We start from the raw sequence: 72089 nt of genomic DNA, 5'->3' as shown, positions 1-72089 counted from the left end.
TAATTTGTATGGAAGCTGTACACCTTTTTAGTAGTAGGTTATATACAGGTTATAAGTGATAGGTCCGGTGCTAATATATAGGATTAAGAGTCCCCCCCCTAAAAAAAAAGAAAACAGGGAGAGAACTCAAATATTTGCATTTTCCAGTGTCTTTGCCTGTGATAACACTACGTATCGATTTTGTTCTTTATAAGCCATAGCTTTAAAAGGCGTATAATTTGGGAGCCAGCGGGGTTTGATTATCTACATGTATATTTAAATATATAATCGTACAGCGTCTTAAAATTATAAAAATATAAGTAATCAGGAATCATTCTTTGAATATTATGAGGTGATGATTTCGGTCGGGGCGTGATCAAATCTATGATAAAGTCCTTCGGGCTTTATTAGATTTAATAACGCCTTGGCCAAAATTATCACCTCATAATACTCAAAGAATCATACCTTATTCCTAAATCAAATGCATTTATGCGGTTCCTCCACAATTTCTTGGGCTATGGTACTCAGATGAATGTAACGGCCTATTGGCCGCCTGTTTAGTGATGTTTTCACGATTATTTGGATGTTTGAATTATTTACAACCGTCTTTAATAAACTTAAGCCTTCTAAATGTGTATATTATAGAATTTAGAGTATTTTATCCCATTTTGTAGTTAATTCCACTAGAAGATGTTTAGAACTTTTCATTTCTTTGCAGATTCATCAAATGGCTACACCTCTAGATTCTTGGGTTTTTCTATATATGTCTCAAATACAACATCTAAAATTGATGGAGCATTGTGTTATAAGGACAATATTTTCACCACAGAAACAATACCAGCAGTTTTTAATGTCACCTGCGCTGTGTATGGACAGTATGTTATTTATTACAACGAAAGACTCCCAGGACTTGTGTATCCACATGGTTATTCCAAATACGCGTTCGCTGATATATGTGAACTTGAAGTATATGGTTGGTTTCATCATATTAAAACACACTATGTAAAATATTATACTAAATAATATAGTATGCTACATGAACATTGCACTTTTACGTTGTATAAATAACTTCGTGTAAATTCTATTCTAGTAAACAAAACATTGCAAATTTAATGTATTATTTTTCAAGAGTGTGACATTGGATATTATGGTTATAACTGTACTGAAACCTGTGGACACTGCGTCGATGAAGCAGAGTGTTCCCCTGTTGATGGGACCTGTCCTACTGGGTGCAGTGCTGGGTATTTGGACAGTTGTGTAAGACAGGTAAATCCGATTGATTTCTAAACCGTGTAAAATTACGTACTTCTTTATTTTGGAAACACACATAATGTTATGAATTATCCTGATTTTTTTTATTTTTAGAATGTAAAAGTGGAAAATATGGTTTGAGATGTAATGAGACGAGTGGTCATTGTTCTGACCTAATGTATTGTTCCCATGTTAATGGCTCGTGTCTTACTGGGTGTATGCCGGGATATGAAGGAGACAGATGTCAACAAAGTAAGAACTTATAATACATACATACAAGCTGAGCTTTAATGACAGGACTATAAAAATCAAAGTACTGAAGGTCGGGCTTTTTGGTGTGTCTTTATGCATATTGTTTAGTATAGTAAAGACTGAAAATCGCTCTCTCTCTCTCTCTCTCTCTCTCTCTCTCTCTCTCTCTCATGTTTTAAATGTCCCCAAAGTGTCAGGCTATACACAAAAATATGTCTTTCTAGTAGAAACAAGTTCAACAGTTGCTGCCTTGAATTTTGCAACAAGCGTTATACATTCAATTCCATTTTCTTCAACGCACAGCAGTGTAGTTCGTGAAAATTCATGCGCATTGTGTCCAAAACGAATAGTCTGTTTTTAAAACACGTTTTTAATAAGAAAACTGAAAAAGATAGACATTTCTCTCGGAATTAAAAAAAAACCAAAATGCCAACACTTTTGACAAAACGTGGCTCTTTGTGTAACTATTTGGTACAGCGGAAGCTTTAACTTTGTCGCTGTTTGGTTTTTTGATTACTTTTGAAGTTGTGCTATTTATAGTTACATTGGCCATTTGCCTGTCTACAACCAGGACTCTACTTTCAGCAGAGCCCGGCTAATTAATAAAATTATTTCAAAATTTTTGCGAGCAATTGATATTAACTTTCCGTTGATTACTGCAGTATGCAAGTTCGGATTCTATGGAATTGGTTGCCTTTAAGAATGTAGCAGCTTTTGCAAAACATCACGTGACTGTGACCACGTGTCTGGCGTTTGTAGACACGACTGTAGAAATGGATGGGAGGGTGATGATTGCTTTGATGGTTAGTCATATTAAAGTTTAAACATGAAAAGAGCGTTATTAGAGAAATGTTTTGAATTCTGAAGCTAGAAATACATCACAACACAATCAATTTTGTGACGTCCGGTGATTTGTATAACGTGATGTGTAAAGAACATTATTTTAAGTTTTTTTTTATAAATCATAACTTCAATTCATTTATTAATAAGCTGAATGTATACCAACTGAATGTGCTGATATCTTTCTAAATAAAAGAAAACTACAAGCAAAAATGAACTTTAAACTCTTTTAGGATGAATTTAATGTTTTGTTTTTTTATGAATAGCCTCAAAATAGATTCACATATTCTGCTAAAAAGAGGAAATGTTACAAATAAGGGATACAAAAGTGTCATATACCTGTCGTTTTTATTTTTCACGATCTTTTAAAGTATCAAACATTAACGAAGATGGCGAAGAATTGGAATCTAAGTTTCATGGTTTTGTAGCGGCGTTTTGTGTTTCACTGGGTTTGAATTGTATCCTTATTTTGCAATCTTCGTTGTAAAACGGTAAATAGTATGTTAATCAAATTCATTTTAAATTTGTAAGACTAACCGGGTATGTCACGTGACATTACATCACAGCTGCATTTCAATGTTTATTTTTATTCAGTTAACGACGAGCAAGTCCAGGGGTGGCAAAGGATCAAGTTAATGAAGAAAAATACAGAGGAGATAATGATGTTTCCAAAGAGGCTTCTAACGAAACGTCATCTCAGGAGCTTGGTGAAATTAACAAATCAGAAATCTATGAACCATGTCAGTAAATTACTACAAGACAAACAATGAAAAGTGATTTTTGATGTAAGATGACAAAACTACATTCTGCTAGATTACAACAGCTTCTAATATACTTAATAAATATAATACTGTTGTATCAATAGAATTCGCTATCCACATATTTTGTTGTATTCGTGGGTAGCCGCATCCAACAAATTGGCATCTTAGTCGAAAAAAAATAATTTGAAAGGGTTAGTTTTCTTATTAAAACCAAACAAAGACGCATCAACGAAATCGCATTACTAAGAGTTTGCAAAATACCCACAATCCATTAAAGTTTTGCCCCATTTAATTTGAATAATTTCATATTAAGTGTGTGTTAGTTGTTTTTTTAAGCCAATTACGTTAGGAGGAAGTAAATCCTAAGGACTCTGCAAAAGCTGATGGCATATTAAGTAGAATGTACCACAGGGAAATGTCTCTTAAGTGGGTTAAGTGACAACGAACGATTATTCTTCTTAAAAGAATAAACAGACCAGGAAGATATCTGCATTATGATGCAATTTTAAATATTGAAATATTAAATATGTCAATGTTCGACTGGTCTACTGGTTTTAAAAGTTAAACAAATAATGATGATAAATAACAACATCAGTATTTACATTAGTATTTTACTTGCTTTTTTAACAAGAAACTTTGAAGGTACATTAAACTATTTTTGTTATTGAACTTTCACATTTCACGATTCAAAGTACAAGTATTGCGCATCAACATAGATTCATAGTTCCAATGTAAATATATACATTTATAGTATTTGTTCTATAAATACATCCAATATTTAGATATATAAAATATATGTACATATACGTATTACTCTTCAGAAGAGCCACAATATAATTTGAACAAGTAGTGGTTTATAATATATGTGTTCATATTTTTTTGTTTTATATTTTATTTAAAATATCGTATAAACGAGGGATATGATTTTATTTTTATATGAAATACGTATGCGTAATTGGCTTTAAAAAAACAACTCGGTGACTGTGCGTTGCCACTGAATTTTGATATTTACAGAGAATTGATCTTGAAAAAATAATAAATAACATTTATTGTTTTCGTTAAAAAAAAACTCGGGAAGTAAAAAAACACAACATAGAGGTTTTTTTTGTCAATTTTAGTTAGCTTAATTTGATATAGATCTCCTCTTCCTTAACGTTAACATAAATTTTCCTCCCAGAATGATTGTGTTACTGTGGACTTTAATCGTTGGATTCCACAGTTATGTTTTCTGCTATGGTAAGTGATTATTGTTCATGATGTTTTACATATGTACGCAGCACTGTTAAGGCTGATAATGTAAATATCATCGGGTTTAAACGTTTATAAAACGATGCATCTATTATTACAAAATATTTATGTAAAGTTATATTATCATGATTTAAATGTGATATTAAATGAAACAGTATAGTGAATGCTACTTTGTATGACACTTAGTGTGCTCCTCTGAATTGCCAGTCACGTAGTATGTGTTGATAATTATCCCGAATGGAGGTCAAACAAATTTCAATATTACAAGGGCATATCCTTATTTAAATGATGACCAAATTCTACTCTTCTAATAGATTTTGAAAAAAAGCTGCTGCTTTTCACATAATATATCTTTTATAAGAATAAATATCGGAGAAATGAGCTCCGGTTAGAATTTAAATGACTTTCGCTTAATATTTTACGCATTTGGTAATTTATTACATAGATTTAATCAAAGCAGCAGCACTTTTTAATAAAATAAACATTTCCTTGTTTTATATCCAAAATGTCGTAATAATCTGTTAAGTGTATGCCCTTGTAAAAAGCGGACTTAGATAAGCTTCCCAGTGTCAAATACATCGAACTTAAATACACTAAAATAGAAATAATACACCTCTAAAAATAACCACATTTGAATCAAAAAAGAAAAATAGATAAGATTTATTGGTATAATTCTTGTTTTAAGATCAGTTCTGGTCGGTGCGACCACAAAGTAAACCTTAACAGTGCTGCGTAGTGTCCCTTTACTTTTTGTTTCTAAATCACAATGTCCCTTTTATTTACTTTACGTTAACTAAGTTAATCTTAGGTTTCTTTCCCCATCACTGACCGTGCAACTTTTCCGTGATAACGAGTAGCGTTTTTGTAATCGAACGTTTGTTGGCATGATTCGACAAACATCATAGTAAAATTTTATAAAATTCTTAAAAGAACACAATTATTAACACCATGTTTATTCCTACTGATTATGATAAAACTTTTCATGGTTTTTTTTCTAAAATAAATAAAATCACTTGTAAATATGTGTTAACAATATAAAACAATCTATAAAGACTTAAGAGTGTCTATAAAATGAATTCACCATACAGTAAAGCTCTGATTGGGTGAGTGAAAAGATACCGTAACACTGATAGAACTGGATTTAATAAATTTTTGCAAGTTCCCTTGTGTATCTAAATTTTCATTCACTCACGTTAATAATGATAAATTGACGCGTTGAAGAGCTAATGAATCAGTGTTGTTATGCATATGTGTGTTTATACTTTTGAAAAATTACGCACTTTGAAAATTTTTTTTAAAGTGAGTTTAATTTGGACAAAATCAACGCACTTTGATTTTTTTTAGAATACGTTAAATTACAAACCAAGTAAACCCACTTTGAAAAAAAAAATCTTCAAAGTGCGTTATGAATGTACATCAACATTTTTATTATTGAGACTCTTAACGCACAATGAAAAAACATTTTTATATCACAACTTCTGGAACTGAATATCTAATTTGTGGATAGTATGATGATTTGTTAACACTCGTGAATCTAATTTAACGTATTAAGAACGGGGATAGATTGAGGGTTTACCAAAAATACAGGTCAAATACAGTGCATCATTTAATTGATTAAAAGAAGAAGGTCCCCTTCCCCACATTTTTTCTTCCAAAATACTAGTATATAATATTCAGCAACTTTGGGTAAACAATTAAGATTTGAAAAAGAAATAAGGTCTGTGTAAGTACATGCTATACTATTGAAATACGAGCTGGTCGAACAATAATTTTTTCCATTGGTATGTTAAAGAATCTCAGTAACCCTCTTTTAATATTCTAATTAAATAAATCACTTCAAAGAGATAATATTAACAATAACGAACATTTAATTATTATAAACTTAAAAACAAGCAATAGCATGTAGGTCAATTTTCTCGCACTTATCTTCTAAAAGATCATATTGTTTTTGATAAACAGAACTAAGGTATCCTTTTTTCTCATCATCATATTTGCAATAAGTCAGTTGAAATATATTATACATTGATCTCAATTTGTCATACACACACACACACACACACATATATATATGGCGATGAAGTTTATGTCATATTGTATCATGGCTGTGGTGTTTTCCTTTGTAAGTAAAGTGTACAATAACTGGAATTACACCGATGGGCGGAGCCAACAAAAACTGTGCGTGTTAATAAGTTATTGAACATCAAGGTAATTTCAACATTTAATTTCTGCCTTGCGCAATCGTTTTTTTAATAAAGACAATCTTTTGTCACTTAAAATAAAACATAACATTACATTTCTCATAAACTGATAATTGCAATGTCAAAAAGTTCAACTACTGATATGAAATGGACGTGCAGGTGTTGTATGAGGAAGTACAACTACCACGTGCACCAGTTTCCATTTTCTCAGGGACGCGTACGTTCATTTTATTAGATATATCCACAAGCTTCCTCCGGTTCTTTCTTTGGACATTTAGGTTTTGGATGATCTAATGCTTTCGAGACCGTGCATGCAATATCTGCATTTCCACATTTGTAGGCCCGCACTCCCATTTCTGACCGATGTCCCGTTCGACCCATGAGCTCCTGTTCATCAACTAACTCCTTTCTGATAAATGGCCGTTGCGCATGTTCTTTTTCCGGAATGGTTGGTAAAGTTTCCTTTAAGACGGGCTTTTTCAAAGATTACCTTCATCATAGATTTTAGTTATTTAACACCGACTAGTAGCGAGCCGTAACGAGGGGCGAACCTGCAAGTGGTCCCCTTATAAAGAAAACAAAAAACTTTAATTAATTATAGCTGTACTTAACATTCTTTTAAATAAGAATCAGAGCTTAATTAAGCACGGCATTTTCTTAACAAGAGAAAAGCTGTCAATGTGACAGCAAACCGGGTTTTCTTTTATGAGAACTGTATCCATAATCCTATCAACACGTATCCAGTGAAATGGAGTACCCTATATGCAATATTTTGCCAAAAAATGACTAAGTTCAAAAGCTGGTGTTTTTTTCATCAATTATCAGAAATCAAAATCCTAGCAATATGCATATCTCTGATATATGAACAATTGATCTGCATAAGAACAACTTCCTATCTTAAAAACTGTAGGAGGAGTTATCCATACAATGAGGGTACCCTATATGCAATATTTTGCCAAAAAATGACTAAGTTCAAAAGCTGGTATTTTTTTCATAAATTATCAGAAATCAAAATCCTAGCAATATGCACACCTCTGATATATGTACAATTGATCTGCAAAAGAACAACTTCCTATCTTGAGAACTGTAGGAGGAGTTATCCGTACAATGAGGGTACCTTATATGCAATATTTTGCCAAAAAGTGACTAAGTTCAAAAGCTAGTATTTTTTTCATAAATTATTGGAAATCAAAATCCTAGCAATATGCACACCTCTGATATATGTACAATTGATCTGCAAAAGAACATTTTCCTATCTTGAGAACTGTAGGAGGAGTTATCCGTACAATGAGGGTACCCTATATGCAATATTTTGCCAAAAAATGACTAAGTTCAAAAGCTAGTATTTTTTTCATAAATTATCAGAAATCAAAATCCTAGCAATATGCACACCTCTGATGTATGTACAATTGATCTGCAAAAGAACAACTTCCTATCTTGAGAACTGTAGGAGGAGTTATCCGTACAATGAGGGTACCCTATATGCAAAATTTTGCCAAAAAATGACTAAGTTCAAAACCTGGTTTTTTTTCGATAAATTATCGGAAATCAAAATCCTTGCAATATGCACACCTCTGATATATGTACAAGTGATCTGCAAAAGAACAACTTCCTATCTTGAAAACTGTAGGAGGAGTTATCCGTACAATGAGGGTACCCTTTTGGCAGCCGCCCGCCCGCCCGCCCGCCATTTTCACCATTTTAATAACCGGATTTTTCCGTTGGAAAACCCGGTTAAAAACGGAAGAAAACGGGGAAAGGGGGGGGGGTGTTGATCGACTTACCAGTCTGACAGTAGTGTCGTATCTCTTTGTTATGTAGTTCCTTGTGAGCGAGTCCTCCATTGAATGTCTTTGTTGACCTGACCGTGAACTCAATGAATTTACCCCGGTTATCCTCACCAAGAAGAAACTGATTACATTCCAAAGAATGATGTTTGTCTTGCCCCTCAACAACAACAACTTGCAACAGTAAAAAAAAACCACAGTGTTTTGAATGGTTTCTGCGTTGTTCATCCCAAATATTCCATTTTCCCAATTTACTGCTTCATCTTCCGTAAGTATGGGGTCAGCTTCTTTTCTTTTCCCTCCAACTCCTCTGCTTAATGCATCCTTCACTGTACATAATTTTTCGGAACCCTGCAAATCTTGGATCCGCCGCATCGAGAAAGTTTTTGTCATATATTTCACCATCACGTAAATATCTTAAACTACCACAGCTAATGTAATAAAGAGTTTTTGCAGAATATTCTTTACCGTCTTTTCTGCGTACTCTCATAATAAAGCGTCCTAAATAAAAGTTAAGCTGCACCATGGTTTCGATTTCTGGTATTAAGAGTTCCAGCCCTTGACACTGCGCGTTTCGTTCACGCCGCCAACTTTCAAATATGTTATATGACCAACGGGTAATTTTGATCGTGTTGCGATTTTCTTGACTCTCTATCAGAGCTTGAATTTCCTCTTCGTCAACTCCACAACCAAATCGTGGCTCCTCGGGGATTTGAAAATGTTCACTTTTTGTCACCACGTCTACGTCCATGCCAGAAACCCTGCAATTCTCTGCGTCGAAGCTCATGTCAAAATTCATAAGATTCTCCTTGTCTGCATCAAAATCCATGAAATAATCTTCAAGTTTAATTTCTCCAAAACAATAGTTCATTTCTATTTCTTCGAAGGCCTGAGATAAAATTAAGTCCTCGTCATTTGACAACAAATGCAGGCCCAAATCTCGTAAATCACCCGTGATCACTGTGGGAAAGCTGCAACCAGACATCTTCTCTCTTTAACAGCCGGTCAAACAATGCGTCGAAGAATATACTGGCGGGAAAATGAGAATATGCACGCGGTCACTTGACGAAATCATTTTTTTATTGGTCAAAATAAATATCATGCATCAGAAACGCTTATTAAGACACTTACTTTTGGTTAAATTGAAAATCAGGCATCAAACACTTGTCACAAGACACTCACTGATTTTTTAACTGGCCCATGATACAAGAAAGTTATTGATTTCTTATCATGGTGTATCATATCACATTAAGCTAAGCAAGGTTAAAACAATCATTAATTGTTTATAAAACTATCAACTATTTTCACTAAACTATGAACATTTTTTTCAAAGTGCATTAATATCGACGATATCAACGCACTTTTTTTTCAAAGTGCCAAGTTTAACACACTTTGAAAAAGAATGTGCATTTCAAGGTGCGTAATTTTTCAAAGTGCGATGTAACATAGCCTATATTGTATTGTATAAGTCATAGCTTTTTTCCATTAGGCCTTGCTATTGCTATCCGTTTTTGTCGTCGTGCGTCGTGGGTTATCAATTTTACATTTTGAACTTCTTCTTAAAAACTACATAGCGAATTGTAACCATTTTTGGTGTGAGGCATGTCTATGGTAAAAGGAATCTAAATTGTGAAATTCTCTACTACCCCTGGGGCACCAAAAGTGGGGCAAAATATGCAAAAAAAAAAAGCCAAAGTTTCAAAAATCTTCCAAAAATCTTCATTCTACTCCAACACATGTGAGGAAAAAACTGGTTTCATGGTTATAATGTCCATGAAGCCGTCTACCAAACCTGTGAAATTCATGGCCCCTGGGTCAGAGGTTCTGCCTCTAGGGTGGGGCTAATATGGCCATATAGTAATAATGTATTTAATCTTAGAAAATCTTCTTCTCTACTCCCATATAAATTTGTTAAAAAACTAAATGTATGATTATGATGTCCATGAAGCCCTCTACCAAAATTGCGGAATAATTCATTCCCCTGGGTCAGTGGTTCTGGCTATAGAGTGGAGCCAATATGGCCATATACTAAAAATGTATTCAATCTTAAAAAAAAATCTTCTTCTCTACTCCCATATATATTTGTTAAAAACTAAATGCATGATTATGATGTCCATGAAGCCTGCTACCAAAATTGTGAAATTCATGAAATGTAAAATGTAATAAATCTTTAAAAAATCTTCGTCTTTACCTCTACCTAAATTGTGAAATTCATGACCCCTTGGTCAGGGGTTGGGGATATTTGGGGGGGGGGGGGGCAATATGTCAATATAGTGTTAATTGTTAATGTATATACTATATCAAAATCTGTTTCCCTATTCTCACACATCTGTATGAAAAACTGACTTCATAATTATGCTTCCCAGGATGTCCTGTACTAAAATTTTAAATTTCATGTCCTCTGGAGTATGGGTTTGGACTCTAGGGCAGGGCCAAAATGGATGTATAGGTGTTAATGTGTATAATGTTTAAAAATATCTTCTTTACTTTCACACACCTGAAAGGAAAACCGAATCCATGATTTTGTAGACCAAATCTTTCACCATAATTCAGACAGGGAGATGGTCGTCATTACAAATTTATAATTTTTCTACTCCAGAATGAAACCCAAATAAATGAATATATGACACTCCTCAACAAGTTTGTGTATGGGTTATATGCTACTCAGGTGGTCGCTAAGGCCTACTGGATTCTATTAACATAGTCTGCATTGTATTTTTTTTAAAGAAAATCTATGTAGACGGCCCACAACAGTTCTCTCCCAAAGTTCGACCTACAAGATAAACAATGCATCACTTGCTAATGATGGCAATTTACAAACTGACTACATTAATTGTGCCCAAACTAATACAAATGAAACAGAGGCATGGCTACAGGTGGACTTTGGACATTTCTATAGCATAAACAACGTAAAAATCCGTAGCAGAAATGAAGGTATGGTTTAAATTTAATTACATTGATTGTTTAAAACATATCCACCCAACATTCTATTTCAGATGTATGTATATATATATATATATATTATGTTAGATTATGGTAATATAGGTAGTCAATTGGTTTTAAAACCATCTGCTTAGGTTTGACTTAAAGCTCCATGGTCCTTTTTTTGTTTGCTATTGCTCTATCAAAAGATTTTCCTTACAAGCCATTTATCTTAAAACGTTATATACATTCGCCTATTTCCACTGGTCTCCTTAGAATATTAGAAATATTCAAAGTAAATAAAACAAAAAATACGCTAAAGGAACTCAAAAAATTTCTAAATAAGCCAATTGCACCGAATGCATGTTCAAAAAGAGAACCCTTCGGGTACGTTCCATGAATAATTAGGTTTATTTAACCCACTAATTATGCATCAATTGTAAAAACAAACTTCAGAAATATATGTGAACAAAATGTACACAAGTTTATTTTCAATTTGCTTAAATATTTTGACCTTTGTATATAGCTATATCAAATTCGTAATACAATCATACCTTCCTACAGACATATTTTGCAATGTCTATCATTATACACATATTGAGCATAACCATCGATTAAAAGCGTACACAAAATTTGATACAAAAACTGGTTTAATTAGCTTTAAGAATCATATTTGGAAACATAGTGTGTAAACGATTAAACAAAGTATAAGCAGATAGGTCAGTATGAATTCTTTCAAAATAGGTGAATTTGTAGTAGATGCAATGTGTTCATTCATTGTCCCAGGCAATTAAAACACCGAAGCATGTCAATCTGCCCTGCTAGTAACCATCTATCGTAAAGGGAAACCAGGTTTGTTTGTTTAAAAATACAGTTTTCTTCTAAATATTGCACTTTTGGGAACATTGGAGATATTGACTCTAGCTGTGTCATTCAAATGTTCTTTACATTTTAAGGTCACCTGAGTCTCTCAGGTGACCTATTGCAATTGGTTTTTGTCCTTCGTTGTGCGGTGTGCAAATTTAACATTGTTAACTTCTTGAAAACTACAAGGTCAATTGCTATCAATTTTGGTGTGAAGCATATCTATGGTAAAAGAAATATAAATTGTGAAATTCATGGCTCTACCACAGGCGGGGCCAAGTATGCCAAAAAATCAAAATTTTCAAAAATCTTTTCTACTCCCACTCATGTGAGGAAAAAATGAATGCATGGTTATGAAGCCCTTTACCAAAATTGTGAAATTCATGGCTGCTGGGTCAAGGGTTCAGGCTCTCGGATGAAGCCACTTTGGCCATGAAGTGAAAATGTATTAAATCTTAGAAAATCTTCTTCTCTACTCCCATAAGTATTTGAATAAAATTGGAGGCATGGATACATGTTTAATGTCTACGGACTCCTCTACCTAAATTGTGAAATTCATGACGCCTGGAACTAACTGCATACTTAGAAAAAATTATTAACCTGTCACTTTTAGGAATATTTTTGCATTCACCTGCATGTAAGGCAAGGGTTATAGCTGGGAAAGAAGGTGTATGTATTTGTCTTATTATTTTATTCTGCTCATGAATTTCAAAGCAACGTGAGTTAATTTACATGTTTTGAAAAGAAAAATAATGAAGCTATCTATTAAAGTTATAAATAAGATATTGTAAAAGCATCTGAAATGAGTTCAGGGAAGAGGGTTTTAACACTTAATGGGGTAATCTTGCCTTGCTTCTTCTTCAAAATTGAGTTATCTCCCTTTGCTTGGTTATATTTAGTAATAAATTATTGAATATAATGGTTTTTTTTTAATAAACAAGTAGACTTGTTGATAGTAAAGTTATAACTAGTATACTATCCACCTTGTTTTAGTTTATGTATGAAAACATAAACATAAAAACCATTGTATAAAAATGCAAGTGTGGGAGAAATACTTTCTAAAAAAGTTGAGCACTTTTTTAATATAAGGTCATACACTCACTCTCTTAGGACCTTTAAGAATAATACATACCCTTTTTCATTGCCTGAAACAGCCCGAAACTCCAATTTCAGCCCGAGGGATGGCTATTGGTCAAGGGCTGATATCATCTGTATCACATATGCCAAACACTTGTATTTATTGCTAAGTATGTAATAAATAGCTATAATAGTTCTGTATGAAATATCTCAGACAGGAAGATAATTTTATAATATTATAATTTTTCTACTCCACAATGAACCTCAATTAAGTGCATATATGAGACTCCGAGACAAGTTTGTGTATGGGCTATGGTACTCTGTTGACCGTTAAGGCATATTGACCTCTTCTTTGAATAGTTTATGGATCATCATCTTGGAAGCAATATCGGTTCAGACAATTTTACCTAGATGTCTCGAACTCATCAGCATCAGAAACAACAACGACACAGAGAACTCGATGTTACACAGACTATACAACGGTTCACGGTCTCCCCCCAAACATCATAGACATACCGTGTAAACACACAGCTAGATACGTCATTGTGGAGACCACATTTGACGCACCTGAGGACGATAAATATGGTGAATTTGGTCCTGTTCTTGAAGTCTGCGAAATAGAGATTTATGGTATATTATTCATGAATTTCTTTACTATCAATCATACAAGTATATCTGATTTTTTAGTGTACGACGCACCTGAAGATGATCATATTACAGGTGCGATCCTTGAACTATGTGAAATAGAAGCTATGGGCAACCAAATTCAAGTTTAAATTTGACGAATCAATGACCAGAGAGTTTTCTGCCGAAATCATGCAAGGATATACCGCGGTTGTTATTTTTTTAAAATATAACACAGGATGAATCTCTGCCATTTATGCAGTCAACTGAAATGTGACTAAAAGTTGACTGAATGGCATAACTCTGCCATTCAGTTACCTCTTTTGACCTTTCAGTTAATATTCAGTTGACTGAGTGGCACAAATGTATCCTGTGGTACGCAATTCATCAGTAAATTATCAGAAAATTACAACGTTTCAACTTTAAAATGATCCCAAGTATCAAAACCTAATCCTACTATTCATAATGTCATATACGGATTTTTTAGTGTATTTTAATGATCTAATATCGCGCATTTCAATTTATTAAAACTAACATACACACAAGTCCTTAATGTGTCCACATCATACCATCGGTGATTATTGTTGTATAAACTTGAACCTACGCGATCTCAGAATGTTTCCACGCAAGGTTTAGTTTTTCTGTTTAATTTTCTATAGCATTTTTTTTTCCAGTATGTAAATTTATTTCTATAGCTAAGTGATTAAATTACAAGATTTGTCTATACTGACCTTAGTATGAATGATATTAATTATATGTTTACACACGGCTAACCGTCGTCTGAGCAATAATATCGTAAGGTTAATTACAAGGAGGCCCGTGGCTTGTACAAACATTTTCTTGAACTTCATTTTCTCCCACACCTATTCTCGATATATTTTTATTTATCAAGTGAGATCTTCTTTCCAATTTGAATTTTAAAACAAGGTATTACTATACATATGCGCACAGGATTATCCAATAATATTATGTTTCCCTTTTCTGCCTTGAACCCATACCCTATTACACGATCAATAAGTATTTATCCAGGGTACGTTTTCACCGTATGGATGGTGGTCCAGGGCACAGATGTCTGAAACTGAATATTTATTTTATTAACATGATAATTGAGAAGAGGAGACATAATTTTTTTCGTGCAGATCCTACCAGTACCCCTCTTTTTTTCTTTTTCTTTTTTAAAGAGTAGTATTCATGATGTAATATACACTACTGAATTCAAAATCCATTGATATTCCCAAATATTGACTGACATTGTCTGACATCCACTGTACATTGACTGTACCTCACTGTACATTTCACTGACTAACACCGTACCCCACTGTACATTTCTACTGAACAGCACTGTATTCCACTGTACAGTCCTACTGACTTCCACTGTACCCCACTGTACAGGGCACTCACCAGCACTGTACCCCACTGTACGCCACTGTACCGGGCACTGACCATCACTGTACCCCACTGTACGGCACTGTACTATTAATTTGAGAAAAAAAAATCAGATTCCTAAATCTTCAGTATATTTTTTTTCCGATATTTATTTTTATTATGCTGTATAAAGCATTATTATTATGTATACAGATAACTTGACAGGAGAATGCAACAGGTCGTTAAATTTATTTAATACGTTTTCTTTATTAAGTACATGTCATTATGTTCATTCTGCCAGTCATTCGAAAATATCCCTCCTTGTTTTTTGTACACATGTCCAAATATCAAGACTGCCCGCTTGACTACACAGGTACATTTCGAAGATAGCGTGCGAGTTTCTAGCTCATTTGTTAATTGATTTCTTTTGATTAAAATATTTAAATATACATTGCAAATGTCGGGTTTTAATTTTACAAAATACCACCTACTGCAGAATACATTATAAATTTTAAACATAATCAGTGACATATTAAGCGGTAATTAACTATATCATTACATGTAATTTCAGCAAATAATAAAAGGAAGGATTTAAATCAAGGAAGGTTGTAACATGTTGTAGTATGCGTAGATGTGCAGTTTTCTTAATATATGATTTACTTTTAAATGTTTAAGAAATAAGATATATGAAATGCCCTACGCTACACACTTTTTTGTAGAGAGAGAGAGAGAGAGAGAGAGAGGCAGATTACAGGTATATCACTTTCTGACAATATTGTATTGGTGTCATTTGCAAGCGTAGAAAAGTTCACAATAAAATTTATGTTGGAAGTGGCGGTTGCAATGCCGCAACGGGATTTAAACGTGCTTATACCTTTTTGACTCGGGGCCTCAAGTTTTAGCACTAGAAAATTCACACGAGAGAAAGAGAGAGAGAGAGAGAGAGTGTGAGAGAGAGATCCATCTATCAGAAATCGATTAGAATAATAAGAAATTGATTGTCTATTAATCTGCTTCTTTTACATATCGATTATTGTTCTTAATGTCTTACGTTTATTTTTGCCAACCAACTCCGTGGTTTTAGAAAAATATCTCCAAACTTTAAGTCGAAAAATGAAATGTAATTATATGGATAATATCACCCCCCCCCCTTTTTCTTCCCGAATCCACTTGATACCCCTTGCAGTACTGTGTTATGTCGAAGCGATTCATGTTAAGCATTCGGTTATAAAAATTAATGCATTTTTTGTTAAATTTTGACCTCGATGTGTAATCACTATTACATGTAAATAGATATAATAAATCCCACTTTTGTGCAAACATTACATGAAACTAGTCCTACATGTAAGTAAATTATAATAATCTTTTAAGACAGATTTTAAATGATTATGATCCCAATGCACCCGGCAACCATAATGATTTTTTTAATCAAAAGTGAAAATTCCGATTTTTTGTTTTAACATTTTCCCCGACGTTTACATCTATTTATTCCTAGGCCCCAACACATATACATAGGTGGTCAGTTTTCACACCTTGACACAGTCACCCGGCCGTATGTATAGTCTGAGCCTTTCTGTTAGTTCCGGGTTTTTCGTTGTTCCCAGAGAGACAAAAGATTTTTTTTCTGTAGACATACACAAAGTAGGAGACAGTACACTGTCGATATAAAATATTACTTTTTAGCGTTGACTTTCAATCATTAAGAATTTTTAAGACAATCATTGAATAACGAACTTCAAATCATTTGAATCCGTGGACATTATCCCGAAACTAAAGATAAATACAAACTTTAATTTGTTTAATGCCAATATGTAGATTTAGCCGCTGTCAACATTACTACATGTTACCGGTAGTACTTTATTTAAATACTAAAATATTCGTACGTTAGCAGAGAGAGAGAGAGAGAGAGAGAGAGAGAGAGAGAGAGATTTTATAGAAGATTTGAAATGCTTGCTATGATACAATATACTGGTTTCAGTAAATGAAGAAAAAAACCAGAAGAAAAAACGTTTTAAAGGCCGAACTTTTTTACCGGGTGGTAAATCTCAGGTGAGGGCGGGGTTTAATTTCTAGAGGTGTGAAAGCGATCTACCTGCGATCGTGAACGCTGCTAATCACTATACACAGGAAGCAAATATTACACAAGTCAGAATTCGTCATAGTTTGAATATCTTTTTGTTTTTATGACCATACGAAGCGATTTTATACGGAAATGTCGTCCGAGCACGTGTGTAATGCACAATTAAAAAAAATTCAGTAAACTAATTCTGCTTTAAAGATTTAAACCAGTTCATTGTGTTTAGCACTTGACATCGTTTAAGACGTTAATTTTAACAAATATAATTGTATAGGAAACCATACGATCAGAAAAATATTCAATTGAATGTAAAAGCAGCCATTATACGATGACAACTAATGGAGTTCGTTTTCCATGGAGTGACGTTTTCGTGCAACAAGTTCCAATTGAGTGTATAATAAGTAAATACAGCTTTAATAGCTCATAAGTTTGTTTAAAAAAAAAAATTGTATGCATGTTTTGGGCTGCATGCTCATTCATCGTCGTGAAATTTATTAGGTTATATACATTCAACATGATTCAAAAATAAATTGCGTATTTTCAATTACTGAATAATAAAACTATTTTTCTCATTTATCCGACCCTTACACAATTCACTTATTACGGAAAGAGAAAATAAACATGCTTGCCTATTAATTAAGGTGTCGCTTATAATTGAAGAGATGCTAAAATTAAATTGTGATGCAGCAAAAATATTGCGGGGGGGGGGGCTTATGTATGCCTTCCTGACTTTGGAGAATAGTTACAACCTGAGAGAGAGAGGGGGGAAGGAGGGGGTATATTTTTTCTTATTAAAACTGTTACTACATGTATATCATCACATTCTTAGCTGTGCAAGAGAAGATACATGTAGATGTATTACATATGTTGATAATGAACAGTGTTCAAATTCAAAAGTATATAATTAAAAGTACCGTAATAGGGTGAAAAATTATTTGAACACTGTTCGTTATCACCATATTTCATCTTTAATTTAACACAATACTTATTTTGATATAAGCGACTGGTGGGGGGGGGGGGGATGAGGATTTATAAATGTTAAACATGTTTAATAACCGACTTGATTTAAATAATAAAAAAACGCATTTAAAATGATTAATATAAAGAGTATTTCGTTTATTCATACATGTTATGCTTTAAAAAAAAACCTATTTCAAATGGATTTAATAATCTAAAGACCACAAAAACCCTTATAAGGGAATTACATAATATCTTGAACAAGGTGTCAGACTGACAATTTACAAGGTTGAATATTGGGACATTCACACCTTTTGATCTACTGAAAGTATGTATACTATACACAGATACTGACTCGCTAATCTTCCTATGAAGTAAAACTTCAAAGACATTTTAAGGTCCAGACCAGTTATCTTCTCTCTTTTGAAAAAAAAAGTCAGTATGTTGAGCAATATGGTGGAATTTTTTTTATCGTTATAAAAGTTGTCCGTCCTCCACATATATGTTACATTAAAGTTTTAAAATTCAGATAATTTAAAACTATCTATAAATTGTAATTCATAGTTTTAAATTCTGTGAATTTTAAAACTTTAATGTAACATATATACTAATATTTATTTGACAATATTGATTAAATGAAATTCATTGTAAAAAAGAATCAACTAGATGTTTAGTTACTAAAACATTGATTTTGAAATATATAAAAATATTTCCCCCTTTTTATTGAATAAGTTGCTATATTTTTTATGATAATTGGATTCCGAGTTTTTAGATAAATACATGCGTGGGTGGGAGGATTCGGGGGGGGGGGGGTCAGAGGATAATTCAATTCTTTTAAACTTACATAGTACAACTATCCAAAATATTTCTAAGCTCCCCCAGAAAACAAGTATCCCTGCCCTTTCCCTGGAAAGAATTCTGACCGCGCATGTAATTATATATGAACTTAAAGAAATAGAAGCCCATTTTTTCTCTTGTAAGCAATAGGAAATAATCAAAACAAATCCAGATTTTGGTCTCAAATAAAGTAAATATTCAATTCATTGTTTAAACATAATAACTTATTAAAACATACTAGGTACAGTGGGTTACAGTGGTGTACAGTATTTGTCAGTACCCTGTACAGTGGGGTACAGTGCTGGTCAGTGCCCCGTACAGTGGTGTACAGTGCTGGTCAGTGGGTAGGTACTGTGCTGTCCAATGGAGTACAGGGGCTCTGTACAGTGGGGTACAGTGTCGTACAGTAGCTCTGTACAGTGGGTGTACAGTGGTTATACAGTAGATGTCAGACAATGTCAGTCAATTTTTGGGAATATCAGTGGATTTTGAATTCAGTAGTGATATAAGTGATACGCCGATGCGTCTATTTACCCGATTAGACCAAAAATTAAATTATTGAAAATTATTTTAAACGACTCGATTTTCATTACTTATTGGAGTAATCCTTTTAAAAACTTTTTAACCGAATTTCCTCCACACTTATTTAGCCAAAAAACGACAATTGTTTGAAAATTGGACGGTGCCGGTATGAGGCATGTATTTTTTTAACTACTCTAAAATGCATTATATTGTATCAAATTTAGGGTGTAAGACAACTTGCCGAGGTAATCTCTGCGATGACTCTGGTAATTGTACCAATGGGTGTAAAGACGGATACGGAGGACCTGCTTGTGATATTCAATGTCCTGCAAATTGTAAAAACTGTGACAGCAAAACTGGACAATTTATCAGCTGTAAGTCTGGTTATTGGGAGGACACTTGTAATTCACCCGATATATATATATATATATATATATATATATATATATATATATATATATATATATATATATATATATATATATATAATGTAATAGTGCTACACATTTCTTATCTTGTCTTAACAGGTGAGAAATTGAAGGATTCAAACTTGAAAATCCTGTTTAATTTGTATGGGGTAATTGCAGCTCTTATAATCAGTCTCATCGTCAACGGCTACATGATAATATGGTATGTTTAGTATTACATTTCCTATAAAATTTCCACTAAAAGGGTTAACGCATGTATATTTCACCTAACTTTCAATTATTAATACTGAGTATCACCCGTGTTATATATTTTTATTGCAATTAAACCTATGAAGTTTTACTAGAAATACTGTTTAAATGAGATTATGGTTGTTTCGCGAAAGGTCCAAAAATGGAATCAATAGTATATAATTCTAAATGGTAAAATTATAAGGCATATAATTAGATTAACTACCCAGCTGATATATTGATATTAGTTGACATGTTTCGGGAGGGACATTGGTGACGTTTGGTTGGTTACAATCAATTTTTAAAATACTTTTTTGTCATGCCCCTGACAAAAAGAATCTCGAGATATTGTGTAGGCTGTACATAAATTGCGTAGTACACAGTGTCTCCTTTATATGGTTACTTTACGTTGTACACTACAAGACAGTCTGACCATTTAATACAAATGCCAAAAAATCAATGCCACGTAAAATGGGCATCAATTAATTTGTTTTTTAAGTCCCGATAGTACTCTTTTATTATTTTCCTGCATTCATGATTTTAATGAAACTAAGATAATTTAAAACAAAAACACACTACAAATGCCCTGGGTGTACGATACTGTAGTACAGACGTATTAAGATATGCCTCTTATATTAGAGTAAATATACTGTTTACAGGTAAATATTCGCTCCTTTTGCCTTCGTTGTTAACGGGCTAATTTAAGACTGTGCGAATTCCAATGTATCCAATTGGCTATCTTTAATCACACCTGTGTCTGAGCAAACTCAACACGTGGCGAAACTGTTTGCAAGTGTAAAAGAGCGAAAATTACACGGGGCCAAAATAACTCTGTATAAAGTATTTGATTTGATTGATACAGGATTTCAATACAGGACAAATGCAAAGGACAAGACGTAAAACAAGAGGCGATGAGTTGTAATTCTCCTCCTCAGGATTTCATTTTAAACCAAGAAATATATGAAGCAGTGGAGGACAACGCCGAATACCAAGAAATGGGTCAACCCAGTGGATCTTCTCATTACGATCAACTCCAAGGGCGAAAAACCTAGTTAATTAACAATTATTAGTAATCAAACAAGTAGTCAGTGGGTTTGTTATAAGATTAAAGCAAATTGGTTGAAATCATGGAAGCTATCTGGTCAATTAAATGAGATGAAGAGAAGAACAACATGTATAAACGCGTTTGATCGTGATCGCAGTGAGCAAAACAAAAACTTTAGTAGTTTCTTTTGCTGCAAAAAAGTGAAATCTTAGTATTCGGAATTTTAGAAATATGTATTGATTTGAGGGAAAACAGAGCATTGCAGACAATTTTTGTACAATTTACTTATCACATTTATGATATGAACAAGCGCAATTACTTAAAAATGTTTTCGAAAAAAGAAACATTCAGATATGCTTCCAAAAAAGAATATTTAATATCGGCGAAAATCTTTTGGTTTGTTTTTTTTTCTTTTTTTAGGTCATAATTAAGACTGTTATTATAGTATGGTCTCCAATTACTTGCATGTTCTATATGTTTATCTATATTAACATATAATATCGCTGTTTCTATTCATTATTGCCGACTGTGAATACGTGTTGGTAACATAATATAAACTATAGCCTAGTTTTTAGCTGAAAGATTTTTTTTTTTATATAAGTGCGTGTTATGCTTTGTTTTTAATGTTTTAGTGTCATTTTCTGAGCTCAAAATAATTGCTTTCCATATGTTGACATGTAATCTTTTTTGTATATTTTTATGATTTTTACTCAGCAGTATGTAGTAATAAAGACGCAGAGTCTATGTATATGTACATTATTTTGTTTTATCAAACGGGAAGGGGTTGAGAAAACACGTAATCAAAAACATATGCTGGTGTATGCACGAGCGTAATTCTTAAGAACCATATATTTAAGAAAGTGATCACAGACGATATTGATGCATAAGTGATTTTACATCCGTATCCTTGTGAAGGGTTCTTTCTCTTAGCCCTCAATAAACTTATCCTGTGTTTCATGGTGTATGGGAAAGAGATGATGTAATATGCTAAATCAATGATCTAAATATATCGAATCTCATCATCTTTCTATTAATATAATCCTGTAAATGTATGAAGAAAGCATATTACACAATCGAATGTCCACAAATTCAGTACTGATGTGTAGGTCCTTCCCATTTGATATTCTGTTTTGCTTTTAACGTTTATATTTTTGTCTGTCTTAGTTAAGCATACTTTAAATTACATGTACGTGTACATCTACGTAAAATGTTTACATGTTTCATTACTTCTTTACATATATATTTAAATATAGTGAAAGTGAAAAAGATAAAATTTCGCGGGGGCAAAATAACGTTTCATGACTAAGACTATGATCACACACTTCAGGCACAAAGGGATAAGTAAGTAAGCAGATGCGAACGATTATGATTTCTTGTGAAAAACATCAAATAAGAGTAATGATTTCAATCTTTAATGGAGTTTCTTTTCTTTTTAAATTGTTTTGTATATTTTAGCTTTTTTTAGGTGTGCAAACATTATAATAAAATATTGGTATTATCGCTTTTCCTTTTTTTCAATTTCTTCATATTCAATAAGTGAGAAGTAAATACAAATTACAAATCCGTTAATTTCCCACTACTCGTTGAATAAGACAGAGCTTTTTAAAAATAAATCATATTTGCGGGAAGGAAATAAATGTTTAAAAAACGTAAATATAAGCATTGAATCATTATTTTTAGAAAGATGTGGTTTCATAACTGCAACGATGAGTGCAAACAAATTATCATAACGCGCTAACGCGTGTTATTTAATTTATATGCACACACCGTTGCAGTTATTAGACCATATCTTTGAAAAAATAATGATTCAATACTTAAGTAACTCTGAATAGATGCATAATGCATGGCGTCTTAACCTAATGTCTTTTAATGGAATCTCCTGAATAAATCCATACGTGTTTATGACCAACTTTGTTGTTGATATCAACGATATCGACAACAACAAAACGATATCGAATTTTGAAAACATCATTTTCAACAAATTCTTAATCACCCTAAAACTTTCTCTATCGTGGTCACCCCCAAATTATTAACCGGGTTTTCCAACGGGAAAATACGGTTATTAAAATAATGAAAATGGCAGACGGCTGCCAAAAGGGTACCCTCATTGTAGAGATGAATCCTCCTACAGTTTTAAAGACATGAAGTTGTTCTTTTGCAGATCAATTGTACATAAATCAGAGGTGTGCATATTGCTAGAATTTTGATTTCTGATATTTTATAAAAAAAAAAAATACCAGCTTTTGAACTCATTCATTGTTTGGCAAAATGTTGCATAAAGGGTACCCTTATTGTACGGATAACTCCTCCTACAGTTCCAAGTAAGGAATGTGTTTTTTGCAGATCAATTGTAGATATTTTAGAGTGTGCATATTGCTAGGATTTTGATTTCTGATAATTAATGAAAAAAATACCAGCTTTTGAACTTAGTCATTTTTGGCAAAATATTGCATATCGGGTACCCTTATTTTACGGATAACACGGACACTACTTTAAAGTGACCAATCTTATACAAAATGCACGTCATTGTATGCATTTTTGTACCTAAAGTAAAAAACAAGATCTGCAAATAATTATCAGATTTTCGTTAAGATGTTTAGAATACGCTATTACATTAGGTTTTTGTACTCAGCTATGTTAAGGGCGTCCTTAAAAAAATAGCGATATTTATCACATGAAATGTTAGCCTTTGAAGAATCTTGGTATTCTACTCCAAAAATTGTTAAACAAAGTGATATTTTATCGATTATACAAATTAAATAATTTGTTATCGCATGAGCAATTTTTGAATCTCTTGGGAATACCCTGTCACGTGATACTGCTAAAAATAGATGAACCAGGAATAATACGAAAAAATGCAAAGTGCAAGGGCATAACATAAACTAATATAGTTATTTCTGTTTCTAACTTGTAAAATGAACCTTCAAAATTTCGAAAAGTGCTGGTAGCTTAAAATATTCAAGTAAGAACAATTAATAAATTCAATGTAAACAGTGTATGAACAGCAATTTACAGGGATTTCCCGCAATTAACGCTTATTTATATGAAACGCGTAGCGATTTCATACAGCTCCCAGCACTTTTTGATATAATGGGGATACAATGGTAAGACATGGAAATTTTCAATATATTTGATCAAGTGTATGCCCTTGCACTACTGCATTTTATCTGACACATTTCACTTTCAGCGTCATTTGCGTGAAATTCAAACGCAACACTGACTAAGATCATGATTTTAATTTTCATTCTTAAAATAATTAAACGCTGTGAATTTCACTAAAATAATGTTAAAATGTTTTTTTTCTGTTCACACCAATCATCATTACAAAATTGTCGAAATTGGAAAAAATAATTTCATCAGTTGCCTTTATGGGGCGGGTGTAAGTGTTGAGTTTGTAATTTACACATTTATGTTTCATAATAATTTATGTTACTATGCTTGTGAAAATATTCTTTTAATGTATATCAGGTTTACTTGTAATTATAATTGATATTTTAGTACTAATTAAAGAAAGCAAGAAGAAACAATATATCAATATTATCAAGATTTTATTTTAATAATCAACTTTACAAATACCATAGATATTGCTTTTCTGTGACAAACTGTTCAACAAGACTAGTGTTTTCTGATTTTTAGTATTTTTCAGTCATAATGTGTAATTTATGGAAATTGACAATTCTTCTTGCACACTACATATTCTTCTCTTCTGTCTTTTTGATATTAGGAGGTAGTCCAGTTGATAAGAAAACCAATACCTGAAATGATGAATATATATCAATTTCAAATTTCATTTCAATAGATATCAATGCAAATTATTATAATAGGTAGCATTAGTATCATTATCAATATGATATTAAAAAACAACAAACTATACATGAAGTTGAAGTTAGTGAGTAAAAGAAATATTTATATAGTAAGCCTACCTACTTTTTATCAACATCCCAACAAGTGTTTTCAGTGGACCATCTACTGCCTAAGTAACCCTGAAAATGAATAATGTGTCATAATTAGCAAGCTATTGTGTTAAAGATAACATGAAAATAAAACATTACTCTATTATTGGGCACATTAATGGTGGTTTCAATTTCAGCGATATTACAACAGGCGTAATTAAATGTTCATTCTTTAAAATATGTGGACATTCAGTTTGAACACACTTTAATTTAATATTTTGTCTTAAATAAAATTAATTAGATCTTTATAAAAGAAGGCTGAATAAAATAACACATTTCGATTTACTTAAACAGCATTCAATCTTGTCTATAATCATCATATTATCATTCCAGATCCTCACAGTAATCTTTGTAGTGCTAGCACATACAGTGTTTGGCCATGGACTTTGTATTGTGTACTTTGAACATGGAGGAAATGCGATCTAATATTATCGCGATATGAGATCAGTAAAAAGCTACAATGAGCCTCAATGCTCTTGTTGATCAAAACTAGCGAAACGCAGAACAATTACTTTGCCTGACTGAGTCACCAAACTGATGTTTGAACACAATATTACATGAAAAACAAATTTAAACAAGTAAACAAAATCGAAGCCGAGGAATTTCACTTCGTTTCCGTTCCTTCCAACAATATTAAATAATATAAAACAATATCTAGGGGAAGTACAGATAAATCCTTCCTTGTTGAGTTAAATCCTATGCCGATTTCTGTCCACGCTGGTTGTAAACGAGCTAAATTCCGAGATATATCACTGAATTCCACATGTTTATTCTGATCACAGCTGCAAGCGCCGATGTGACGTAGTCAGCCTCGACACGTCATCAGACGACTTAGGAATTTCATGATTTAACGAGATATAAAGAATAGTTTATGATTTTATTTCAGTACACCTTTCTTGAACCATTCAAACCCAATAATTAATCATATTCATTTTGGTAGATGTTTGTTAATTACCGAAATACCCATATCTCGGCAAATCTCATGAATAAGGGGCGGGGCTTATGCAAATTTTTCTAAATCACACGTGATAGAATTCTAAGACCTTCCTTAACATAGCTGAGTATTCTTAGATTATATATTCTTCATATTTCCCAAAATAAGGTCAAATCATTCTACAAATTATAAGCCTATATTCATATTCAACAGGAATTTTTATTTTAATAATTAAGTCATTTGTATCAAATCTCTTTTTAAAAAACCCCGAAAACGACAAATTTATGTAGTACTTTCAAATATACAAAAGGATACTTTAAAAATCGGTGATGTAAACTTTACAGAATTACAGGCATTTTTTTTGTACTGCATTACACATTTTATAAAATAGGTCAACTTTTTATTTTTCTGTCTATTATTATAATTTTTTTTACAAAATACTATGTTACATACTTTTTTTTATATGAATCCGTACTGTTACTTCATTGTCGTTTTCATGTAAAAAACTGTACACTTTGTATTACTGATTGGCAAAGCCAAGGGCCTTTCAAATTCTTAAGACGAAGATTCAGTACCAGACAATTTGAACCCAGCTGTAACCAAAAAAAAAATCCTGCTTTAGCCAAGAGAGATGTTAAAGTTCAAGATGTAGTGCGCTGTTGCGGATCAAATGCAGAGACAGCCAAGTTTCACATGAAAGAGCTAGCAGCCAACGGGCTCGGAGGAGTCAACTTGATAATTCCGGTCGGGGCGTGATCAAATCTATCATCAAGCCTTCCGGGCTTTATTGATAGATTTGATCACGGCCCGGCTGAAATTATCACCTCATAATACTCGAAGAATGATTCCTTATTCCTTAAATAAAGCCGAACTTTCTGAACTCAGTACAGTACCGATCAGACTCAACCTCACCGAAGGTAAACCCATAGTCAACCCAGAAAGTAAACCTTGATCACGAGTTGACCCTTGAAGCAGACGCTACATTTGTATTTGGAAAATAAAAGGGGTTAGAATTACAGACAGTTAGATAATTAGATGTTTTCTTATGGTATTTGATCTATTAATTATACTAGCACATGCACAACGGCACGGGGGTATCGAGACAATTAAAAGGAATAAGAATATTTTATGTAACGTCCAAATAAACAGCACGTAAAACCTGTTTAATCAAACGATGTTAGGATGAAAGCATTGCACATGAATTCAATTTTTAAAAAAAGAAATAACTATATTAAATGGTTTATTTTTGTAAAATTTTAATATTAAGTGTACAATGTTACCGCACTGACGTCCCATGTTGGCCTTTGTAATAATTATCTTGGATAACGAAAGTTCATACGTACAAGCATATTTCATTCAACTTAATTTCCGTAAAACACAGTGTAAACATGTATAACAATGCATGCAGATACAACGTATGTATAAAATGCGTCTAACCGGATCAAAAAAATAGTAGTCAAAGTAATGGAACGAATAATAACCTTCTGAGCACGGATAGGAACATCAGATACAATAGCAAACAACCTTTTACGAGTCGTGTTCAGACTTAAAATTACAATTTAACCAAACCGCATAACACCGTCTTTGTTTGTGACAAATTAGAATGAAATTTTAAAGAAACATACCTACCGTAACAATAAACACAAGTCCAAACCAGGGCAAAGAACGTCCATAACACAGTATGCATTTTGAAACAGGAAGTTATTTTCAGCCTATTTGATTCTCAAAGGATTATACATAAAAGAGGTTTTTTTCCATTTAAAGATTTCCTCTCTGTTCAGTGATTTTACATTATGGGACACAACACTGCAGCGTCTACAATTACTGTAAACAATGTGCACAATGTTTCATATCAAATTATTTAACAAACAATCCATATTGCAGTTTTTAAGAAACGTAGCGTTTACGTATGGGTTGCATATTTAAAAGTAGAGCGCAATGTGGAACATTTGCAGGCAAACAATGCTATTTAGAATATCCAGGCGTCCTTTTTCATTTAAACGTTGTTTGAATATATTTGTGGCGTTATTTATGTTAAACCTAGTCCATTTAAACTATTTCTTCCTGCACTTTGTCTAATAGGTTACCTTTTAGCTGTCCAAAAAGTGCCCAAGTACCGGGCGGTAACGTGACATGCTCTATAATACAAGATGGTTTGGGTAAATACGAGCAAATGAAAACACAATGAAAAAAAACAACAACTATACAACATAAACTGTTTTTATTGACCAATGTTCAGGGGTTAAAGTCCTATGACGGGGCAGATATGGTCATAGAGTAAAACTATTGCATCTTTCAAAAGTCTTTTTTTTCCCATTTCGACAGTAGCAAATAAATAAAGTCCATGAACATTTCTACGAAATTTGTAACATTCATGGCCCGTTGTTTAAGGGTTGAAGCCCTTTACCTTCATTGTGAATTTGGAGGCCCCCACGTCATGTGCTTAGGCCAGAGGGCGGGGCTATTGTTGCCATATACATGAAGGCAAATAAATAAAATATAATGATATTTTCTTCTATACTTTTAGAATCTAAGGGGGGGGGGGGGTGTAACTAAATGCATTTGATGTTATGTCTTCTACTCAAACTGTGAAATTAAATTCTCTTGGGCAGGGGTCTAGGCCTTTTGTTTATGTTGGGGAGCGTACTAAAACAGTTGTACGCTAGTAATTTCAACATGCATTATTTCACATTTTTTTAAACCCGGTAGCAATACACTTATATATTTTACCATATTTAAAGAAAACAACTCCCAAGGTCGTCCATCCTATAGAGTTTAAAAACTGGATTTCTTTTTAAAATACAGCAATTTTAGGAGAAAGACACTTTGCATCGTGCAGGTGGGGCGAGGATTGGGATAATATTATCCGAAATCATGACAAACACTCACCCCCACCCCGCCCCCCCCCCCCTTCTGCTTCCTGTCAGGGAAGCAATATTTCTGTATTCTCTACCATATACATGAAACCATCAAAACCCCATGGTTTAAGATCTGCAGAACTATTGTTATTGACATTAATCAACATTTCTCGTTTGTCGATAGACTTCTTGTAGTAGTTTAATTATTCGAATATTCTCTCTCTCTCTCTCTCTCTCTCTCTCTCTCTCTTGCACTCTTGGAAATGTGTTTTTAGAAAATATTTCCCCTGATGGAAAATTATATTAGGGTACTTTACAAAAAAAAAAAAAACAATCCCTAAAAATAGTTATTTGAGAGAACCTGAAAATAGTTTTAAAACATGTACATGTACCAACCGCTACTAACGTTATACATTTCTGGACTCAACCCGTTAGAATTTCTCACCTTAGATATATCCTACATTACCGCTTTAAACTTCAAGAGAAAACAGTTTTCAAGAGTTGTTTTGATAGTTCTTTTAAGTGTGAATATCGAAGAGTTATTTTTTAAGAAAGCGGACGTTTCAATGAAAATGAAAAGAGTTCTGTTTCGACCATAATTTGATGCAAAGTTTCTCTATATTTTTTTTTATTTACAGATCTCTCAATCTAATTCATCATAAATAAAGAAAGCTTTCGACAAAGTACATTTTGAATGAAGAACGCATTCAACAGAAGACAAGGAGTTTTTTTTATTTAATTTGAAACGAAAGATAACTATTCTTGAAAGATAATTAAATAGGCATTGGAACTGGGGGGGGGGGGCTGGGGGAAGGCTTATAAAGATTGAGAAAGTTGGAGAAATAGGCATACTAGCCCCCTCCCTCCTCCTCCCCCTCCCCACGGATTAGGAATTTCATGATTTGTGGGAAAACATTTGGAAGTATAGGTAAACTCTTCCACCCACCCCCCACACACACACACATTTCAATTTGCTTCCGACGTTAGTGAATTTGACACGTTTTAAATAGTTTTATCCACATAAACAAATATAAAAACTACAAGAAAGGGAAATAAAACAATGTGGCAAATTTAAAATTTCAAAAAAAAAAAAAATCATTGGTACTCAATGTTTTACAACTCTTATTCATATGGAGTGTGATCAGGAAGTGTAATGTCGTTAGCTGTAGTAAGTAGGTCAGAAGTAGGGGTCCTTGATTCTGAACTTTATTTTTGGTAATTGTTCTTTTTTCATGTTCTGTAACACACATATTTTACTCTAAAACAATGCATTTATATCCAGCTTTCAAAACTATTCAATTAACAAAATATGCTTGTTAATATAAACGCAATATAATTAACAAAATATGCTTGTTAATATAAACGCAATATCATTAACAAAATATGCTTGTTAATATAAACGCAATATCATTAACAAGATATGCTTGTTAATATAAACGCAATATCATTAACAAAATACAAGTATCAGATACGCCGTTGTCTTGTCAAAAATATTCAACATATTCAAACACATTCTATTTACACAAGAATGATGTGTTTTGCGATGTTTCTGTTTAATGAGGGACATTGAACTCCCGTTTAGTGGTGATTGGTTATTGTAGGTTATAATTCTTATAAGTAAAATAACTGAGAACGCAAATGTTAACACATGTAAAAGGTTTAATTTATATAAATATGCATGAATAATGACTGAGGTCCAATGATTGATCTGTGTCAAAATATTGTTGCCCAGGAGAGCGAAGCAAGCCTCTCGACAATAAATGCTAACTTCCTCAATATTTCCTAATTATTTAATTGACATAGGTAAATGTCCATTAAAACATTGATTCGAAATGTATTATTCAATTTGGATTGTCGTCTTTGGTTTCCAACTTCATGTTTATTGTCACGGTAAGTATAAAATACATTACTTAACATTAAGATACTAATGACTGATTTTTAACTGGTCAGAAATTTGGTTATGTTGACACCAGGCAGTAAAAACAAATTTTATCGCGGGAATACATGTCAATTTTTCCCACCTTATCAACAGGTTCATGGATTTATGAACCGGTTGATAGCCTAACATAGAGGTAATGTTTAATACATTGTAATATCTAAAAGTGTGACAATACTTGTATACTAAAGTTTATTCTTTGAGAATATTTTGTAAAAAAAAAAAAGATATATGAGTGAATAAACGTGTATATGAATATATCGGGTATATTATCAAAATATCACACAAGATAAAAGAAAACTATGAATCACACTCTAAATTACATGCACGTCTTCTAGATACTTTTAAAATAAGAACAACAAATACCAAGTAAGATGGAAAGGAATAATAGGTCAATGCATATATCATATTATTATTACAATAAGGATGCCCTTATTGCTTTTATTCTTTTAATGCTAGTGAACAATGATATCGCCTAAGGCTCAAGTAAGATTGTCTATTGTCTGCCGTTCATTACTAAAGCAAAAAAAAAAAAAAAAGGAAAATATATCACATAGAAAATAACCTAAAGACTATCATTTGTAAATATGAAATCTAGATATTATACATAATCAATTGTTTAGTATTGTTTTCTATCCTTTTGGTCTAAATGTCAGAGATTTAAATAATATAATCATATCAGAAAAAAATGTTATGATAGGACATTTTAATTACATATATTTAGTTTCCAATATGCATCCGGTTTTGTTTTAGTTTAGCAATATTTATTAAATATTGTATTTGTTTTATTAATTACTACCAGGTAGGAGATGTTATTATGTACAAAGCGATAACATAAATAGTCGGAGATGAGTTGTTTTTTTATTTACAGCAGTGGTTGCCTGCAGGAAATAAAATTAAAAGATATGATGCCTCATTTTCGTTATCATTTGAAAAAAAAAATAATTTCTGCGTTTAATTTATGTTAAAGCGGACATTTTAATTTTTCCCTATCGAAATGTATGTTTCACTTTCGATTGCACTTCTTTATTTGCACAGCTGTTATAATTGATATTGCAAAGTATGTTCTTAATTTTCGATATTGATAAAATGATAGATTAACTTGAAAAAAAAAAATTGTTGTATAGTTAATGCATACTATTACCATTAATTCACAAGATTGTTTTGATTTGACAGGGCAGTATTTTACATTTCAATATACTGATAATGCTTTATGCATTTTACTACATGTAATTGGGATTTGCCAATTATGTGAAATAATCGGATCAGGAACCATTACCCTTTAATGCAATAATTGAGCATTTTCACTTCAATGGATGTGCTCTGTCACATTTATTAATGTTGTTTGTTTTGGTCTTTTAGCTTAGGTTTTAATATGGTTTATTATTTCGCTTTTTTCCCCTTGACTTCAATTGACAACAGGTTGACTATCTGCTACTTGTATTCCTCTGTGAAAAATAGCGAAAATGTATTTTGTTTGAGTATTTATTTGCTTTGTGGTCATAAGCGTCATTCCATTTACATAAAGATCACTGGTTTAAGCACTGCGATAGTTGCTTGATCCTTCGTGTTGTATCTTTACGCAAGATACTTTATTTCCATTGTATCCGTCCACAGTGCTGATATTTGGTACCATCATTAAGGTAAACCTGTGATGAACTGTTGTCCCATTTAGGGAGAGGCAGAAACTCTTATCTGATTAACACCACGACAACTGGGAATAAGTACCTGTCTCAAACGCGTACATGGCTCGGAGAGAACATGTAAAATACACATGACATCATTTAGCACTTTAAAACCTATGCATTTATATATTTTAGTGCTTTACAAATGTCTAATTTTTCTTCAAATTGTTTGGTGCTAGACAGTTTTTAGAATTGATAGTGAATGTTCTCGTAAACAATGTGATGGGTATACTTACTATTTCGGATGTCGCATATTGCCCCCACTCGCCAAATCCGCTGATATAAATTATTTTGTTTTTTAAAAGAAAATATCGAGCATGCAATTGACTTTTCAGGTAATATTTGACAAACGGTAAATGATCAAAGTACAGTTTTCTGCCATTATTACAGTAAACAGAATTTAAGTATTTCTATCTGTTCATGCCATTTGTGGACAAGGCTCGTGCATTCCATTCAAAACATCTATTGCAGAAAACCTCAGTAGGCAACTTACAACATCAGTTTTGCAAAGTTCGACGTACGGATCTAATATTGCAACATTGGTGATTGATGGTGATAAAAGAACTTCAGAAAAGTATTGCACTCACACAGAAGTAAATCAGACAAAGGCATGGCTTCAAATAGATCTTGGAAAACCCTTCAACATAGAAAGTGTAAAAATATTTTATAGAAACGAAGGTATGTATTTTTTCATTCAATCTGAAATTTTAAAGTTCTTTGTGGTTCATATGAACCCACAAGTATTTTATACGGAAATTGACTGTGAAAGTGTTCAATATTAGTAAAGCAGATACGCGTTTTATTGAAATAATTAGACATAATACACCTAAATCAGTGGTATTACATATTTTTTCATTTTAAACATTTTTTTAGTTAATTTTAAATATGCTGACAATATTCGTAAAAGCGTCGTGTTACTTTATAAATAGGAACAATTATGATTAATGTTTGGGAGAAGATGGTAGTTCCCTTCCAGTAATTTAAAATGCGAAGTTCAGAAATTTTCAAATCAGAATTGATGAAAGATAACACCGATAAAAATTGCATATCTTTCAATTTATGAAATGCAATTTAATGGTTGGTTGGGGACAAGCATTGCCTACCATATGCATCACCCTAATAAGAACTGTTCTTTAAGAATATGTCACTTCCATAGCATCATTAAAGGAGGCTCATGATACATGAATGTAAACAAAAAATATAATTTAGGTTTTTGTTGTTGTTTTTCTTTTGATCATTATTTTTATTGTTATATATTAATGGTTATTATAAATGTATATTTTACTTTATTTTCACATCATATTCCATAGGTTTTTGGAAGCCCTATCGATTCAGACAGTTTTACCTAGATGTATCAAACACGTCAGCAACACAAACAAAAACGGCTCATAGAACTCGATGGTACACTGACAATACCACATACCCAGCAGTACCTCCAAACGTAATAGACATACCTTGTAAACACACAGCTAGACACGTCATTGTGAAGACCACGTATGACGCACCTGAAGATAACCCAACTAGGGGGGCTATCTTAGAAATCTGTGAAATAGAGGTGTATGGTAATACAAATTTTAAAAAAATAATGTGATAATACATAACATCAGAAAGATCTGAAACAACAGATTATTTCTAAATTTGATATAGTTTTGTTCAGGAATTTCAAAAATCATTAGAAAATAATTGATGAATGAGTTTGAAAACGTGCTTGATGTTTTTAATGAACCATTATTCATGTTAATTTTACAAATTAATAGTTTTTCCATAGTCTTTATCCGTATCAGATATTAAAAACCTTTTTTAACATATGCATGTGCAAACTTCCATACAATGATACCCCCTACTGAAACCAAATGACTTAGTTTTCGTTCTAATTTAGTAACAAAGTAGAAAATTGGCCTCCATGAATTTTAGTGTTCCACAGTAAGAGAGTTGACATATAATGGAAAATACTTTTTTTTCGTTATCAAAATGCATGTCTATTTTTGTAAACCGATTTACCATCTGAATTTCATCAAGATGGCGCCTTTGGAGTCAGATATCTATATAACACTCGCACCTTAACTTTTCAACACTCTGCCAAGTATATGACACTTGCATTAAGATTTTCATACAGGATATATTCTAAAATGAATTCCACTCATAGTGTAAATATTAAAGCAAAGTATTTTTAATGTGTATTTTTTTCACATCAAGGATATAACAGCGGTGAAACAAATGCCGCGTCAAAAGACACCACCACAGCCACATCGACAGCCATCACCGCAACCGGTGGAGATAGGGTGTATTCAAGTGTACCTACCCTGGGCACCACCACCACAAGATATTACAGAGGACAGCCTGTCGCCACCGCCTTACCCCTTCCGGTTAACACCAACTCCTCCACCATAACAGCGACAGCCATCCCCGCGGATGATCAATGTATGAGTTAGATATTTTATCTCTACATAAGTAAAGCTTGTATTATTTTCTTATTTACTTAACTTATGTATTTATTAACTATTGTTCCTTAAAATAGATGGTATGGGGTAGAATATGATAAGATAGAGCTGTTTCGAAGGATATGATACAAGATGCACGATATAGGATACAATTGTTTTGTCAACTTTCAAAAAAGAAGCACTAAAAAATGTATAATTTTTGTCGTAAGTAAACCAAGGCTGTTGTGTAATGATGTTAAAATATTCTTTAATTTAACAGTTAATATGTCACAGAAATCAAACAACACAGAGTCCATTTTGTATGTTATGCTGCCAGTACTTTGCAAAAGTCTCGTCATCAACATCTGTACAATTACCTGGTATTTCAATTCGTTTTCTAAGAATTATGTATTGTATTTCTTTAAATTATATTCTCAGAAACAGACACGGTTTAAAATGGTATCTTGCCAAAGGAAGGCTTATGTGCAAGCATCATACCCTGAAATTTGATGACAAAAGAAAAAAAGCCAACCAAATTTGATGATGATACCGTTCTGCATTAATCGAGTATACAATAACATGTATATATTTTAAATCCCAAAACGTTGACAGGAATCTGAGGGACTGAAACATTCAAAACTTAAGATTATATACATGTACGAGATGTGAATTAAACAATGACTTACTTATAAGACTTGTCCTATTGCAAAAAAACAAAAACAAAACAAAATATTAATCAAAACAAAACACCACCCCTCTAAACAAAAAGAAAATGGGAAAACAAAGACTATACCTTTGGCTTTATCAGCATTGTTTTGTTCCTATTTCTGTGGAATCATTAGATTTCGTGGTGGCTCAATTTTAACGGAATCCGTGGGTACTCTTATCCCCGAATTAACAGCCTCCACGAATTAATGAATTAGGGTAATAAAGTCATATTTCCTTTGCAGGTTTAAAAGAATGAACGAAATTACGTTTCGACGAACCTGTAAAATTTAAGCAATCCACGAAAATTGGCCCCCACGAAATTTAATGGTTCCAAAGTTTTAACTGCAGTTAAACATCAGTTTGAAAAAAGCCAGTTGAAACAATTAGTTTGATGTTAATAAATATTTAGAAACTTTTTTGTATGAAGCCCATGTTAAGCGGTGAACACCAAAAGTCCAATATTTGAGAAAAAAGAAAACTGAAAAAAATAATAAAATTTAGAATTTCACTATAAAATATTAGGTACACGAAATAGAATTATAGGAAATACTATAAACCGCTGGCAAATGGTGAAAATTTAGTATTTGAACGTTTCAGGATTTTAAAAAACAACGCATGCAAGAGACAGGATGTAATACAAGACGGGTTGAAGAGAGACACAAAATTCATTCCGACGTCCGGGATATACATGTATAGTACAGCGGACGACGGCACTGTATACCAAGAACTGGATCAACTCAGTGGACCGTCACACTACAGTCAACTTTGAAAGCCAACAAGTTAACTGAAACATAATAGAAATTGAAATGACATTGTGTCGTTTTCAAGAGGTTCGATCCTCTGATTTTGGTAGCCATTTTGGGTCACCTTTAGTCTAGAAATTCTGTGTCATATATGAATTCTACTTGTAAATTCCTTTTTACAATGCCAAAAAACTATATTGAATAAAATAGTGAAGGAAAAATTTCATATATAGAGAGTGTAGTAAGGTACTCTTTTTTGTGGCGGAAGGTTTTTAAGAAGAAAATGAATATTTTTCATAACTCAGTTGTTTTAGAGTAACTTAACTTTAGCTTTCTTATTTTTCGTGCAGACCAAATTTTCAGATAGTTTATGCATTGTGATATCTTCGTGTTGTTTCAAAAAACATATTTCAACAATATTTCAATATTTCTATCGACATATATTGGCATGTTTAAGTGATATTTCATACGAGTAAAGATAAAATCAACTCCAATTTCCCCTAAAATTACCTTATTTCATGCCATATCTCAAAATTTATATTATAGACACATACTTTTGGTTTTATTTTCTGAATATATAACTTTCTTTTGACAAGTCTGTCATAATTTGAGAGAAAGTTTGAGACTTTTAATTTTTTTAATTGCATGTTGAATCGTTTATGAATACAAATAGTATTTTTTCAGTACAAAAAGGTCAAAATATCAATAAGGTCAAGAAATTGCAAACTTTTTCATTATGATAAAAGAATATTTAGGTATTTCTACCTTTAAGGTGAAACACATTTCCCTCTTCCTCTCTAATTTTGTCCAGACAGGTTTTTTTAATCATCAAATATATGGAAACAATTTTTCTTTATTTAATTGACCATCAAAAGTTATGTCACCGAACTGAACATTAGCCAGATAACCCCCATAACTATAATTATTGATCAAATCAAGGTTAACAAAGGATAATAGATACAGTGTCACATCTCAAGCTTTCACTTGTTATTAGATGTCTTCATGAACAGCAACACTAGCATTTAGTTTGCTAACCCTATGTGTGGGAGTTGAGAAAGAAAAATTCTTTTATTTGGCCACTGTTACCTTAATTGTTAAGCTGTTTTTTGTTTTTTTTGGTTTTTTTTTCATAATCAATAATTATTAAATATCATCAAATGTCCGTCGATCGTTTATCGTCTTTGAACCCTAACTTACACGGTACATGTATGTTCACTCTTTTGTCATCTACAATTGTATGATAAAATGTTGTTATGCAAGTAAATGAAAACAAATGCTTAACAATAGTTACCTTTAGCTTATTCGCCCCGCGTCTCTATATTATGCTCACGTGACGTAAAAGATTCCGAATCAAATCTGGATTAGTTATCAAACCAATTTTCAAAGAGCGTACATTACATGACTTCAGTTATGTAAATAATTCAGTTATACATATATTCCTTACTAAATATAAAGTTTTAAGTTATTTACAGACATATATTTGCATATTCAATGCGCTTTCCCACTGTAAGTCCATACGGAGGAACTGCAAATATTTTTCTATCATCGCAATTGCTCTGTCTGTATACTATGACGTCATAAAGGTGTGACGTCATATACTTTTCCATGGCGTTATAGATTTAAACCATTATAGAACATCATGTGTTTTTCTCCAACTCCATAAGATTGATGTATTTAAATAAAACTTGTCTTATAATAACATTTTAAAGGAATAACTGTTATAACATATCATGGATTCTGTTCTGATATGACCTTGATTCTGGGCCTAGAGACGTCAATCAAGGTAACTGGACACCCTTTGACCATATACACTGTGAATAAGCTATAGTTCACCAAGGGAAGAGAAATAATTATCAGGACTATGATTTTCGATAGATTCTGCTGTGGCCTACACTTAGACCTGGGGACATGGTTCAAGGTCATTGCACATCCTTTACCCAAAGTCTCTGTAGGTAAAAAAAAATATTGGGCAAAGGGGATAAAATGTATGTCCTAGACAAGTGATTTCAGACGTAAAAACGAACAGACGAACCGATTGGTCACTATACTGGCACACACAGAGCTTGGACTATATTTTATCAAAAACGAATGTCAATAATACATTGTATATATATTTTTTAATTACTATGAAGTAAGAAATTCTAATTGACAAATAAGTCCTATATACTAGTATCGTACAATCCCACAATACAAAGATGTGCTATACAAGTATAAATTAAATTTCTGAAATAGCCATCAGACGAAATAAAGTTTTCTACCTGGTTTGCTTTACTTAAATCATTTCTACACAAAATATGATATTATTAGTGTATCTCTCGCACATATTTGAACATTCCAGGTCTGCGCCATGCCTGCAACAAAAATAATAACTTGTAGAGGACCAAACATATTACAGCAGGCAATGGTCAATGTTTTCATTCTATTTTTTAATTCCGTTTTTGATTACCTTTTTTTATTCTTTCATTTTTGTTGTACTCATTTTAAGTATATGTCTCTTATTTTTAACAGCTGTTTTTTTCTTCAGACTTTTTTGGTTCATTCAAATGTTCGTTTATTTATTGATACAGTTTATTTATTTTTACAGTTTTTAAACTAATAGCCGTTCAGCATTTTTCACTTTAACTCGAAAAGTCTATGATAGGCAGCTGAATAGTAAAAGTAAAGGTATTGTTAAAATTAATGTGTTTGCCAATTGTATTTACCATTTCACTAATGTCACTGTCATTCCTGAAGCAAGCCCGCAACGGAAGTCTCAGATTTGAGATGGTGAACGGAATTTTGAATTGGACTGTTATTCGGATCAAATGGACCTTGGACATGAATTCGTTTATCACGTTGACTTCCCAGTGTTGCGTTTTTGTGTATTGGTCGAAATGCTGAAATGAATCAAAGTACTGAAAGTACTGAAAGACGGTGGCGTGAAAAGTTGGGTTGGTTTATCAAGATGCTACTGTTGTCTGATTTCTTTAGGTATGGTAAAACAACAAAACGAAATCAAGAGGCAAATGTTTATTGAACACATAGCTAGGTTTGATAAAAGAGGAAGAACTTTTAAATAACAATACAGAATCTTGTATATTTGAGAGTATATCAGTTTGGAAAATAGAGATAAACAAAATAAAGGAAATTTATGTATTATGAGATATATATAAAGAATAGTTAACAATATAATGATTTACACAAAGGTTTTTTATTTTGTTTATGTTATTAGAGTGGATTGGGAGAATTAGTTTTTCTAAGATGAACTGAATGTCAACTGGTATATTGACAATGGCAATGAAAATTTGGCACAAATTATTTGGCAGTATGTTCTTTTCATATTTAGAACATGTACACATTTCAAAGAAAGAAATGGATGAATTGTAAAATGGCATGCAGAGATTATAGTCTGTAGCGTATTTTGTGATCAAGTTGCAATACATTTCACTTTCAGCAAGATAATTATTGCTTAGATTTTGTGCTGTGTATGTAAACTATAACTAAACTACTAGAATATGCATCAAGTAAGGGTAGTATCAGAAACAAAAAAAGTAAAGTATAAACAAACATGTTCTATATATAAACACACCATATACCGTATCTATGTCAAAGAAATAACCATATGTGAATGTCTCTTATAGACTGAACAATTGAGTTATATGGTTATGAAGATGAAAACAACAAAAATACAACTAAAACTAACAATATGCATCAAGTAAGAATATTACTTAAATGAGAAAAGTAAAGTAAAAACCAACATAATTAACAGAAATCAATCTGTATATCCCAAATGAAGATTTGATGAAAGGGTCATATGGTTTTTTGAAACAAAAACAATAAAAGTAGACTAACTATCAAAGTTAACAAAATTAATTAACTTGTATAACCACTGTGTGCATGCAAAGTTAGAAAAGCATGTACCGGTATTTCTGTAAACAGTTGCTGTTTGCATTTGCTCATTAAATATTTACAACCAGAAATTAAACTAGATCCATATACAGTTATGGTGTTTCAGAAAAGGTAAAAATAAGGTAAGTGAAATATTACAAATTTAATAAGCCTGTTTGCAAATGTCAATTTGAAGAGATGTCATGATAGCTAATCAATAATCATACTGACCTTTTTTTATAGTAATTTAACAGTTCTTACAAAAAGTATTTATTTTGATATGGTTCAAATGTAGGAATGTTGGCAAGTGTTTATAACAATTCAAAGGAAATGACTGTTGTGCCGTTGATGACAAGCTTCACAGGGAAGAGAAGTTTGTCAACAATCATATTTTCTAGCTGTTGTAAGTTGAATGTTCCGGCTTCTTCCAAATATCTTTGAACTTGGGCACGAACCATGTCCAGATCCACAATAAAGTCTTTATATATGTCATCTTCCTTGACACACATTTCACAGTGGGTGTCCGTCATTGACAGAGCTTCGACATTTCCAGTTACAACCATATCTTTAGGTTGTACAGCCTGAAACAATGAAGTATTCATTCGTTATTATACATAATATGCATAGCTGATATTTTTTGGCATGATTAAAGTACATTATTTTTTTTCCAATCTTGTGTAAATTTACAATAAACTAGTACTATGCTTGGATTTTGAATACATGTAAATGCAGTTGAATGTATCAAGCTATTGTTACCTTGATGGTGGTGTTTCTTGTGGAGTTAAGACTCTTCTTTCTGAGCCATTCAGATACAAGACAATGAGTAACTTCAATGTATTGCCCTATCTTCAACTCTTGTTCACTCAGCTCTCTCCAAAGAGTTAGTTCCATTGTCTGTCCATTCTCTTCTAAGGTCAAGGCTCTAATCTTAGTGTCCTTCTGGGCAACTTTCACTGTTTTGATTGCTTCATCCTGCAAAGAAAATCAATTGAAAAGTAAACTATAGGGGTATAATTCAATACAAGTACAATTGTTTTTAATTTCATTTGATTATGAATTATAATTTTAGATGATTTTTAACTTTAATATCAAGTTGAGTTACGTACACGAATAATTTGCCCTTGAACAGTCAGGATTTCTCTAACAGGCGATGACATTGCATCCTTCAAGGTTTTTGTAGGTGATGGTGGCATGATTATGGTAACTGCTTTTTCCTTTAAAGATTCTGGCACTTGTATACAGCTGGTCCTGCCATAATTTTTGATTGTTTGGACAGTACAAGTCAACTTCCTTACACAATGAAATTTCTCATTTGTAGGGTCCTTCCGTCTTTGATAGTTGGCATTTTTGCTTCATCACTAAGAGTGACAAGCATGGCCTCAGTTCCATTAGCAACACTAAAGTTCAAAATAGAACCCTTTTCTCCATTTGCATTGGTAAAGGTGGCCAGGTTTGATGGCTGTTGCTTTAACCAAAGCATTGGGATATGGAAGGGAATCTCCTGACTTCATTTTTTGCAACTCTGCCAAAGTTTTGTGCAGCATCTGAAATACAGAAATAAATTAAGAGTCTTGAAGAATGTCTATAGATACTTAATATAATGGTCTTGTACGATGGTAATAGATTTACAATGTTGAGTATTTTAATATTGCAGACAATTGATTATTATTGTTTCATATTTTGAACTCATTATGCATATTTGTAAGAGGTGAGATTGTTTTAATTATTATGTGTTTTTTTTTTTTAGCTGAAATGCAGTAACGCGTAATATAATAAGTTTTTAAAATGGCAAATACACAACAATGGGTTTATGGTCTGAATAATATGATTCCAGAGTAGCACATGAAATTTCAGCAGAACTATTTAAGTTGGTATATACATGATCTAAACAACTTCCATAGTCAGTTGTAGAACTATGCATTATTTGTCTGATATTTAAATGTTTTAAATTTGAAGAGAGATCTCTTTGGGTAAAATAATCTATATTTGTATCACCCATAACAAGAAAAGGTTGACTAGTATCTAGTAAGTTCAAGACTGAAACCAGAAAACAACAAATATTGGTGATGGTGGCAAACTTTGGAGGACAATATATGAAAATAATTTGAACAAGGTCACTGTTTTTCATAAGTGTTGCCTTTACTGTTTGAATGCCATTTAAAACTGCTTTTGACACATTGATCAGTGGATATTTGGAGTAAATAACTGAACCATAAAATGGCCGCATTGTATGAGAGGATTCTTCTTCATCAAAACGATAAATATGAAAACCTGGTAACAAATAATTTTCACTGTTGTCACTTGCTTTTAATCTGCTTTCTGTAACAGCTACAATATCGCCTGACAGAATGTTTTTTTCCGACAATACTGTGGTTTCATTAATTTTCGTGGGTATCAATTTTCGTGGATTTTCTAAAAATCACAGTTTCAAGGATACGTAAATTCGTGGCCAATGATCCTATCAATACAAAATGTTAGTTGAAATTGCACTTCAATGAACATTTAATTTCGTGGATCAACTTAACAACGAAATCCACGAAAATTGGTATTCAACGAATATTGATGAAACCACAGTAAGTCACTTATGTGCAAATGCAACGACCTGCTGTTGTGATATATAATTTTCAAATCTGAGGTTTTGTTTCCAAGAATAGGCAGGCAGGTCCACAATGCTGCATGATTTCTCATACGCTCCATTTCACAAACAACATTTCCTGAAACTCCTATTTTTTGTTCATTTAGAGACAAAATGTGCAAATCTTGCAGTTTTCGAACTCTACTTAGACCGACATAATGAATGTGATCTAATTTCCTTTTTCCTAAATCTAGCGCAACATTATTTAATGTAGAACCCTGTGCTTTATGTATTGTTTTTGCACATGCTAGTCGCAGTGGAAACTGTCTTCTTGTGACATGACAGGATTTGTGTCTCCCGACTGTGAACTTTTTAGTCACTTCAAGAATGGGTGTCCAATGTTTAGAGATATCTTCAGAATACAGATTACAATATTTTTGTCGTGCAGAAAATCCTATTACTGGGTCATCAAATAATACCCATACAATACTGCACCTGTTTGAACCTATTACTCTGTAATCTAATTTCTTCACTATGCATGGACTTCCATTTGTTAACCCATCTTGGACATTGATATTGATGCAAACCTCAGCAGGTAAATCGGTCACCAATTGCAATTTTTTACATAGTCCCATGGTTTTAGATGGATCATCAGATACTTGAAGGAGTATTGCATTTTTTATTTCAGAGGACACATCTCCAGTAACAGCATCAAGTGCCGTCATAATACATTTGTCATTTGAATCTGCTTTTTCATATGCTTGACTATTATGAAAATTCACCTTGACATTGGTTGTAAACAAGTGTGGAATTGAATTTAAATTTTGGATTTCTTCTGTGCAGATTCTCGTTCTCAGCACGTTTATATCATTGTCATTGTGCTTTCCTTCTCTTAGTCTATTTAGTAATTCAGCAAAGTTTTTATCTTCTTTTTGCCTCATAATTTCTGTTAATTCAAAGACTCGAAACAAATCAGTCCATAAATTTGTTGCTAATGGTCCATAACCTTCAGTGAGATTTTCAAATATCCAGCCATCAAATACAGGTTTAAGCTGGAATAAATCCCCAATATCTATGATGCTAATACCTCCAAATGGAACACCTTTTGCAAAAATCTCTTGCAGCCTTAAATTAATGTAATTGAACATTTTATTTCCTACCATCGAAACTTCATCAATAAAGACAATTTTCAAGCTGCGAAACTTTACTCTCATATTGTCAAGTTGCTGTACATCAAGAGGTTTGTACTTCAAATTTTGGTTTGCTGGAATGCAGAAAAGAGAATGTATAGTTTGCCCTCCTATGTTGTTTGCAGCTTTACCTGTTGGTGCACATAACACCGCCTTAACCTCATCACATTTCTCTGCTACACGTTTGGCATAATAACGAACAATTGCCTGAAATAGGCAGGTTGTTAACAAACTTTTTCCCACACCAGCACCACCTGTTAAGAAGCAATGAATTGGTAGATCATTTGTTTTAATCTTATGAAGTATGTGGTAAAAAAATATTTTCTGATTTTGATTTAAACTTCTTGCAAGGAGTTTATATTCCTTATCACTCAGCATGTTTACTGATATATCATCAGTCTCCACTTGTTTTCTGGCTATGCCTAAATCAAAACCTAAGTCATACTCCATCTGTGCAAATTTTGGGTTAAAACAACCATGATCTAAGCACAAGTTTTCATCTTCTTGAAAGTCAATTTCTTCATTATGTTGTACTTCTGCAGCAACAATATGATCAACATTACTCAATAAATCATTCATATTGTTTTCAACAACGTCAACTATACCCCTGTCTGCTTCATAAGGCAATTTGTTTTTCTTTATTTTTTCCTGTTGCTGATTAAAATGTGATTCAAAAGAGGTATGATTTCCAATTAGATCATTTTCTTCATTTCTCCATGGATAAAACAACATGAGTTGTTCTCGGAAATAGTTTTCTGAATCTTGTTCCTTGTTGTATCGAACATATCTGATGACTTTTTGAGTTTTCCTTAGTTTCAAAATAGAACCATCTTTCATATGGTATTCTTTTTGACTATTTGAATTGTCTTCATCACTAATTGACACATCACTATTGTCTTCATTCATTTCCTCATATTCATCCTCTGGTAACAACTCTTCAATATTGTTCTGTTTTTTGTCTTTAGGAGGTGGCACAACATCAAATTTTGACACAAAATCAGCTAAGCAATAGTTCTGCAGAACACCTGGCCTTCTTTTATAACGTTTTATCCAGTTGTCTGACTCAATATTTGTTGAATTTTCTGGCATATCTTGAAGAACTTCAAGAGACTTCAATAAAAATGTGCGATTTTCTGGATCACATGTATTTATAAACACAACATTTCTTCTACTTGATCGTAATGGCATTTGCAAAAGCAAATATGCTGCCTCTTGAGCACATATTTCTACATGTGTGAGGAATTTGTTTCCAATTTGTCTTATTTGCTGCTTTAAAGATAAATTTCCCTTCCTTGCCTCTTCACAAGCATCATGAAGTAAATTAGACATTCCTCTCTGGGACTTCGAAATATACGACACAATATATGCTGCACAAGCATATGCATCAAGAATGAACTGCACATCTATGTTAGCTTCCCATGACCTCAACAATATCTGATTGTATGGGTTTATTCTTATTTCTGCAATGCTGCGACGCAAAAATACCTTCGGAGACTTTAAAGAAGACCGTATTGCCAAAATGTAATCTTCCTTTGTCAAATTTATCATTGTCAAAAATTCATCAAAACTCATTTCATTGCACAATTTAGAATCATTGAGCAGTTCACATATTTTCCTGTAATTTTGCTGTACATCTGCATTCTGTTCAAATTTGTCCTCCTCCAATGGTTCTAAAATGATGGTTTCTGGCATTGGAGGCAAAGGAAAATTAAAACGACAAATATTCTTTCCTGCTTTCTTGCATGTTCTAGCATGCCTGTGTGTTTGATAATTGACAAGTTCCGCAATATTTTCATTTTTGAAACAAGTGGAATGCTCATCAATAAAGTTTTGAATCTCTTCATTAGTTGACTTTCCATACACAGGTGCATTTTCTATCCAAAGAAGCAAATGGATGTGTGGAGATCCCCTTTGCTGAAACTCAACACGAAAGAAATGGTCAACAATTTTTCCTAAAGGACTGCAGTCACCTTTCAAAATTTTGGACATAAATATCTGAAACCTATGGCTAAAATATCTCGAACAAGTTACTGGATCTCTTTTAATGAGTTCACATTTCTCGATCCAAGTCAATTCATCAACATCTGACTCAGTTAGTTCTGCATTGTTCAAACTTTTGCTCAATATCTGAATCAAATTTTTCCATTTTGTTTCTGCAGCTGAGAAAGAACAAAACCATGTTGGAATACCAAGCTGTCTTATCATTGCAAAAACATCTCTTTTTGCACTTTCCCAATATGCTGGTGATCCTCTTAATGTTCTCAAGACTCTATACCCTTCATTTAATTTAACAATGTTATCAAACGAAGTAGGATTCAAAACATGACCAGCTGTTATTTTTTTGCCTTCACTTTTGCACTTTCGCATTGCAAGTGTCACTTTGTCCTGAATTTGCTTTATCTGTAATTTTTTTAACTTGAAAAAAAGGTTTGGCATTGAACATGCTGCTCGGCGATCTTCGGATCTTAACTCCCATTTGCAAATTGAACTGTAAGTTACTGACACCGTACGATTTTTGTTAGACATTCTTCTCTGACCACAGTATATAGTTGGAAATGCTAAATATTCTGCATCTGGATCTTGATACAACCCAAGAGGTGTTTGGTTTTCACCTGGTGCAAATGACATTGTCTTATTTAATGATCTTACATCTGCAGGATGCAGCAACGTGTCTGTATTTCCAGTAAGTCTACTTTCAAAATTTGGATCTTCTGTCCATTCATCAACATCATCTTCATCTTGCAAAGAACTGGTCTCATTTTCCAATTCATTTGTATAAGATGTGTTCTCACAACTCGTAGCATTTTCACCTGATTTTTGCTCAGTAGCATAAAACTCTCTCTGTTCTTGTAAAATGTCCCAGTTTTCTCTTATTGATATCCCTTCATTTCGAAACAATTCACTGTTTTCTAAAAGCCACTTGAGTGCATTCATACATTTGTTTGGTCGTATAGCCTCATACAAAACATGGTGCTTATAACTCAACTTTCTTTTTAATTTCACTTGAATTGTTTCAGTTTCAGCTAACGTCCGTGGTAAAGATTTGACAGTAGTGTTGACATCTGAAGGAACATTAACAACATTCCCACGTAAACTCTTTTGTCCTCCTCTTGGTTTTTCCATCAACTGCATAAATGGAATTCTTGGACTAATGAGACGCTCTTCCATTTCAGTAATATTTAATTCGGGAGGTTTCGGGGGAAATTCTAATCCATTCACAACTGCTAAAGCTGGTATTTTACCAAGTTTTAAGTACTTCTTACAAGTATGACAAATCCATTCTGTATCTTTTGCACTTTTGATACCTTGCAAACATTTGTGTGCTATATCTAATGTATACAGAAACTGAGCCTTAGAAACACCATCCCTAAACCAAGTTTGTGTACAGCAAGAGCAAACAAATAATGGACCTTCCTTTACTAATTGTTTAAAATTCATTACTGCAATTTCCTCAGTTTGTTCAAGTCCTTCCCTTAAAGGGGTCACATTAGAACAACTTGAAACATCATTTTCAATCTGGCAATCTGAATTGCTACTTATTTCCTCAACTTCTGGTAAATTTAAACTATCAACATAATTTTCAATAACAACATTTTGGGTTCCTCTCTTATTCCAAACGTCATTATCCATTTTTTCAGTTTTCCCTTTTTTTCTTAATGATTGATCTTGACATTTAGGATTTCTATTCTCATTATGTTCTGACCAACATCGTTTCCTCGACTGTGTTCTATTTTCTCCTAATGACAAGTCACTTTCACTGCAAATGCGTGTTACAGGTTTTCTTGGTTTGTTGGAAAGAGTCTTAAAACAGAAGGCACTGATTTCATACTGCACATTATCCAAACTAATGCAAGACAAAGACATACACAGATGTCGTACAAAGTTGCAAAGAGCTTGAAAACAGTTGTGTATTGTCATAGTACACTTTCCATCAGGGTCGCAAAGCCCATCATTTCCTCTATTATGAGCATCAAACACAAAAAATCTGTCACCTCTTTGTTTCAAAGCTATTGCTGCTGAATGAAAAATCAGAATACAAGCATCATATTTTGCAAATGACATATTCAAACTTTTTCTAATGAAAAACCAACCTCTTCTCCCACAGTTTGTGCCATGTTGCCAAAATAAGTCTGTCTGACAAATGATGAAATATATTTATTTCTAAATTCAATGTGATTTGGTAGTTCAGAAGCTAATAAAAATGAGTTTGATTTAATGATTAAATGATACAAAACATCTCCAGTCTCCAAAACTGAATGTAGATCATGTTTTGTGAAAGATGCATTTTCGTAAAAATGACAAAATAATAGAAACATAAAACTGTTTGTCACACATTGTTTTCCCCTTGAACTGATTGGGAAGATTTCCGCACTTTGAGAATGATCTGCTTGTACAGTTAGTTGTTGTCTTTCCACACTTAAATTTTGTTGTTCGGCCATATTTTAAGAACTGAAATATCAAGTTATCTAAATACTCTGGCTTGAAACTATAATTAATTAAACATATTTTTTTGGACACTCATTGTAGCTCATAATATATGTATTTCTACTTTGAAATTCTAAATCAACTAAACTTTTGAAGTCTACGAGTATCAACTAAAACAGCTTCTTTCAGTTAGTATTTTACGTTCAATACAATGAAAGTGCATACATGTATTAATTAATTTTGATTGTCAAATTGTCGCACTAGAGATGTGTTATGCATGAAATACATAAAGTAGTGCCTCTTCTACTTGGATTCTCAATCTAACTCTCACACAACTTTATCAAATCCAAATGCTATTGTATATGTACTGTCTGTACACAAAAATCTTGTTTTTGTTCAAATGATAACCTTCTGAAGTTCTAATTTCAATCAATATATGTATTCAGTTCTTTATATGCTCATAAATCTTCATTCATATTCGTTCCAATTCACATTTTGCTTGAAGTAAGTTGCTCATATTGTTCTCAAATTATGATAATGTCAGCAAGTTTCTCATTCTGTACTTATATTCTGAAGTTAGTGCCAGTTTGTGCTCAAAGGAAGTCTCAAAATGATCTCATTTTTCTCTATGAAGTTTCTCATTTTGTTCTCAAATTTGTCTCAATGAAAGTTTCTCATTTTGTTTTCAAATTGATAAGTTGATGTCAATTTTCTCAATAAGTTCTCATATTGTTCTCAAAATCTCAAGTTTACCAACATATATATACAGTGGAGTCTCAGTTATCCGGACGCTTTGGTTCCCAAGTCCGATCGTCCGGATAGGTGAAGCGTCCGGATATCTGAAATGTGTCTATTGTTGTCATGAATGATAATGTATTTGTATACAATGGCTCCCAGTGTTGATACTAGGTTTTATTTGCGTTTCATTTCATATAGCAACACATGCTAGAGTTGTCTGACAATATGAACGTTTTTAGATATAAAGAACTCTGCTTTATTTTATTTTTTTGTCATGAAATATTAACCGGACAATAATGATAACCGAATCTAGCTAAATTCTTTGTGTCCAATTGTGATATGTGTGTGATACACTGTTGTTTGCAATTTTCCATGAAAGTGATTTGGGAAGTCAGTGTGTTTATACAAGCTACTCATGAGGATCTAGCACGTAAAAAAGGTGTGAAACTTAATTGACAGTGGTAATCTTTTGTACTGAATAGGATATAGTCATATTTTACCGTCCGGTTAAATGAAGCAGAATTAGTAGTAAATTAGTGTTTTGTAGTAAAAACAGACCGTCCGGATCCGGAACGCGGAATTCCGGATAAATGAGACAAAATAACGTATAAAAAATCTGTTCCCAAATAAAATCGTCCGTAAACTGAAGCGTCCGGTTATCTGGCGTCCGGATATCTGAGGCCCCACTGTATATATTGAACAATTGTTCAAAAACTGAAAAATCTGATTTTCTTCTCAAGAATCAAGATAGTCTTAATTTTAATAATCAATTACAAAACATTTTAGCACCAATAATTTTTTTCAATAAATTTTTATGATTTATTTATTTGAAATTAATGATATACACGTAATATCAAATGAAAAGTTAATGAAGTTTCCAAAACAAATTACAGATTATACTATGGCGAACGAACCCGATACCAATATGGTCGACAGATAGCGTGGGTATGCTTGTACGCCCTAGATGATGATCAACTAATGACTATCAACAACAACGAAAATATAAAATCATGAATAAACAAATCGAATCTTTTATAATAGCTGGTCTGTCCACACGTCGATCTCTTTACATATACTAGGCTTTATCAAAATAGACAAGAAATCTATTCAGAGAAAAAAATCCAATTGATAGTAAAAAAAACATCAGTAGTCTGAATCCTACTCTACATGACTATCAGACGAGGATAATAAACAACAGATACCTATATATATATTCAAAAGAAAACAAATTATTCACCTCTGATTCGCTTCTCTTTCTCCACGTGGCTTTGTTTATGTTGTCGTTTTCTGACCTCTGGGCTGTCTTCTTCTTTGTGAAAATGTCGAATGTCAGGATATATTCTTACGCATTATTTTCATTTATTAGGAAATGTAAGATGCAAAGATATTTTATACCTGCTTATCAATATTTATAGCAATAACTGTTTGAGATATCTGAAAACAAATATAGACATGTAAATTCAACAAAAACACTACGATATACTTTGAACTACTTTTCTACGCGCAATATTTATAAGGATGTAATACAGCTCTGGTTGAATACCTAACCCGACTCGCTTAGCATCCAATCGTAACTACTCGGCCATTTCCGTCACCGCAAATAACGGTTACGGAAAAGGGCGGGCGTGATCCGAATGGCTTAGCATCGTTAACTTCATGAATATTCATAAGCATTTACTTTCAAGTCTTTTTGTGCAAACCTTTACCATTTATCAAATAACTTAGAAATTTTGTTTACTTTCAGGTTATGAAAGTTGTATAGTATTATATCTCTACCATTCTGATATATCAACTTCTGCGTAAACTTGATTATCACCTCCGCACATTTCTGCCGCTAGGGGTGCCATCATGCATACAAATGAGCTACTCGAGCGACGATATTATACGGTGGCATATATATGCCACCGTCTAAAAATCGCTTTGTTTGATACGAAAAAAAGTTGATGCCGATATAATGTATACCGGACTGGAACTCCCCAACTCCCCATGCAGGTATTATGTAAACTGGGGAAATCCCCACCCACCCTATCTTCTTTTTTTTTTGCCCTTATCATCCTCGTTGTTAGCGGGCGAAATTAAGACTAGCCGAATTTCAATAATTCAAATTTATCTTTGTTTCAACACAACAGTGTGATTACAATAGGGCGAAACTCTTTGCAGATGAATAAGGCCAACATTTACACGGAACGTCAATAACCCTGTACAAATTACAGTTTTCGGTAATAAAGAAAACAAACACCAACAAGAGCACACATGCTTTACACAAACATCGAGCTTCATTGTTCTCATTATCTTATATGCGATAGAGGCGGTTCTGTATCTCATTTTTTATACAAGGAACAAAGTAACTCCCCAAATAAAGGAAGACTTTTTTAAATAAAACCCAGCAAAGTCAACTACTTGAGGTCTACACTACTTACACCTGTGCCATCAAACGGACTCTAGAAAGGATTTAGGCTTTGAAACAATCAAAGTTATTTTGCAAGTTTTAATGTCTACCTTGTAGATTGCTTGTATGTGTTTTGATTCGTCAAAATTTTAACGTCAAATATCAAGTTACAAGAAACATACAGCGTTTGAAATTCTTTGTTTTGCGAACAAAAATCAAAGCGTTGCGTTCATATGTTATTATTTGTAGTTACACTATTTCCAATAGATTTTAATATTACTGGTTTACATCTATATAAAAATACAAAATATTATTTCCAGATAGCATATCTCATAACGTTATACACTGACTTTGTATAATTCCAATATGAACAAAATAAGGACTAAAAAACTTTTTTAGATAACTTAATGTTTATAGTCGGTTTTGGTTTTTGTAATTCTAAATGTTTTTAAAAAAATTACGATGGTTGTCAAAACATATTTATCTCTATGCAAATACTTACCATTACGGTATACTCATTTGTGCTATTTACGAAAGCAACAAATACGTTAGATGCCTTATGGATAGTGAAGGACAATTTTGCAACGTTTGAAGACTTCCCCGATAGAGTCAAGAAGAGACGTGCAAATCCGTGTTCCGTCGGTAAGAAAGTGTGTCCTTCAGAAGTGAACATATCAGTGAAAGAACCATTGTAAAAACCGTCGTTGGCTATCCCAGCTCTACCTATAGCATCGCAAACTGAAATTAATTATAATATGTTAATCGTTTATAAATATATTATAAAAAATAGTTTGTGCGTTATATTAAATTAAATCTGTCATTGGAAACACTGGGGGAGGGAATGCATGCTTTGGCTAAAAAAAAAAATATCCACATAGCTTTCATAAAAAAATATGATGAAACGTAATAAGTCAGCTATGAATAAACTATCTTTCATATAAATTAAAACCGCGTGTTTACCCATGTATCAAAGTTCTTGAATTTCAAAACAGGGTAGGATACCTCTTAGCTGTCTAAGATCTGTTTAAAAGACTGTATAAGATTTCATTCGTAGTTAAGATGATGTGATAGAAAGATAGAAAAATGAACCAAAAATATTATTGGCCGAACAAAAATACTACGATAAATACAGTCAAATTTACAAAATCCAAATTATCCATAGATGATTTCAAGCCATAAATAAATGATAAAGAAACATATGCACTCACCTACATCACACGCCGAACCCTCGAATCCAGGTTTACATTTTGTACAAAACCCTGTGTTGGGATAACATGTCTCACAGTTGGAAGGGCAGGGCTTTGAACACTCCGGTACTTCCGCAACGGGACTTGGACATCCTTTGTTTAAAAATACTTTGTCAATTTTGATTCGCATGCGCTAGGATTCACTCTTCAAAGTGGCGTATACACACATTATGATCATTAAGTTTTTCTTATAATCATTAGGTAAAGAATTATCAACTTGAGCGTAGCTTATACCTATCCAAATTTAATAAAACAAAATACAAAAGGTTTTTTTCTTCATATTTTAACAAATTATACTTTTTTGTGCTATGTATGAGCAATTATCAGTATAATTTGAGAAATGCTCAAGAAAATGGAATTAGGAGAGAGAGAGAGAGAGAGAGAGAGAGAGAGAGAGAGAGAGAGAGAGAGATTTGAAAGGAAATACCGTAAACTTCAACTTCACACAAATCTCCAAACACGTTGTGAGAATAATCGGAATCATAGACCACACCACGTCGACGTTCATTGTAGTAGATGACGTACTGTGCAGTCTGCAGACACCTAATGGTAACGCGATCAGGAAGTGTACGTGTTGAATAACTACGATCTTTGTAACATAACACTCCATCATTTCTATTGGTCGTGTTCGAAACGTACACAGCAAACCCGAGGTAATATTTTGCAAATATACTTCTAAAATCTAGACAAGAAATATTCTTGGTAAATTTATTCATCAGTGAATAAAATACATATTAAAGTCTTACCAGATTATATTACAGTAAGTAATATAAAATAGCAAATATGAAGATTTTTTTTTATTCAAAAATTAATACTTTTTGTTTATCTTATATTAATAATTTGCGTTAACTTTTATATTATGGATAACAGAGGACGTACAAAAGGTAGAGTTATCCGTCCTTAAATACAAGGTTATGAAGGCGATCCTGTACTTTTTTTCCAGATTGACCCACCACGTATTGCTCGCTGATTGGCTTGTGATTGTACACTGACCATCCCTATAATGGCGGGACTTCCTCCCGTCCACAGCTTTATCGCTCGATCCGAACTCAGCATAGGTATAGGACTGCCATGTGGGTTTTCTATAGCTCAAGTTCTCCAGATCTAAATACACCAGAAATACAAGTTTTAGAATTAGGTGATTTGATTCTGTAGACTGACCGTCGCTGAAATAGAGGGAGATATTCCCGTTGACAGCTTTATCGCTCGATCTGAACTTGGCATAGGTTGAGGACTGTTGTGTGGATTTTCTATAGCTAGAGTTTTACAGATCTATAAACCACAAGAAATTGTGAAAAGAGTTTTGTAAAAAAGGGTTTCGTGAAAGATTACTGCAAATACATTGCCCTTAACTGTGTGTTATGTATCGCATTTTTATAGACAACTTTCAGGTAAAACACTTTTTGAACATAACTACATCACAAATTGTGTAAAAGCAGATCAATGTGGATCTCATTAATGAACAATGCAGTCCTAAATAGGTTGCCCAAATTAAGACGGGGTGTTTTCTTAATACTGTGGTTTCATCAATGTTCGTTGAATACCAATTTTCGTGGATTTCGTTAAGTTGATCCATGAATTTAAATGTTCATTGAAATGCATTTTCTATTAACAATTTGTTTTGATAGGGGCATTGGCCACGAATTTACGTATCCTTGCAATTGTGATTTTTCACTTTATCCACGAAAATTGATACCCTTGAATATTGATGAAACCACAGTAGTTATAATCAGAAATATCTAATATACATATTTAACATTCCCACGTTATTCATAGAACGGATAATTTATATATTCACGTAATAATCAGAAAGTGTCAGAAGGGGTTATTTTTATTTCCTTTTAGAATGTATATTAGTATATTACATAAAACAGATATAATACACATGAAGTTTTTTTGATGAGGCCTGATGAAACTTCCCCTTCTCTCTCCTCTACCGTGTTCACTTATAGATAATAAAGTTATTATAAAACCATGATTTGCGATGTATAAATACTGGAGGTACTTAAAAGATATACTTACATTCATGACACATGGCAAGACACGGGATAGTGCAATCTGCATTTTCGTATCCAAATTCGGCAACGGGACAACCTCAAACACATAATATTCACCAAAAAAATATTTATTTGAACAGACCAAGTATAAACTTAATGTACATGTAGTGCATTTATTGTTTCTTCTGCAATGGATGTGCAAATAGATGGTTATTTCAAAACACAAGAAGTTGTTTAATTTTATTTTTTATAATGCTTTCCGATAGTTATGAAATAAAACTCACCTGAAACTTCAATCTCACATAGATCGCCATATGCATATTTACTGTAATCCTTTGGATAATGTATCCCAGGGAGTCTCTCGTTATAATAGAAGACGAATCGACCAATCACAGAACAGAATATTTCCACCTTATCGGGTATCGTGGATGCAGTGTATTGTGTATCTTGATAGCAGACGACACCATCTCGACGATCAGTTGTATTAGATACAATGATGGAAAATCCAAGAAGCTTTTTGGTGAAGTCATTGCTTTTATCTGCGACATCGACATATTCTTAGTTAAAAAACCATGACATGATACATAGATTAAAGGTATATATTTTACTGCTCCTTTCATTGAAGTTTACATCATCATGGCTTAGTTAACAGAAGGAGCTGGTGAACTTTGACTTGTATATTGTGCATCTCTCAGTAAAAACTGCCTAGTGTCTGTGTTTCAGAAGTATTGTTGTTGTTGGTTTTTCATGATTTTATAAGATCCAACAAAGATAATTCAAACACAATTATGTTAAAACAAAAATCTACAAATCCCAAAGTAATTATGGAAGAATACTACAAAGTGAATATATCCACAGTTTTTCTGTTATGTTCATGCATGATAAATGGTCATTTCGAAACATAACAGGTGAGATAATTATATTGTTAGAAAGAACACTGAAAGTTCTGAATGTTAACATAGCAGAAGATGAAGGAAAGACATTATCGTAAGAGATAATAAGTGAAGACTTGTAAATATGATATATTTTTGATTATATGATGTATTGAACTGATTAAAAATCAGTCTGTAAAGGATATCTGAATTAAAACATCATATACATGTACATTATAGGTTTAAAAAAAAAATAGTTGTAGGTATTTAAAGGGACTTGGACACGATTTGAGATCAAACATTTTATTTTTTTTTTTTATGTATTAAATGGTTTACTGGTGCATTTTAAATGATTGACCAAAATATTGAATGTTAAAGTCAAGTTACAAGCGAGATACAGAGGTAAGAATTGATTGTTATGTAAACAAAGCTCGAGTCTTATCGTTGTTTACAAAAATGTAATGTAGAGAATTACCATGACATGGACAATATGACATGTAAAAAACAATTTAAACTAATTCAATATCTTCATAAATACTATTATCAATTAAAAAAAAGATACATTTAGGTGAAGCTTACACGAATATAACACATATGTAAAAAATGACAATATTCGAGCTTTGTTTACAAAACAAAGAATTATGAACTCTGTATCTTGCTTATAACTTGATATTTGACTTTCAAATTTTGACATAGCATTATAAACTTCTATATTTATCAGTATAAACATTGAAAATGGAAAAATAAATTTTCAAAAATTTTAAGTCAAATCGTGTCCAAGTCCCTTTAAAACAATAAATGCAATTATAATATTTTACATCGTTTTGTAGTGACTTTGCGATTGTTTACAACAAAGCGTGTGGACAGAAAACATTGCAGAACGCCTTCTATGGGAATAAATGGAAATATTGTTAGCTGTAGCACGATCGTTGCTATTATAAAAATAGAAATATCATTAAAAAAAAAATCAAAGCACTTGTATGAATGAAGAAATCAAAATCTTGACTTGTGATAATGTTGATTCATATACATGTATAATTTGAAATGATGTGATTAACAAAAACAAAAACTGTACACTGTAATTTAATTAAAACATATCAAAATGCATTTAAAAGAAGTATATAAACACAAAGGGTTCATTTTTGCTGTTACACATTCCGCTATATTTATATCTTATGGAGTTTAAAATACTTCTTACCCCAAGTCAAATTATCCGTTCTTGAAAATACATTTATGCGCTCAATTCGTCGAGGTTTCTTCAGATCAACTATCCACATGGCAACTATTTTCTCATCTAAAGTTGAGGTACATGCTCCTTGGGATATGTGTCTAGTCAGCACTTTGCCGTCAACTAGCTTATCACTAGGGTACTCTGTAATACGTGTTGACATCTGGTAGGTTCGGCGGTGTAACGCCAAATTTACTATAATAAAAACATGTAAAAGAAAATTAAAACTTATTCTTACGAAAAAACAATAAATTGGTTGGTTTGTGAAACTCATTTTACAGATTTATTCTGAACAATAATGGCTTTAATGCTTTAATATACAGAAGAGAGAATAACGAAACCAAACGTATACATAATTTTGATTGATGTATTGCAAAATGAAAATAAAAAGGTTCGCCTCAGAGAATTAGTTTATAGAATTCACATTTAAAAAAAACTCCCTTAAGAGATAATAAAGTAGCTCACTCCTTTTATACTGATCGCAAGTAGGGCCAGCAAAACCGGGACTACACAGTCCGTCGCACTGTCCCGAGATAAGACCGCAATGATGGCAGTTAACTGGACACGGCTTAGAGCAATCCTTACCATGGAAGCCAAGAGGACAACCTTATTGTGAAAAAGCAACACAATCCAAAGACAATACCTACGAGTTTTGTTTTCAAAAATTGTTATAAATTTGATGCAAACAGTTTCAGAAAATTTATAATAGCCACAAATATATTACTTATTTTATTTATTTTTAAATAATAACCAATGGCAGAAGATGATTTGATTAAACTGCCAAGAAACTGATTACAAAAATTTGGAAACTCTTCTGAGTAATGCAAAATTTACTTCAAAGGTATGATGACGAATTCAAATTGAATATATCACAATTTTTGGTATTAAGTATATTCAAGCATTTGACACTGAAACTGTAATACATGTACCAGAAGTTTACCAACACTACTCAATCCTTACCATTAACTACTACTTCACACAGGTTTATTTGCGTCAATGCAGAATAGTCGAGTTTTCTGACCGCTTGTCCCTCTCTGGTGTTATAATAGATCACGTATCGGCCGACCATAAAACATAATGCGGTAACGTTAGCAGGTATGGTCGATGCAATATGGTGGGTGTCGCGGTAACACAATATCCCATCCTCTTTCTCTGTTGTATTCGATATGTAAATTGAGAAGCCCAAGAACCTGCTCGCATACGTGCTGTCAGCTTTGGAATTGAAGAGAGAGAAAAAAATCCACAAAATAAAGAAGTTTATATCTTACTATCATTGTTTTAAAGATTAATATAAATAAAACAATGTAAATCATGTTTATAACAAGATTAAAGTTTCAATTTGAGTCCGAAACCTGACGATATAATACTTTTCAATGACGTCATAATGCTCAATGAGATATATTTCTTACTGACCTATATACAGGATATACGCGGTCTCCCCGTGACTGCTTTTGGCCAATACTTTTCTTGGAATTAAGCAGGAGGTAGTATATACGTGTACCAGTAAGCCTCGGTATATTGTCTATTAATTTCTTAATATATTCACCGTGTAACGTTTAAAAAATATTACACAATATGTAAATGTATCTTATTTGATATTTTTATATGTATTAAATATAATATTAGGTACATGTAACTCGAAATAATGCCCACCTTTTAATACATTAAACATCAAACGGATGCTTTCAAAAGGGGAAATACGTTTACGCTGTGACGATACATTTGTCAGATATGTATTTGCATTGTTCGACAAAAGAAGAACTGTCTATTAAAAAGTTCCATGTAATTGTTATAAAGTTTTTGCAATACCCAACACTTCAAAAACTGGGGGAAGTTGGATTAAGTCGTCTGAACATAAAATGGAATAGACGTGTAAGTCTGTTCACTTCCATTCGTATATGTCCTGCTATGCTATGTTTCTCACTTGCAATTTATGCATGCTGTAACGTTAACTTAATACCAAACCTCATTAAGGTATCATACCCTGACCTTTATTTTTAATTTTTTTTTTCATTCCAAACTAATGATCAGCATTGGTGATAAATATACACAGACATTGTTAAAGAGCCTTGTCTTTGCGAATACTAGTACTCCACAACGCGAACCAATGATAGTGTTGCATGTGACAACCAAACATATTCACGAAAGAATCACGTTACTAACCAAACGATACACCGCCTGTTTTATGATATATAACAACTTGGTATATGCTATATATATCTTCGAGGTCCACCATCCACATGACGTCAGTTGCCGACTTGTAGGACATGGCACACTGGTCCCTGCCTCCTGAGCTTGTCTCAAACAGTCCGTCTACTGCTTTGGCGGAGGAATATTTTTCTCGCGTCTGCCAAGTTGGCTTTTGATAAGCCAGGTTATCTACAAGTTTATTTTACATCAATTCATTTTTTTAGTTCAGCATTGAAAGAAATAAAAGAAAACGAGTAATAAAGAATGGCTATCCATTACAAAATTGATGTTTGTATCATTTTAAACTATTAACTAAGAATATGTATTGCAAGATGACTATGAAAGTGAAATGAACCAAATTCACATGGCAGACAACATGTAAGGATCCGTCATTTTGCACCTTAAAACCTTTTAAAGAGTTATCTATTCCTGATGAAAAAAAAAATTAATTTCGTCATATTTCTTTTAATAACAAGAACGTTTATGCATGTATCAAACAAGAGAGTTTTACGAATTTTAAGTTACTTTTTACAATATTAAAACATACATTTCCCTTATACTTTAATGGAAAATTTCAATGTGTAATTAGTTGGATTATCATCAAAATTTGAAAATCCTTTGATGGCGTATTTTTATTTGATAACACCTTCAAAATAATATAATGATTAGGAATGTCAGTCCATTCAATTACTTAATACGAAATGTGGTCGTTATACATCGAATACCTTAATACAGTAACCATGTACATGTTTCTTTTAGCCCATTTACTACATCAGCTGACAAATATGTGTAAATGTGTGCTAGGTTGATATGTTAAACGCGAAGTTATCTATTACACCAAAACAATAATAAGCGATTATCATCAGCAAAAAAAATATATTGAAATAAAACATACATGGAACTAAAAATAACTAATTGTGAAAACTTTTGTTTTTCAAAAAAGTAGTCTCCCTTGGCCTAAGGGGAGAAATGTGTATGAAGAAACTTCCAATCAATATTTTTTTCCCTGTTTTATTAAAAAAATTACAAATGAAGTTTTACGAAAAGCACTTCAGATTACTAAAACATTTATGATTTTCACACATCAGATGTACTGCATTATAAATAGATTTCCTTCATTGGTCTGCAATGTTTTTTTCAGCCTGGTAATCTTAAACTTGAAAAAAATAAACATTTACACAAAAGAAAGATTATTTAGGAAGAGGAAGTTCTCAATTGCTAAACCGGTAGCTGACACAAAAAATATGACACAACTTCTACAGCGGTACAGTTGTCTAAATTAAGGCTACATTAACAGTTTACATAGTTAAAAAACTAAAACTCAAAGTTTCAAACGTTTACACATTACAAAATGAGTCGTTTAAACCAATAACATAACATATATATTTGTAGCATACCAGTCAGATAAGACAAATTGAACACAAATCATAAATATTTTTGTGCGAGTGTTAATTGATTAAAAAATTCATCATGTACTTACACCCCTGGGCATCACAAAGGTAAGAAACTGTCCAAAATAACATGAGGTCAAGAAACAACATTGGTGATTGCCTGTTTACCTTCTACGGAATATAATGCTCAAGCCTTTAACATATGAACACGTATTCATAAATATGTTGGCAACTAATATTAAAGAAAAACAACCCTTATTTAACTGTTTACCTGTGCTTATAGAAACTGAACTGTAAACAAGATATTTAAAATAATTGCATTTTAAATTTATTTCTGAACATTAATATGTTTATTATTTTAGTATTAAAAACCAATAATGTTTCATTTATTCGACTCTTTTGAATAAATCATTAAAAAAGGTGCACTTTTAAAAAATTTCATTAACAACAACATTTAGATTTTCCTTTTTAATTTGTATGCGTTCTTTTTCATAATTATTCGACAATATCAAAACTCTATCAATGCAAATAAATATACTGAACTATGTAAAAACATAAATAAATATATTCAATAGAAATCATAGTTCAATGTAAGGCGTCGAAAAGCACCTTGTTATGCATTTTCAAACACATTTTCATAATTATTCTTATGTGGGAGTTTCTATTGCTCCACGTCATATCAACCCGAAATTTCTTGTTATTCAAACTTTGGTAGGCATGAATCAATTTTTAAATGCCAGGCTTTTCTGTAGATAACCTAAGTTTCTTTCAAAAAAATGTGGCGAAAACGAACAGTGTTCTAAATTTAGTGGGAAAAAACAAAAATCAGAACCAGAGCAAACACGGTCTCCCCCCCCCCCCCCCCCCAAAAAAAAGAAAAAAAAATAGAGACAGGATCAGGTGGGTGCCATGGAGGAGTAAGCATCCTCTGCTGACCGGTCACATCCGCCGTGAGTTCTTTGTCGTAATCGGGAGTAATATAATCTTCGATGATCATCAGACCTTGTAGAATAAATTAAGAATAAAAAACATCAATTTTTAGTAAAAGCTTTGTAAAATTGTATCATTTAAGTTGAGGAATACTTTATTGTTAAGGGTGTTCCCTTTTCATAGCCATAAACTACCAATAAAGCAAAAATAAAATATAGAATTTATTACTTAACCAACGCATAATGTTATACCTTTGCAATTTATAGGTTATTTTAATCAAATTCTTGTGGAATACATTTTTTCACAGGCATGTGTGCTTCCTGTGAACGTCCGTTAATTTCAAGTAAAATTCGCGTGAAAATTTCACATGATATCAGTAGGAAAAGAAACCATGCACTTAAAATTCAAATAAAACAAATCACATAAATTTCACTTCACACAAAGTTCAACGTTAATTGCACGTGATTGTTTCATGAAGCCTTATCTTGTTTTCAGTTAATTTCAAGTAAAATTCGCGTGGAAATTTCACATGAAATCAGTAAAAAAAGAAACAATGGACTTAAAATTCAAATAAAACATATCACAAAAATCTCACTCCACACAAAGTTGCACGTGATTGTGTCATGAAGTCTCTCCTTGTTTTAACGTGGAAGTTCTTTCATTGATCTTAAATTAAACATACTAATATTTACCCGGGAATTTATTTTCTAATAAGTTAACTTGCAATCCTAATTTCATTACCAATTCTTTATCATTCCAGGTAAAAACATACACGTGAAATAAAAGTCGGAATCAAATTATATTCGCTTCTCATACTAAAGTACTACTTCCTGTTTCTAGATCCCCAAGTATCACGTGACCTAGGGTATATAAGGAGAGTTTCTGAGCTCTAAGTAGGAATTCTGAACAGAGAGCCGAGGTGAGAAGAAGCTGTAAAGGACACAGTAAATGGGGTGAAACCAAGAACACAAATAAACACCTAACGTGCCTGCATAAGGCTACGGGGTTTTATTGTATGTGTTGTGTTGGCTGACAACAGAACACTTTCTGTTGAGGAAGCGTGTGCGCTCTAGTAGAGAGAAGCGAATTGTAAATATTACCGATTTAAATTTTTGATTTGTATTATAATTGCCCAGGCAGAGTAACCGAATCTTCGAACCTGGAAAACATGACACACGACATACATGTAAATGCTGTACTAGTGTTTTCTATACATGTTGGAGTTTAATATATAGACACAGTGTGTGTGTGAGAGAGAGAGAGAGAGAGAGAGAGAGAGAGAGAGAGAGGAGAGTTTGCATTGATTTTGAATTAAAAGTTACTGATAGATTAACCGGAAACTGATTTCTCAATAAGTTAACATGCAATCCTAATTAATTTTCATAACTTACAATGTATAATTATTAAGATTAACTTAAAGCGGTGAATTTTATGTTTTATTTATAAAAGTTTTATTTTACACCAGATCAATATATTGATCAAAGAACCTGAAATCACATGTTTAACAACTGGTTGGTTGCAGTTTAAGTTTTTAAAGAGTCCGTCCGTGGTTATGTAATAGCTACTGTACACAGCCCGTATTGACAATTTGCAGTGCACCTTAGCGAGATAGGGAACAATGAGGTGAGGGATACACGTGTACATGTACTTCTATATACACAAACGTCCTAAGGTCTGAATGCTCGGTAATACTAAACAATAATGCAATATTTTGTTTTAACACCCCTTGATACTTTTTCCCCAGCAAAGGATTAACCTCCTCCACTCAGTTAACTAAAATGTGACTGAACGGTAACTTAAAAGTGAGTAAATGGGATAGCTATGCCATTCAGTCACCTTTCCAGGCCTTTCAGTTAATATTAAGTTGACTGAATGGCAGAGGTTCATTCTTTGCAGTTTTTCAAGTAAAGAAAAGAGAATTTGAAAATTTTAATTTATCAGTTCTTAGAATTTCAATCATGAAAAGGAAGAGTATATAATTACCCTTACTGGCATCTGTATACATGTATACAATCATTTATGAACTGTATTATTGCTTTATATGTACATGTATGAAGACAATTCTATACAATGAAATACTAAACTGGACAATGCATACTGTAAAAAAGTTAAAAATGTCAAAAAAACTGACTACCCCCCCCCCCTTTCCGAAAAAATCAACACACTCGCTCCCCCTGTAATGAAGCATATTTAAAAGGAAAACATTACTGCCTCAGCAGTTGGATGTAGAAAATGCTTAAGATTTGAAATGCTACCAATTGATACGTCATTTGGTAACTTTGGAAGTTTCTATGTTCGGTTAATTTCAATGAAGGTAAAAAGCAGTAAAAAATAATTATCAAACAGAATGATTTTTGACAATTTCTTTAAAGTAGCAGTATAAATATTTGCACAAGTTTAAGAATAAGCACCTACAAAAGAGATTCGTTTTTACCCCATGACGTCAATCCTGTATCTATTTATATCCAACATCATTAAAATAAACATGCCAGATATAAACCAACTGGTAAAAAAGAACGGTCTTTAAATATTGCACTATCATCACCCTAAACAAACGCCATTGTTTGTGACATATTATCGCTAAAGTATATAATCCAAAGATACAAAAAAAGACAATCAGAGATCGTTTTATTACGGGCCGCCGGAAGGCGGTCCGTTATTTGATACACATTTAAATATTGTTACTGCGTTTCTGCGGGACAGTTCTTTTTTAATAGAATTAATACTATGCTTATTTTTATGAATTTAAAGTAAATTTGCAGGTAGAAATATGTTTTATGCCTTTTAGAAAATATCACATATTTTTTGTTTTACTCATAAATGAAAAGTAGGTCATACTTAGTAGATTGTCGTATTTGGCGCGTTTTTATCGAGACTATAATCTATTCGGAAAATTTCGGAGTTTTTCATTCTTTTCAAAACAATGCATCAGGATCGGTATGCGGGACATACTAAAGACCTGAAATACTAAAGACCTGAATGTCATTAAATTTTATGTAAATGATGTATTTGAATTTCTATGTGCCGTGTCAAATAAAATGACTTTGCGTGTGTATTTATTATATTTCCATGTAAAATGTGGTAGAAAATATCATGAAATGACATTTATTTTAATTTTATATCATTTATTTACGCAAGAATATGACAGAAATGAAAATTTGAATTGACTGGAAAATTTGAACTTATCCATTTTTATTTTATTATGAGGTCCCTTGAAATCATATATTAAATTAATGCATTAAGTTTTCATTCAATACTATGCATCAACAAAAAACCCAAAATGGTTAACCGTTTGAAATTCATAATCTCCAAGAGAAAAATGATTTGTTGAACTTTGTATTAGAGTAATGTACAAATCATGCAGTGTGTTCTCTATTACTTCATACTATGGCAATGATCATACAATTTCCGTTAGAAATGCTTTCAGTAACGAAATCGATTCTTTATGATAATAGTAAAATGTTAAACTTCAATCTCAGATGGAGAGAACTAATATAGGCTAGTATTGCTTGCGCTGTTCAATCCAGATTCATTTATATACTTATATGTATATTTTTGAATAAAATATTTCTTAAACTTACTTCAAAACAAGTTGCTGAAAGTATATTAAAATTTACCATAAAAATTAGTACAACCAACTCTTATTTTCTTCTTTGTGGTGTGTTTTTATGTAAACAATCAATGATTCATACAACAATTATATTTTTGCGGCCCATTTGACGCTTGCGTCAATATGCTTTCTTGTTATTCTATTGTTACAATGTTACTGGCAATATTTAATTCTATTGTTTAAAAAATGCACTTTAAAGATGATTTATCCAGTGGCTGATTCAAGACGGGACGGGGCTGGGCACTCGACACCACTCTTAAAATTGTCTAAAATGTCAAAATAAAGTAAAATTATACTCCTTCTGACAAAAAAAACAACAACTTGCGAGTCTACATTAGCAACGTATTAGAAACTCACGGGATGTCTTTACATTGGACTGATTTCAACGATGTAGTACATGTTCATGTATGAACAAAAATATTATGAGGGCTCAATGGTGCAACATACGTGTACCTAGAAAACCCATTTGAGTAACGCTCTCTTTAAGGTCAAATAAGACCAGTCACCAACCTTTAAAAAGTTGATTATACAAGCTAGTGTTTTTAACTTCTCTTCTATGTCCATTATAAACAAGCTGATATTGTTATTTTACACACTTTATTTACATCGTCCCATTAAACTTGATTCTTTTAACTGCAAATTTACAGCCATTAGTAAGAAGAAGAACAAGACATTTTTATACTTCTGCATGATTTTTATGGGGTTACATGACTTTTAAAATGTAAATTATTTTATTTTATCAAGGTAATTCAGAGAAATATTTTGACAGTCAGATGATATAGATAGTACAGTAGCCTTAATATCAATATGTAAATTGTTGGTTTATATTAATATGCATGAATTTATTTCCTTTTTAGTCTTGGTTTTGTCAATGTGATCAGGGCAGTTCAAATAGCTTGACATAAACCTGTATTACTGCTTTCACTGCAGAACTTGCTGAATGCTATATCTAACATGGATTTCCTTCTTTATTTAACAATATAAAGTAAACACAAATAAAAAAATCTTATGAATATCAACTTTAATTTTTACCATAATTAATTTTCTTGTACCATTATTCAAGATGTAATAATTTTCACTGAAAATAATTCAACAACTCAAATGATCAAGTGGTAATAAATCATTATGCATCAGCATTGACATATGAACACATTTTATTTTCAAAGTAAACAGAGTAAAAGTCAGGCACACATTTGCTTTGAAATAGTTCAGAAAATACTTGTTTGTACCTTTGTATTTAACCCAAATATCCCTATATATAATTATATATAATTTTGAATTCTATTTGATAAGATTTTCAGTTTTATTTTAAAGCCAGCTCTTCTTTTCTGTGGAACAAAGTGGCTAACATAGCTGTTTATCTTCAAGGATGAAAGAAATTCTGCTAAAGAAAATCATCGCTTGTCAACTTTAGTTTTAATTTGTTGCATTTGTTGGTCTGTTTTTTCACAATTGCACTTTCACCCTCTTCTTTTGCAAAATTTAAATATTTCAAGCATTGTCTCTGAACTGTCTGGTGTGAATATTTCAATTTTTATGTAGACATGGTAGATTTTAGTGTCCATCCTCGTTTAAGTTGATTCATTTGGCTTGAATGTGACACATTTTCTGTTTACAACCCACTAAGTTATCTGTAATAAAACAAAGAACCTGTTACAACTAATACACCTTTCCATTCCCTATTTAATTAAACTGTCTTGAAAACACATACAGTAGACTATTTTACTGTTATAATTCATTAAATATAGGTGAAAAATCTTGACTTTTTCAATCAATATGGTACAAATAGTTGATTTTATGTGAATACAACATTGATTATCAACATATAGAATAATAAGAAGACTGATCAATTATTCACACAAGATACATTCAAACAAGTACTTGTATACTACATGTACCAAAATACATGTAGCTACCATAGTCTATACATGTATGTTGATATATTTTTCATTAAAAGTTTGTTATTGTCCTTGATGCACAAACACTATGTATACTAAGGAATCACGTATAAATTTTCTTTGTCATGTGTAAACTATTATTTATAATGTTGTGTGCATTGACATGTTAATCCGTATTTTCACGAAGATCTACAGCATCCACTATTTCTCCCGTTAAACAAATGTTTGCTAGTAGAAAATAAGAAACCAGTAAAAGTTGTCACTTATCATGATAATGAACTAAATTAACACTTCTATAATCCAGAAACTAAAACAATCCATGGTCGTCTCACTTCAGCTCCGTAGAAATATTGGATGTAAACATTGTAAACAAAATACCGTTTTTACCTCTTTCGTAAGAGAGTCTTATCAAGGGGAGGTAATTAGAGTAAAACTTGCACGTTTCCAGGTATATAAAATCGGTATTTATTTATAAACGGGTGACTTGCCTAAAGATTTTTTAATTGATTCTTCTAGAACAAATGTCATAATATAAATATGTGTTAGTAAACCTTGACATGGTTGTAGAATTTTATAAAAGTGCACTGAATTGACTAGTGTTTGCATGCAAAATTAACAAAATAAAACGGGTATAAATATCAAAGGATGAAGTAAATGTAAATTCCTAATGATGTTTAAATTACAGCAAAGTGTTTTGTAGTATAAAAAATTATTGATAGAGTTTTAAGATGATTTAATATAATATTGTATTTGTATATACAAAAATTTTCATGTTAAAATGAATTACAAATCAGTCAGTCTAAAAGCATGTGGTTCCATAGTAACAACACGAATAAAAAAAAATTACCCAAATATTTTTAATACAATCTTCATTCTTATTATCTTAATATGTGTTTTTATCATTATTGTTTTTATGTCACTTTCCATATTTTTCACAAAATGCTTGATGCTTGTTGATTTTTACTCTTAAACTTGTAGATTATTAAGGTATTAATCGATAAAAAAAATATATAGATTTACAAATGAGAATCTGTACCAAATAAGAGTGCCATACTAGTGTGAATATCTTTTGAAATATGCTTTAGATGTTTCATCAGGAAGCAACAACTTAAATATTCCAAGAGCAATCAAACTATTGCATACCAGAAAAAGATGGAGACACTGGGGATAAACTTATTAAAATGTCATGTTTCTGCCGATGTAGATTTGAAAATATACAAGTAAATGTGCATCTTTATTTATAGAACATTTTAAACAAAATACACTATATATGTCCCTATGTTGTACATGTATTAACAATGACAGCAAATTTGAACGAAGTAATATGGATATTATTTTTTTGAATTATTAAATGTTAACAAATTAAAGATCTTTTTCACAAATTATGTTGCTAAACCGATCACATCTAAGATCATTCCACAGACCATTGTCACATATTCTCACACAATCTTCTGAACCGTTATGGTCGCTTGGTTCACCAGGAATCCAGTTTTCGTATTGTAGGTTTTCTTTGTTCGTCCACTGGAACTCGCCCTCCATATCCCTGTCATTGGCTCCAATCCAAGTCTCGCAACAAAGCCAGGGCATCGCAACGCAAATTTCTGAAATAATATTAATAGTAGATATACCATTTTAATATTATTTTTATTGAACGTGACACCATCCATGTTTTGAGTAATAAATAAATGCATTGAGATAGTCGTTAGTTTTACCTTTGCTAGTATATTATTCTAGTATTCTTTGTAAAACATTTCACATAATTAAGGATTTGCTAAAAGAAAAACAACTAGAAAACATTTAAAATGATATCAAAGTATACAATAAAGCCTGGAATTGTTGCAATAGAGTGATTAAACAAAACGCATTTTCATTGTCAAGTGTAACTAAAAGAGGAGAAAATTCTTAATATTTATAATAATTGCAATCAATTTTTCTCCTCTAATAAACAAATACAAACAGATTTTTATTTCTTCTAATAAAATGAGTATGACTAAGTTCATAAACATTTGATTTAAAGGGGAAGTAAAGTCAAAATCATGTTATATCTATATGAATAGAGTGGTTTAAATTATCTCACATGGTCATGCTGTATTGAAAATAAACCACATAATTAGGCTTTAATGGACGTTTGAGGTTACAGAAATCGTATGTACTGGAGGCTGACATGATGTAGAACTCTTTTGTATTAAAAATAAAAAAAAAAACTTAATTATTTTAACGTAATGCCATCTACTCCGGTTTGGATTACATATCCAATGTACACAGTGCTTTGAAAAAAACCCCGCTGTTTTATGCCTTTCTGTTTCTCAAGTAGTCGAGTGAACAAAAATTGATAATGCTTAGCACACGTCCATCTAAAGAATATAAACACGTATGCATAAATATGAGCATTTTTATTAAATAATCATGATAATTGACAATTGAATCTACTATGATTCAAAGTTGAAATTTACCGAGTAAATGTTTATTCCAAGTCAAGTTCTTAGCTAACTAAATAAATTATAAATTGTAATAGGGATTTTTAAAATACATTCTGTAAATCAAAATTACAATGTTGAAATAACGATGGCACACATTTTCTATGATACTTGGCATCTGTTGACAATTGACCGACCGACACTATCCTCCGCTTTGAGATTTCAACGAACATGCTCTGTTTGACGAAGTCAAAGGTCTCAAATCGCTATTGTTTTAAAAATGTTCAGAACTTGTCATTTAGAGCAAATTTCATGATTTGCTAATATCTGATGCTAAGTTGATAAAACAAACCGGGATATATTGTGTGACGTCATAGATTAAAGTGTAATGGCAGCTCCTACAGCGGCGAAAAATTTAAATTAAGTGATCGATTTTCATGATTTATTCATTGTTTCGGAATTTTTATTGAAAATGAATACGATTTACAATTATAGTAGGTTATCATTAATTGACTTATTGCATGACATATTTTAGTTTCCTTCCCATTTAAACGTGATCTTCACGTCTTTTTGTTACACTGAGAAGCGATAGTTCACGCAACCGTGGTTTGTTTTTTCCATGAAGTTTTGTAAAATAGATTATGCAGTTTTCATTTTCAGTGTATAAAACACGTTATTAGAGAAAGTGAAGATAATTTTTAGCCAATGTATACACCAATTTTAGGATTCTCAATCATAATTAGTGTCCGGGTTAATTTAGTAAGATTAAAGGTAAAGTAGCCTTGTTTATAAAATACCAAAATGCATTGGAAACATCAAGTGATAACAACAAAGTGTATGACAAAGAGAACCTTTACTTAATTCTTTTTAGTTTTTTTATATTATATTGGAAAAAAATGAAATGTTAAATACAATAATATATTTCATTTATGAAATTAAATAACAATTTCATACATGAATGACGGGTTGTATGGTTTTAGGGATATTAATATTGTTTTCGCCTATCAACATTTACCCTGATTCATGTCCGGTAATATTGTATCCACAATCCAGTCATTTTCATCTTTTGTTTCTATTCTGCTCAGATAGGCACCAATGCTGCTACAATAGTCCTGCAAGAAATATGTCTTCATTGAAAGATCAGGACACATGACTGAATGGTAGTCACTTTCAATAAATTTTCATTTGACTGCATTGCGCAGGTTAATGTTCAACATTAAAGTTTTATGTAGGCAAATACGTATAATCATTAGGAAGGAATTAAGTTGGGATTGAATTACATGTGTCTTATGCCAATATGGTGTTTGAGATAGGTTGTGTTCCATTAAAAAATGACAGACAAAATTAAAGCAGCATCTTATAAATCATAATCAAACAAAAGAAATCGATCACTTTCCGTACGTAACAAGATACCTTATTCTGTATGTTAATCACATTAAAAATAAAATCAAATACTGTTTGTATTGACAGTTCGGAACATTAGTAACGCAATTAATAAATAAAATTATCTTTCAAAAACATTATAGTCTAAAAAAAAAATATAGTTTGCATATTAAAAAAAAAACCTTTGCTTCTGTCCACGAGACTTTCCTCTGGATGTTTATATAACAGTGAGCATTGTAGAGCTGCCACCCAGATTCACAAACTGTAAATTTTATGGAAGTGAACTTTTATTTTAAAAATCAGTTTTGTTTATCAATTATGTAAATCGATGACTGATTATTTTTTCAGTTCAAATACAAACCGTTCAAATTGATATAAAGTTCCCATCCGATATCTTTACGACTCCTGTCAAAAGATTTCTCCGAAAGACGAGCTTTTAGAAGGTGGCATATCCCTGTCATCCTGTTATACAGTAATCCTGCACAAAACACACATACTGCAGCACACTGTATTCTGCTATCGCATCGTTTTGTTTCAATGTAGTTTGCATTGCCTGTTTTCGGAAGCATGTCGCTGAAAGCATCTTCTCTTGTTAAGAAAACATTCTTCTTAAGTGCCATGCAATCCAAGACAGGAAATGATATAATAATTATAACCAAGTATAATGCCATGCGTTTTTCTTTGCCTCTGTAATATAATATATGTGACGTTTTTATTAAGAAAAATCGTTATCAAATGATTATAATATACATGTAACTCGAAAAACACAAATCATATCCGTCAGAATTATTAGTTTATAAATATTTGTTGTGGAACATCAGTGTCTCGAAATTGGATTAAAATATTTTATTTGCTTTACCTTACAATGAAATTAGAGCAAACGTTCGTATGACTCTGCCTTCAGCTAGTTCATAAAATGCCAACTGTGAAACGACACTGCAAAACAATTTGTATTGCTTTCATTTCAATTTATATTATTTTGTTCTGAAATAGTTCATTCAAGTTAAATTCTCAGAAAAATGACAGCTTAACAAAATATTAAGTACAAATATATTAATTTGGTATGGGACACCTGTCGATATTGATGTGACCGTTTTACAATTTACAAAGTTTACAATATTTGCCCCAAAAATATCTTTGAACATTTTTTTGAAAGGATAAAAAAAAATCCAAGCGGGATGTGAACTTATGACATACATATTCGTAGTTAACACAGTAGCAAATTGCGTTTCGTTGTTAGAAA

The 72089-nt window shown here is 32.3% G+C and overlaps 4 protein-coding genes across 5 annotated transcripts in view; 2 read left to right on the top strand and 2 right to left on the bottom strand.

The window, feature by feature from the left end:
* Positions 1-4142, top strand: part of LOC136269744 (uncharacterized) — a 5997-nt gene extending 1855 nt beyond the window's left edge. The window contains exons 3-8 of one of the 2 annotated variants that reach the window (XM_066089046.1): positions 698-952; positions 1109-1245; positions 1345-1482; positions 2145-2285; positions 2694-2813; positions 2917-4142. In XM_066089046.1, coding sequence (XP_065945118.1) covers positions 698-952; positions 1109-1245; positions 1345-1371 — 419 coding nt within the window. In that variant the 3' untranslated portion in view covers positions 1372-1482; positions 2145-2285; positions 2694-2813; positions 2917-4142. The remainder of the gene's footprint in view (positions 1-697; positions 953-1108; positions 1246-1344; positions 1483-2144; positions 2286-2693; positions 2814-2916) is intronic. The other variant, XM_066089055.1, reaches the window with a different exon arrangement.
* A 34-nt stretch (positions 4143-4176) lies between these two features.
* On the top strand, positions 4177-22659 carry LOC136276608 (uncharacterized). Its single transcript, XM_066089029.1, has 6 exons — positions 4177-4319; positions 11044-11250; positions 13540-13809; positions 19786-19935; positions 20089-20191; positions 21080-22659. Exons 1-6 carry the CDS (start codon positions 4262-4264, stop codon positions 21267-21269), a joined length of 978 nt encoding a protein of 325 aa, XP_065945101.1. The 5' UTR covers positions 4177-4261; the 3' UTR covers positions 21270-22659.
* A 16021-nt stretch (positions 22660-38680) lies between these two features.
* LOC117687041 (uncharacterized) lies at positions 38681-59635 on the bottom strand. The gene is made up of 12 exons (XM_066085656.1): positions 59191-59635; positions 57988-58239; positions 57493-57633; positions 56998-57222; positions 55212-55466; positions 54953-55024; positions 53810-54034; positions 53358-53612; positions 52892-53023; positions 52186-52421; positions 39202-39375; positions 38681-38850 (listed from the first exon to the last, which is right to left on the bottom strand). The coding sequence occupies exons 1-12, from the start codon at positions 59294-59296 to the stop codon at positions 38803-38805; spliced, it is 2121 nt and encodes a 706-aa protein (XP_065941728.1). The 5' UTR covers positions 59297-59635; the 3' UTR covers positions 38681-38802.
* On the bottom strand, positions 39494-50953 carry LOC105342601 (uncharacterized). Its single transcript, XM_066089062.1, has 4 exons — positions 50532-50953; positions 41473-41910; positions 41123-41338; positions 39494-40947 (listed from the first exon to the last, which is right to left on the bottom strand). The coding sequence occupies exons 2-4, from the start codon at positions 41557-41559 to the stop codon at positions 40678-40680; spliced, it is 573 nt and encodes a 190-aa protein (XP_065945134.1). The 5' UTR covers positions 41560-41910; positions 50532-50953; the 3' UTR covers positions 39494-40677.
* Positions 59636-72089: the final 12454 nt, after the last annotated feature.

Source organism: Magallana gigas, chromosome 1 (assembly GCF_963853765.1).
Source record: "Magallana gigas chromosome 1, xbMagGiga1.1, whole genome shotgun sequence".
Lineage (NCBI taxonomy): Eukaryota > Metazoa > Mollusca > Bivalvia > Ostreida > Ostreidae > Magallana > Magallana gigas.
The sequence above is the reverse complement of the archived record's forward strand: the minus strand, read 5'-3'. Positions and strand labels throughout refer to the sequence as shown.

Bases quoted from the DNA above. Each gene is read 5' to 3' on its own strand.
- LOC136276608 (XM_066089029.1), top strand. From the start codon at position 4,262: ATGATTGTGTTACTGTGGACTTTAATCGTTGGATTCCACAGTTATGTT. The intron at 13,810-19,785 runs GTATATTATTCA...TATCAAATTTAG, and splicing joins CTGCGAAATAGAGATTTATG to GGTGTAAGACAACTTGCCGA. The intron at 19,936-20,088 runs GTAAGTCTGGTT...TTGTCTTAACAG, and splicing joins AACTGGACAATTTATCAGCT to GTGAGAAATTGAAGGATTCA.
- LOC105342601 (XM_066089062.1), bottom strand. From the start codon at position 41,559: ATGCCACCATCACCTACAAAAACCTTGAAGGATGCAATGTCATCGCCT. The intron at 41,339-41,472 runs GTACGTAACTCA...TTTTCTTTGCAG, and splicing joins TTCAAGGGCAAATTATTCGT to GATGAAGCAATCAAAACAGT. The intron at 40,948-41,122 runs GTAACAATAGCT...TCATTGTTTCAG, and splicing joins CAAGAAACACCACCATCAAG to GCTGTACAACCTAAAGATAT.
- LOC117687041 (XM_066085656.1), bottom strand. From the start codon at position 59,296: ATGTCCTACAAGTCGGCAACTGACGTCATGTGGATGGTGGACCTCGAA. The intron at 58,240-59,190 runs GTTAGTAACGTG...TCAATTCCAAAG, and splicing joins AACAGGCGGTGTATCGTTTG to CTGACAGCACGTATGCGAGC. The intron at 38,851-39,201 runs GTAAATACAATT...TTTTTGTTGCAG, and splicing joins ACAGTGACATTAGTGAAATG to GCATGGCGCAGACCTGGAAT.